The sequence below is a fragment of the Arvicanthis niloticus genome, chromosome 9, assembly GCF_011762505.2.
Source record: "Arvicanthis niloticus isolate mArvNil1 chromosome 9, mArvNil1.pat.X, whole genome shotgun sequence".
Lineage (NCBI taxonomy): Eukaryota > Metazoa > Chordata > Mammalia > Rodentia > Muridae > Arvicanthis > Arvicanthis niloticus.
Genome location: NC_047666.1, coordinates 61,721,080 through 61,793,168, shown reverse-complemented (window position 1 = coordinate 61,793,168; position 72,089 = coordinate 61,721,080). Strand labels below are relative to the sequence as shown.

The following is a 72,089-nucleotide window of genomic DNA, read 5'->3' as shown; positions in this document are numbered from 1 at the left end:
GGAAAACACTGGGAGTAGAGGAACACTACTGTGTCCAATTGGGATAAAACTGCTCCATTTTATTTTATAATTGTTCAGTGAATAATTTAACCCCATTTATGAAGTGCAAAGACTTGACACCGGGTTATTTTGTGACACTGTATTACAGGAAACAATGTCAAGTCTGGTGGGAAAACACAGATACATGGTAGGGTTGCAGGGGCAAAGGAAGGCAGAGGGTTGGTGCCTCTGTGTCTTCTGGGCACAGCATTTTCAGGAGGGTTTACATGCTCAGCCATCCAGAAGTCTTTGGATGTTTGGGAGGACTGTGTATGGGGTGGTGTGTGTGTGCGCATGCGTGCATGTGTTCATCACTTATGCATGATTGATTACACCACTAACCACCAGTTTATAATGGCTGTCTCTCCTAGCCTAGGACTTCCCTCATATCCCGAGGCTAAGGCATTTTTGGTTTCTGACTTGTGTCACTTACCCGCAGGACCTGGTTTGCAGTTTTCTCTGGCTGACACCCAGGAATTTTTTGACATAACAAGACTAACGTAACTAATGGACGCTTGAGTGTATCTGTCAGGCTTAACCTATCTTTCCAATCCCCCCTCCCTGATTTATTCATTAGGCCAATGAATTTCTATGCAAGGTTCACTTAGATACCGCTTTTGTGACAATTAGCTGCACTGATTTTAATGCTATTTATTTATTTTTGAAACAGAATCTATGTAGTCCAGGCTGGCTTGGAGCTGGCAATGGCCTTTCTCCATCTTCCTTGTCTGGTATGTACAACACCCTGGGCTTGATCCTGAGCTTGGAAAAGAGTAGGGAGGATAGAGAGGGAGAAGAAATACATACGAAGCCAAGGCACCTGTCTGGTAGGCATTCTACCACTAGATGGAGCTGTGCTCCCGCTGATGTATGGAAGGCAGGCTTGTGGGAATCTAAACCAGAAGCAACCCAGGGACTCTAAAGGGCCGGCTTGACCCCCATCCCTCCTCGCCTTTACCTCCGAGAGGGTGCCTCTCTGTGGGGGATCGGAAAGAGGGGTCAACATTTGGGATGTAAATAAATAAAATATTAAGTTTTTAAAAGAATTAAAAGGGGGGGGGGTTTGAACGCCCTGGATCCTCCTGCCTCAGTCTCTGGAGGGCATAGGCCACCCACCACACATGGATACAGAGGAGAACCAGACCTCCTAGAGCTTTGAATTCCTGTCTGGACTACAGTCTAGCCCAGGGCTTTGTACATGCATGCACACTACTATGGAGCTATCCTCAACCAATCCTTATCACTTCCTGACTGTAGGTTCTTGCTATTTCATTTTATCCTCAAGATCTCAGAACATACCATCTCTGTGAGATGGCTAATTAATTATAAGCATTTTAAATAAATGGCAGATATTAATGCTAAATAGTATATAAGTATACAGATTATATATAAGTACATAGGTATATGTGTGCATATAGATATATAAGTATATAATATATAAGTATATAGGTATATATAAATATATAGTATATATCAGTATATAGTATATAAATAGTTAAAATATTTTTAAAATTAATTTATTCTCTTTATAACCCAATATTAGGCCTTCCTCTCCTCCCCTTATGCAAGTCCTTTCCCCATTTCATCTTCCCCTTCTCTTTTGATAAGGGAAAGCATCCTTCTGGGTGTCCCCCCACCCCTCAACACACATATCAAGCTGCTGCAGGACTAGGCACATTCTTTCCCAGAGAGGCCAGACAAGGCTGTCCATTTAGGGGCATGGGATCCACAGGCAGACAACAGACTCAAGGACAACTCCAGTTGTTGGGGGACTGGCATGAAGACCAAGCTGCTCATCTGCTGCTTATGGTGCACCTTGCTTAGCTCCAGCCTGTGCTCCATCTGGTTGGTGATTCAGTCTCAGGGAGCCCAAATGGTCCAGGTTAGTTGGCTCTGTTAGTTTTTCTCTTTGGGTACCCAAATTATTCTCCGTATTACTCCCCAAGGTCCATCTAATGTCTGGCTGTGGGTCTCAGCATCTCTTTCCATTGGCTGCTGGGTGGAGCCTCTCACAGTTCTAGATTCCTGTCTGCAATCATAATGGACTATCACTAACAGTGTCAGACATTGGTTCTTGCCCATGGGATGGGTCTCAATTTGGGGCAGTCATTGGTTGGCCATTGCCTGTATCTCGGCTCCATCTCTGTCACTGCACATCTGTGTTCTTACCACATCCTTGGATGTTTGTTTTCTTTTATCACTTACCAAAATGCAATTTTTGTTTTTTATAACAGAGACTACTTGAAGCAGGACAAAACAAAGTTGAATAACTTTTTAGACAGTAAATTACTTTTTTGTTTCATGTGTTTTCAGCGCTGGAGATAGGATCCAGGGCCTATACAAGTCAGGCAAACACTCAGCCACCAACCTCTTCCAGCACATTTCCAGGCTCTTTTTCAACACTTTGTTAGGTAGGAAGACAGAAAGTAGGTCTTATTCTAAAGCTGTTTGGGGCTGTTAACTCTTCTTGTCCTAGGTGGTCTCTAAGGAGAAGTAGAATATACTGAGTAAAGTGTATCATAAAAAATTAAGGTAATAGTAACCTGAATTCTCCTTGTATCACATAATAGGAGCAGAGAGATAGACCCTGGGCATCCTCTATTTAGAAGGCCTGCTCCTTTGCAGGATTTCCAGGAAGGGCTGTACAGACAATGCTGCCAGTCAGCACACCCCACTTCAAGGCCTAGGGCACTAGGACATAAACCCAACAGACTCAGCCAGAGGTGCACTCAGCCCATGTCTAGATGTGTCATATATGAGAAGGTCACATAGCCACCAAGCACCACCTGCACCCATAGGGAGCTCTCTAGCAGCTACAGGCTTTCTGTCTCCTCCAGTTTGAACCTCAATACATAAAGCACTGAGATACTTCAATATTGGTTTTGTATCTTTTTCATTCTAATCACTAATATTTTGGATAACCTCATAGAAGTTCATGGAAGAAAGAAAACTGGTGTTGTTCATAAACTGTTGTCCATCTCTTTCTACATATATTGTTTATAAATAAGGAGTGCAGGTCTGCCATTATTTTGATACCAATTCTAGACTTTGTAGGCAGGAAGTATTGTATGTTATTATTTACTGAGTTGTTTTGTGATTTTCTTTTCTCCTTGGTTTCTGGGTATAAGTATCAGACTCTCAACTGCTTGCTGGGTAGATAGATTTCCAATCTGAAAACAGCAATATTTCTTTTATTCTGTTTAATCCCACGTTTTATTTGATAGCATAGGTTCTAGATCAGTGGTTCTCATCCAGTGGGCTATGACCCCCACAAGGGTCACATATCAGATATTCTTCACATCAGATAGTTATGTTATAATTCATAACAAGTAGTAAAGTTACAGTTGTGAAATAGCAACAAAATAATTTTATGGTTGGAGGTCACCACAACATGAACTGTTTTAAAAGGGTTGCAGCAATAGGAAGGTTGAGAACCACTGTTTATGGGACTATACATAAGTGATTCGGTCTCCTTTAGTTTCCTTGGGTAGAAAAGTGTTTTGGAAGTTTGATGTTGATCATCTAGGCATAGGGTGTCTCACTTCTGTAGTATCCTGGAGTCCAGAAGCAGAAGCAGAAGCAGTAGGCAAACACACACACACACACACACACACACACACACACACACACACACACAAAACAAAAAACAAAAAACCCACTGTCTCCTCATTGTGGTTATGCCCTAGTTTAGATACAGTGAACAACATGAAGAATGATGAGAGCTCTTGGATTGAGGTGATGGGCAGGGCCCTGTGCCACATTGTTGTATTTTCAGAAAAGGGGTAGAGTGGCCCTTTAAAAATAGGGGAGTGAGCAGGACTAGACAGGCTGGAGAAAATATCAAAACTATCAAAGTGGAGGGAAGAAGGGGGAGGAGGACAAAGGAGGGAGAGAGAATGTGTGGTTGCACAAGAGTCCAGAAAGCAGGAGGCTAAGATATATTTTACAATCTTATAACAAGAGCGAGCAGAACCCTTTCTCTGCAGCATAGTCAAGACACAGAGAGCTGGAAGGCATCTGGAATATTGCATCTAAAACTTCATTTTCTGTGGAAACTCTAATGTCTGGAAAGGATGAGGTCACTTACCTGGATATCACTAGAGACTGGAAGAAGCGGTTGCCAGAGCTTAATCTACACAGTTCTAACTACCTTGGTCTTATCAGTTGAACAACTCAAGTCCTCTAAACTACAGCTTCTTCTATTTTAGAACAAGGTTTGGTGTAGCTGGGACTGGTCTAGAACTCACCGCATAGCTGAGGAAGACCTCTAACTTCTGCTTCTCTTGCCTGCACACTTGAGTGTTGGGATAACATGTGTTATCACCATGCCTGGTTTATGCAGTGCTGGACAGCAACGTTGGGGCCTTGTGCATGCTAAGCAAGCACTCTACCAACTGAATGCCATCCCCAGCCCTAAACTTCAAGAGCCAAGTCTGTAAAGGAGTCATCATTCTTAAAGGATTTATCTAATATGGAGGCCACATACATCTGTCACCTGCACACCTAGTATTGACAAGACTTGGAAAACAACCTAGTTTCCATAATTTTTCTGTATCTACTGTTTTTCCCACCTCAATTTAGGGATAAAATAGAAGCATGTCTGAGTTTTCTCTGTGCCTGTATGTATTTTAAATTTATTTCTTCTGAGTGTCCTTCTCTGTCAAATTAACATTCTATACCATGATTTCAAATGCCATGCAGACATGTCCTTCTTCAGACACTGAGTAGCATGAGAGAAAAATACACTCTGCACTGACTGTAATCATTCTTTTGTGTTTTCTCCACAGAAAGTGTACAACCATGTGGAGGTCTCTATTCTGGCTCTTTTCAGTTCACAGAGACACTTCCTGGGAACTGGAGTCACAACATTTGTGGCATGTAGCACCATTAAAGGTGGCTGTAACAGCAACACTACATGCACAAGAATAAAGGGAGACATATGATCCATGGTCTTGTTTTTTTTTTTTTTTTTTTTTTTTTTTTGAAATCTAGCTTAATATCTTTTATTCACAGAAAAATATCTTTAGAAGTGGATATTCAAATGTATAGAGAACCAGTTTCTTTAAGACAGATTTTGTCCAGTTCATGGTACATGGGGCGACATGAAATACTCTATATAAAAGAACCAGATTTTAAAGGAATATTGGAAATAAGACAGATTTATTTTGGAAAAAAAGTATTTCCTACCCAAGTAATTGGTAAACCATAACTAAACCTCCTAGGATTTGACTTTAGGGGGCCTATGCTAAGTGGGGTGTATGTAACTTTGTGCATATGTAACAGAGAAGGCTGCCTCAGATGAGGCAGTGTTCACAGGCTTGGAAGGGTCACAGCATGCAACCACTAGGCTCTGACTTAAAGGCTCCTGTGGTGATGTGGAGGGCTAGAGTATGGAGTGTGTCCCCAAAGCAGGGCCTGCATCTACATGAGGACCCCCCCAAAGCAGGACCTTTATACTCATGAAGCCCTCCCAAGCATAACCTGCATATCCATGAGCCCCCCTTTCCACCCCCAAGCAGGGCCTGCACATCCATGAGGCACGGAAAGGCAGAGAGTGAACTTAGAAAGTCCCCCTGGGCAAGGAGAACAGCTTCTAACAAACACAAGTGGAACTTGACATCATGATGTCAGCTGCTGAGGCAAAACTCAGACTTCAGACTACGCCTTGGGCCAGGCCTCCCAGAGGAGTTTCCTGTTGCTGCAAACTGATGCAAGCTGCCTTCAGGGCCCGCCTCTTCACTGTTACAGAGCAAACTTTTAATTGCTTTGTTATCTTACTCTCAACTTTCTCTCCTTTCCAACAGCAAATGAAAATTATAGTCCTTTAAAAGTTTGTGCCCTGTGGCTCTCCACCTGCCTCCAATTAGAGTCAAAACTTGGAGTGATAAATATGTTTGGAATATTCCTAAACTCTGGGGAAGGCACTGCTTTTAGCAAGCAGCAGGCCTTTGGAGAGCTCTGAGCCTCTTCTCCAGCTGTGATCCATCTGGGTGATGCCCTAAGTTTCAGGTTCCTGCCCCAAGGCCCCTGCTGAGAAGGGTCAGGAGGTCACAGAGTGCCATGGAAAGCCAGAAACTTTCAGAAGCCAAGGGTTTCCATTTGTTCAGTCAGGCTGTGGTCAGTCAGAAGGAAAAAAAACAAAACAAAACAAAACAAACAAACAAAAAACCAAATACCAAAACCAAAACCAAAAAAAAAAAAAAAAAAAAAAAAAAAAAAAAAAAAAAATCAGCTATACTAAGCACATGCTGTTTTAGCCCTGTTGACAAACCAGTTAGTGACTTGTTCCAAACAGAAGGAAGGTTTATAAGCTATCTAGTCAGATCACTCTGGAAGCACACATGAATGTAACATCAGTTGTCTTCCTCTGAACAAGCATCCTTTTTCTCTCAATCACCCAAAATACAAGCTTCAGGATAAACTTAGTGATCAGCATTACCAATTTTCTACCTAAAACTAGCAAAAACTCTCTACCCAAAACTAAATCCAAAGAGACATCTTCTTAGATATGATTTGGCAGACACTAACCACGGTAGAAGTGTACACTTGCATATCCATAAATCCCACCATACCTCTCTTTAACTCTTCTCTTTGGCCTATGCAGAAGACCAGTGGGCCATGAATGACAGTTTATTACCATAAATTTAGTGATTTCAATTGCAGCTGTTGTGTCAGATATAATTTCCTTGAGTTTACATTCATTATAGCCCTGATATATTGTATACATCTATTCATACACCCCTGATACATTGTATACAGCTATTCATACACCACTGATACATTGTATACAGCTATTCATATACCCCTGATACATTGTATACAGCTATTCATACACCCCTGATACATTGTATACAGCTATTCATACACCACTGATACATTGTATACAGCTATTCATACACCCCTGATACCCTGCATGCAGCTATTGATCCTGCAAGTAAATTTTCTCAATACTTGTCCATAAAAAGGCAGCCAGGAACAATTGCTTTACTGTTCTACAGCAAGAGCATGTTAGCTTTCGATTTCTGTGTTGGAACTTAGATCACAGGGATCTGGATGCTGAGATCACACTATTATATTATGTTGATGATTTTATATTAATTGGGCCAAAGTAATATATTGCTATCAATATTTTTGTGGGGTTACTACACCCCCTTTTGCCTTTTAACATCTATTAGGGGTTTCTACCCTACTTTTGCCTGTTTCGCTCCTAAGAAAATGACACTGTAATTTATTAATAAATTGTTGGTACTATGCTGGACTGGTTCTGAGCTATACTAATCCTTCTATGCTGTTAAAACCCACATGAATGCCACATTACTTGCCAAATTAATGTCTCCTTGGCAGCTTCTGCTATAGTTGCCTGGGCTCAGAGAGAACTTCTCTTGGCCATGTGCTCCTGGTTCATCTTGCCTAATGGCTACCTCCTTATCCTCCCTCCTCTTCTTCCTTTTCCCTGTGGTCACTATCTGAGAACCCCCAACTTGATCTTAGGTCCCACCTTTCTCTCTCCCCAGCCCAAGCACAGACTCTAGCATTCTATTGTCAAATCAGAGATTATTGGGGAACACTGTTATCACACACTGGTCAATATAATGTCCATGTCTTCACTATAACCTGATCTTGGGGCACAGAACTCAACATCTGAATACACAGTATATAAGACCAACCCTAACAACAGTAGGTGATAATAACCCTTTCAGCCTTGCTGGTAAAGCAAAAAATGGGGCAATAAATCCAAATCAATTTTAAGGCCCTTTTATCTCAGTAAATCTTCTAGGAGTCCAGTGGTATGAGTCATGCAGAAACAGTCCTTCCAGGCTGATAAGGTGTTGCAGCCAGCATCTTCTACTAGCAAGACTTAGGATCCCTTTTGGATTTTGGAGGTTGCACATTCTTCATAAGAATGTGCTACTCTGGTGGATATATCAGATCCTTAATAAAAGCAACTAGTTCTGAGTGATACCTGAAGTATGTCAAGGTCTTCATCATGTCCAGGCTGCTGAACCAACTGCTTTGACACTTGGACCAGTGACAGTAGACATGATGGCCACTGAAGAGGTAGTGGCAGATAGGAATGCCATTTGGGGTCTTTGGTAAACCTCCTCTTTATGACACCTTTCATTATGTCCCACAGATTTAAGCCTGTTGTGTTTTCATTTTTGTTCAACTCTAGAAGTAGAATGGAGGATGCATATTCAAACCCATACTCCTATGGCCACCTCATTTTTGACAAATGGGCCAATGATACACATTACAGAAAAGACAGCATCTTTAACAAATGATGTTGGTCAAACTGGATAGTTACATGTAGAAAATTAAAACTTGATCCTAATCTCTCACTTTGCAAAGTTCAACTTCAAATGGATCAAGGACCTCCACATAAGACTCTGACTATGACAGAGGGGAAAGTGAGAGATTGTCTTGAACTCATTGGCTTTGGAAAAGACTTTCTGAAAATGACCCTAATAATGCAGCCAGTAAGACCAATAATTTTTTAAGGATTTTTTATTTAAAATTATTTTCATGTAATATATTTTGATCACCTCTCCTCCCCCAACTCTTAGTCCCCACTCACTCTCTACCCTTTCAATTTCATGTTTCCAGTCTTCCAAAAACAAAGAACAAAATTTAAAACAAACAAACAATAAAGCAAGAAGGCCAAACAAAACAAAAAGAAATAAAAGGTACTCCCTCCCCAACAAATTCATGGAGGTCATTTTATATTGGCCAATTCTTCCTGGGCACAGGGCCTGCCTTGGAGTGTGGTTGATAGACACACTCGATTGGAGAAAACTGATTTTCCTTTTGCCTTCAGGTATCAATAACTATTATCTTCTTAATAAGGGGTAGGACTGAGTGTCCATTTCCTCCTCTTGGTGCTGGGGACCCATCTGGCTTGAACCTGTGTTGGTTTTTTGCAGGTTGCCACAGTCTCTGTGAGTTCATGTGTTTGTGCACCAGTCAGTTGTATCTGGAAGACATTGTTTTTACCTTGGAATCATTCTTCACCTTTGGCTCTCACAATCTATCTGCTTCTGCCCTGCACAAATCCCTGAGCTTCAAAGTGACAGGTTTGAGAAAGGCAACCCATTTAGGATTGGGTGCTCCAAAAAGACCAACCCTTAATTAATGGACCTGATGCCTAGAAACCTGTGGAAACTGTTCAAGTGGATTCCTACAGAGGCAAGCAGAGTCCTTGTAAGAGAAAACTTCCAGTAGAAGGTAAGACAAGCAACTCAAAACATGGGTGTGGTCACAAGCGGGGACATGGTTATGGGTACAGTCGCACCTCTTCTTCAGTTTTAGAAACCCAGAAAGGTGGTAGACTCATAACTGTCCACCATACTCGGAACAATAATAAATAGAAATTTCCAAAAAGAAGCATTCCATGAGAGGTCTGGGCAAACTGGAGGAAGGACTGACACCTGCTGCTGACTGAGCAGTAACGCACCACAATCCATTTGTTTACATTCTCTGGGACACTGCGCAAACATCACCAGTATTTTCCAGATTGAAACTGGATCCACAAACTACACCTTTCCATCAGAACCGCTTGTCCCATAAGACATCACAATGCTGTGGGGAATTTGAAACCATCCCACTATGAAAAATATGCTGACTGGTGGTATAATGTTTGTTTATCTCTTTTGTTATTCTTGGCTTTTATTTCTGAATTTTTAAATTTTCAGTCTTGCATAGATACCTTTTTTGCTTTTATTTTTATAACAAAATATAATAAGAAAAAACAAAAACATCAAAGTTGGACAAGACAAACCAACAGAAAAAAAAAAAGAGCCCAAGATAGGGCAGAAAATCAGAGACCAAGTTTGTACACTTGTGAATCCCATAAAATCACTAAACTAGAATACATCATATATACACATAGAACCTGGTTAAGACCAGCTCAGGGCCTGTGCATGCTGCTTCAGTTTCTGTGAGTTCATATGAGCTTTGCTCAGTTGATTTAGAGGGTCATGTTTTCTTGGTGTTTTCTATCTCCCTTGGCTCTTACACTCTTCTTGTCTTCTCTTCTGAAGAGTTTCCTCTTTCTTCTGAAGAGCTTGAAAGGATCTTCCATCTTGTGATTTTACCCTAGAAAAGAAGGAATAGAGAATGACTCAAGGTTGGTCTCATGGATCCTTCCCCTGAGGAAGACAGCTTCTGATTAGAGTCTATGTATACAAACAAAGCTTGCTTTAATTTGGCCATAATTTGGGTCAGTGGCTTTTCTCCTCCACTATCTGGGAAAAACAAATTCCTCTGGGACCCTTTGGCCAAAAAATCAGTTACATGTAATCCAATCCTAGTACTGGAAGCTGCATTTGGTAAGAAGTGATGGCCAATTGGGACTCTGTCTTTCTCATTATTTGTCAATTTCATTTATGTCACCTTCACATATGTATATATTTTCAGAAGTTTTTACTGAATTAGTTTCTCAGATTACCCTTCAAATTCACCTTAATTTTTTTCTGTTTCTCTCCATATCTTATCCTCCAATTCCCCCTCCCTGCATCTGATATTCCCAAGAGGGTACAGATAGACTTGTTTAGGAAAGGAAAATAGACTAGATAATTATGATTATATTGGAGCAGGAGATGAGTGGAACTGGAACACGAAGTTTTACGTCAACCTAGATGTCTATCAGTGGAGCAACTCATAAAGAAAGCATGGAAAACACACACAGTGGAATCTTATTCCACAACAAGGAAAAACAAATTTATGTTGCATCCAGGGAAATGAGTGCAACTGAATGTTATCAAACTAAATAAATTAAGTTAGATTCTAAGAGACAAATACTGAATATTTTATCTTGGTTATACATCCTCAATTTTATATAGAAATATAAAATCACATATATATATATATATATATATATATATATATATATATATATCTCGAAAGTTTACATGAAACCATCAGGGGATAAAGAAGATTAAGGACTAGGTAATGGTAGATAAACACAGGGAAGGAAGTTTGGGGGAAACATGGTCAAAGGATATTATACACATATATGAAAATGTCTCTGTGAAACCCAGTACTCTGTTTAATGAATGTGCACCAGTAGATAGAGCAAGACCAAGTATTCTAAATTTGCCACTGACATTAGTGAAGAAATGGCTAAGCCCCAAACTGTCAACCACTAAGAGAAAGAATAGATGTAAGTAATCTCTGATAGTGTCTAGTTTGTAGAGTGAGTACTATAAAAGTAAAACTTATATGCATGTAGTTATTTTTAAACTTTGGTGACTTCAAGAAGATACAGAAAAATTATGACCACTGTCAGTTTGCACCTATGCCCAAGAGTGTAGCCTGGGCTCTGGATACACAGGCACTCAGCCCACACTCAGATGCAGCTTGACTCCTGAGGAATCCTGACTCATCTAGGATTACAGAATCACAAGATCACAGGCTCACAGGAGGGACAGGTTCCAGTCAGAGACAGCAAGGTCAGTTAACACCAGAGATAACCAGATAGTGAGAGGCAAGCACACATAAGCAACAGAAACCAAGACTATTTGGCATCATCAGAACCCAGTTCTCCCACCACAGCAAGCCCCAGATATCCCAATACACCTGAGGAGCAAGACTGAGATCTAAAATCCCATTTCATGAAGATGATAGAGGACATTAAGAAGGACATAAATGACTCTCTTAAAGAAATACAGAGGAACATAGGCAAACAAGTAACAGCCTTTAAAGAGTAAACACATAAATCTCTTAAAGAAATACAGCAAAACACAATCAAACAGGTGAAGGAATTGAGAAAACTGTCCAGGATCTAAAAATGGAAATAGAAATATGAAACAAAACACAAAGGAAGATAATCCTGGAGATGGAAAACCTAGGAAAGAGGTCAGGAGACAAAGATGCAAGCATCACCAACAGAATACAAGAGATAAAAGAGAGAATCCAGGCATAGAAGATACCATAGAAGACATTGACACAACAGTCAAGGAAAATACAAAAAGCGAAAAGATCCTAACCCAAAGCATCCAATCCAGGACACAATGAAACGATGAAACCTAAGAATAATGAGTATAGAAGAGAGTGAAGAGTCCCAACTTGAAGGGAGAGCAAACATCTTCAACAAAATTATAGAATAAAACTTTCCCGACGTAAAGAAAGAGATGCCCATAAGCATACAAGAAGCCTGCAGAATGCCAAATACATTGGACCAGAATAAAAATTTCTCCTGTCACATAATAATCAAAACACCAAATGAGTAGATCAAAAAAAAGAATATTGAAAGCAGCAAGAGAAAAAGGTCAAGTAACATATAAAGGCAGACCTATAAGAATTACACCAGACTTCTCGACAGAGACTCTAAAAGCCAGAACATCTTGGGCAGAGGTCATACAGATACTAAAAGTACAAAAATGCCAGCCCAGGCTACTATACACAGCAAAACTCCAAATTACCATAGATGGAGACATCAAAATATTCCAGCACAAAACAAAATTTAAACAATCTTTCCACTATTCCAGCCCTACAGAGGACAATAGAAGGAATACTCCAACACAAGGAAGGAAACTACACCCAAGAAAAAGCCAGAAATTAATCTTTTTACAACAAACTCAAAAGAAGACAACCACACAAGCATAATTCCCCCTCTAACAACAAAAATAACAGGAAGCAACAAGCATTGGTTCTTAATATCTCTGAACATCAATGGACTCAATTCCCCAATAAAAAGACACAGACTAAACAGGACCCAACATTTTGCCGCATACAGGAAACACACCTCAGAGACAAAGACAAACATGACCTCAAAGTAAAAGGTCAGAAAAATTTTTTTCAGGCAAATGGTCTCAAGAAACAAGCTGGAGTAGCAATTCTAGTATCCAATAAAATAGACTTTCAATCAAAAGTTATCAAAAAAGATGGGGAAGGACACTACATACTCATCAAAGGAAACTCCACCAAGAGAAACTCTGAAATTCTGAACATCTATGCCTTAAATGTAAGAGCGCCCATATTTGTAAAAGAAACATTACTGAAGCTCAAAGCACACATCAGACCCCATACAATAATATTACAAGACTTTAACACCCCACTCTCACCAATGGACAGATCATGGAAACAGAAACTAAACAGAGACACAGTGAAACTAACAGAAGTTTTGAACCAAATGAATTTAGCAAATGTGTACGAACAGTTTACCCTAAAACAAAAGAATATCTCCTTTTCTCAGCATCTCATGTTACCTTCTCCAAAACTAACCATATAATTAGACATAAAACAAGCCTAAACAGATACAAGAACATTGAATTAATCCTATGTATTCTATTGGATCATAGAATAGAAGATCAAGGCTGGTTTTCAATAACAACAAAAACAACAGAAAGCCCACATACTCATGGAAGCTGAATAACTCTCTACTCAATGATAACTTTGTTAGGGAAGAAATAAAGAAATTAAAGACTTTCTAAAACTTAAAGAAAACGAAGGCACACATATACAAACTTATGAGACACAATGAGAGCAGTGCTAAGAGGAAAACTTATAGCTCTGAGTGCCCTCTTAAAGAAATTGGAGAGATCATACACTACCAGCTTAACAGCACATTTGAAAGCTTTATGTCAAAAAGAACCAAGTACACCCGAAGAGGTATAGATGTCAGGAAATAATCAATCTCAGGGCTGAAATCAACCATGTAGAAACAAAGAGACCTATACAGAGAATCAACAAAACTAGGGCTGCTTCTTTGAGAAAATCAACAAGATAGATAAACCCCTTGCCAAACTAATTAGACGGCACAGAATCAGTATCAAAATTAACAAAATCAGAAATGAAAAGGGAGACATAACAACAGAAACTGAGGAAATTCAAAATATCATTAGATCCTACTACAAAAGTCTATACTCAACAAAACTGGAAAATTTAGATTAAAAGTATAATTTTTTCTAGGCAGATATCAGGTACCACTGTTAAATCAGGATTAGATCAACCATATAAACAATCCCACAACACCTAAGGAAATAGAAGTAGCCATTCAAAGTGTTCTCTCCCCCCCCCCCCCAAAAAAAAGCTCAGGGCTAGATGGTTTTAGTGCAGAATTCCATCAGACCTTCAAAGAAGACATAATATCAATACTTCTAAAATGATCCCACAAAAATAGAAACAGAAAGAAAACTACCCAATACAGTCCATGAAGCCACAGTTACACTGATACCTAAACCACAAAAAGACCCAACAGAGAAATAGAATTTCAGACCAATATCCCTTATGAATACAGATGCAAAAATTCTCAATAAAACTCTTACAAACCAAATCCAAGAACACATTAAAATGATTTTTCACCATGATCAAGTAGGCTTCATCCCAGGGATGCAATGATGGTTCAATATACGGAAATCTATCATCATAATCCACTATATAAACAAACTAAAAAAAAAAAAAACCATCGTCTCATTAGTTGCCAAAAAAGCCTTTGACAAAATGCAACATCCCTTCATGTTAAAAGTATTGGACAGATCAGGAATTCAAGGTCCACACCTAAACATAATAAAAGCAATATAAGCAAACCAATAGCCAACATCAAACTAAGTAGAGAGAAACTTGAAGCAATCCCACTAAAATCAGGAACTAGACAAGGCTGCCCATGCTCACCCTATCTATTCAACATAGCACTCAAACTTCCAGCCAGAGCAATTAGACAACGAAAGGAGATCAAAGAGACACAAATTGGGAAGGAAGAAGTCAAGATATTATTTGCAGATGATATGATAGTATATATAAGCAACCCCAAAAATTCCACCAGAGAACTCCTATAGCTGAAAGACCACTTCAGCAAAGTGGCTGGATATAAAATTATCTCTAACAAACCAGTAGCCTTCCTCTACTCAAAGGATAAATGGACTGAGAAAGAAATTAGGGAAACAACATCCTTCACAATAGTCACAAATAATACAAAATATCTTGGTATGACTCTAATCAAGCAAGTAAAAGATCTGTATGACAAGAACTTCAAGTCCCTGAAGGAAAAAAATCGAAGAAGATCTCAGAAGATGGAAAGATCTCCCATGCTCACAGATTGGCAGAATTAATATAGTAAAAATGGACATCTTGCCAAAAGCAATCTATAGATTCAATGCAATCCCCATCAAAATTCCAAATCAATTCTTCATAGAGATAGAAAGAGCAATTTGCAAATTCATTTAATAACAAAAACCCAAGATAGCAAGAACTATTCTCAACAATAAAAGAACTTCTGGGGAAATCACCGTCCCTGACCTCAAGCTGTACTACAGAGCAATAGTGATAAAAACTGCACGGTATTGGTACAGAGACAGGCAGGAAGATCAATGGAATAGAATTGAAGATTCAGAAATGAACCCACACACTTATGGTCACTTGATCTTTGACAAAGGAGATAAAACCATTCAGTGGAAAAAAGACAGCATTTTCAACAAATGGTACTAGTTCTTGGTCAGCATGTAGAAGAATAAAAATTGAACCATTTTTATTTCCTTGTACAAAGGTCAAGTCCAAGTGGATCAAGGACCTCCACATAAAACCAGATACACTGAAACTAATAGAAGAGAAGGTCAGGAAGACCCATGAAAAACTGGGCACAGGAGAAATTTCCTGAACAGAACACTAATGGCTTATGCTCCAAGATCAAGAATTGACAAATGGGACCTCCTAAAATTGCAAAGCTTCTGTAAGGCAAAGGACACTGTCAATAGGACAAAACAGCAACCAACAGATTGGGAAAAGATCTTTACCAATCCTACATCTGATAGAGGGCTAATATCCAATGTGTACAAAGAACTGAAAAAAATTAGACTCTAGACAATAAAATAACCTGATTAAAAACGGGGTACAGAGCTAAACAAAGAATTCTCAACTGAGGAAACTCAAATGGCTGAGAAGCACCTAAAGAAATGTTCAATATCCTAAGTCATCAGGGAAGTACAAATCAAAACAGCCCTGAGATAGCACCTCAGACCAGTCAGAATGGCTAAGATCAAAAACTCAGGTGATAGTAGATGCTGGCGCAGATGTGGAGAAAGAGGAACACTCGTCCATTGTTGGTGGGATTGCAAGTTGGTACAATCACTCTGGAAATCAGTCTGGTGGTTCCTCAGAAAACTGGACATAGTGTGGGGAGCCAACAGAAGGCGCTATCATCCTTGCAGCCATCTTGAGCCATATACACTGACAAGAGACTTGTTTTCAACAGTCTACAACAGCTGAGCACACTTTGATAACATCTTGTTTTATATACCCAGGATCTTCCCTTGGGTGTGTGTGACTTAAAGGTGTGACTTAGAGACGAGATTTAAAGGCATGACTAAAAGGTGTGACTTAGAAGTGAGACATATAAAGGGCGAGAGGCAGACAGAAGAGGACTTGAAACTTGAGACTGGAAACTTGGAACTTGGAGGCACTAGGGACTTGAGACTTGGTACTAGGAACTCGGGACTTGGAACTTGGGACTGGGAACTAGGGACTTGGAGAGAAGAAGAGAGACTGGAGAATAAACAGGACTGAATCACACTCTGTCTGGTCTCCATTCTTCGCATCCGCCCTCACTCTCTCTCTTGCTGAACCCTGACCTGTGGACTGGAGCAGCAGTACGAGCCGGGACAATTTAGCACCCAAAACTTGGGGCAGTGCGGGCTCTAACAATTTTGGTCCCCAAGCTTTTGGCAGTGTGGGTTTCAACATTTGGCAGAGTGGTCCCTGAAACCTGAGGACCCAGCTATACCACTCCTGGGCATATACCCAGAAGATGTTGCAACATAAAACAAGGACACATGATGGAGACTGTTCCATCTCGTATCCATCCCATGTGTAGTCACCAAAGGCAGATGCTGATGTGGGTGCCAGAAGTGCAAGCTGACAGGAGCCTGATATAGCTGTCTCCTTAGATGTCTGCCAGAGCTTGAAATATACAGAAGTGAATGCTCACAGCTAACCATTGAACTGATCATGGGGTTCCAAATGGAGGAGTGAGAGAGAAGACTGAAGGAGCTGAAAGGGTTTGTGTGCCCCATGGGGAGAGCAACAATACTAACCAACCAGAGCTTCCAGGGTCTAAACCACCAGCCTGGGAGCACATAGGGAGGGACCCATGACTCCAGCAGTATATGTAGGGGAGGATGGCCTTGTTGGGCATAGGTGGGAGTTTCTTGGTCCCATAAAAAACGAACACAGAGTGGGGAGGGGAATGTGAGGTGGGAAGGGGGTAGTGAGGGGTAGGTGCGGGCACTGCCTCATAGAAGCATGAGGAGGGGGGATGGGATAGGAGGTTTCTGGATGGTGGGAGGAAGTGGGGTAAGGGGATAAAATCTGAAAGGTAAATATAATACCCAATTAAAAAAAAGAGATGAAAGAAAGGGGAAAAAAGGAGAAAAAAAGAGAAAAAAAGAAAGAAAAAAATAAAGAAAAAAAATAGGAGACTTAATAACACAAGGGAATGAATTACAAATTTAGGAGGCAGTTTATGTTAATGGAAACAGCATCATAGAAACTGGAAAATCACACCCTCATAGAAGCACAAGGAGGGGGGATGGGATAAGGGGTTCCTGGGTGGTGGGGGGGATGGGATAAGGGGATAAAATTTGAAATGTAAATATTACAACCAATTTTAAAAAGGAGAAAAAAAAAGAAAAGTTGTTAGAACCAACAGCTTTAAAAAAAATATCAGCCCTCTAGGGAAAAAAAAAGTTTTGATACTAAAACTTGTTCTGAGAATTGTATATTGCAGAATACACAGCCTCGGTGTATCTACTCATCAAGCATACTGAGCAGACCTGCCCAAACCTCCGATGTCCTGGAATTCCATCTAGATGCAGTGAAGACACAGGGTCAGAGGCTTATCAATTTACTCTTTCCCCCACCCCCTTCTAATATCTCAACGCCCATAATCAGCTTGAAGAAGTTAAAGACGAGTCAGCGCCCCTATTCCCTGGGCTTGGGGACTAAGGTGGTTAATATTGGGCTGTCTTTCTAGGGAAAAGTAGTGGTTTTGTTGGAACAGGGAGGATTAGCTAGGACTTATTTCATAGCCATAACCTATTGGTAGAAATCTGTATAATTTATCAAGATGAAGTTATAATTTCTTAAATGGTACAAAATTTACTTTGATTTCAAATTTAAGGTTTTCATTGGTATGAACTTCTTATTGATATAAAAGTGAGATGAATATTGACACTCTCATGGGCATTGTGCCTGTATAACACATTTAGGAATACAAGGCTTAGACCTAGTCCTTCTTTAACTTTTTTAACTAATTTGGGACAGTTAGCCTATGAGTTAAGGGACTATAGCAAATTCAGGGCTTTGAGTTTATTGTTAGGGTGTTTTCCATATTTTATTTAGAAATAGCTGAGAGGAGTTAACAGACAACAGTCCAGATTACCTTACATGGATAGTTAGTTTTCAAAATGTCAGAAGTCCATAGAATTGATATTACAAATATTTCTATATTAATGTTCATTTTTATTAGAGACCTGTCTGCTCCTGACAGCTTCCTGTCATGGATTCTAAGAAGAAATTGAGCATCCTTGGAGATACTCCAGTTGTGCAGTGACAGCCACTAGGTAAGAATTGCCTCTCTCCATCTACAGACAAATTACTGTCCAGAAAAGGACACACATGCAGAATAGTCGACTGATTATATCTGCCTAGACAGAGTAATCAGCCCTTAATAATTCTGCATCACTAAGGTCTGTCAGATGATTCTGGGCCAGAAGGCTGAAGATTTGATGCTCCAACGTTCAGTAGTATAGGGGCTTTTCAGGTGTTCAGCGGTCTCTATAAATTGGCTAAGTTTTAGAAGCTATGCTTAGTGCTTCCCATAATTTCAGTTAACTCAGTCATTCTGGATTTCTGATGGGGTTGAAGACCTATAGTCTCATAGCCAATCCTGGCTATTTACTTTGAGAGAAGAGATCTGAGTGGATGGTTTTTAGCTGACATTCATTCTAAAGCTAAGAAAAAAGCCAGGTTCAAAACTAAGTGTTTTAGTTAGAAGAGATGACAGAGGTTCTGGTTAGTCAACAAAATGATGGACTGGGTATTAGGACTATCTTGTACCTCACTGGTACAATTAGGAATAATTATGTTCTAATTGCATTTTGAGCGAAAAAAATTTATTTTAAAAGGAATGGTGAAGCTAGGTGATGAGAGAGAGAAAGAGAGAGAAAGAGAGAGAAAGAGAGGGGGGGCATGGAGGCAGTTGTTCACATGTCTCCACCAGTCAAAGATAGTTTTTATATCTAGGTTGGGTATTGGGTTACACTTCTGACTGAGCATTACCAAACGTATAAAGCCTTTGATTAACATTTAAAAAAACGTATAAAAGCAAAAAGGAAAAGGGGGCATGGGATAGGGGTTTTCTAGGGAGGGGAAATGGGGAAAGGGGATGGCATCTGAAATGTAAATAATATATATATATATATATATATATATATATATATATATATATATATACAAATCTAGCCCTAGAGAATGTATAATAAGGAAAACTTTAATCCAAGAACATTAACTATATGCAACAAAATATAGTAATCAATAATTGTAAGCTAGCAAAGCCAAAAAATAAAATTATGAATGTACACACACACACACACACACACACACACACACTATCACCACCAACATCAAAACAAGAATTAACAATCATTGTTCATTAATATCTGTCAACATTAATGGACTTGATTCCCTCATAAAAAGACACAGGCTAATAGAATGGATGTCGAAAATGTATTCATCATTATGCTGCATACAAGAAACACTTCTAAATGTCAAACATGGATATTTCCTCAGTGTAAAGGGATGAAAATTGATTTCCTAAGCAATTGGACACAAGACACAAACTGGGATAGCTGATTTAATATCTAACAAAATAGACTTTTTCAATCAAAAGAGATGGGTAAAGACAATTCATATTCTTCAAAGGAAAAATCTTTCAAGACACTGCTTACATTCTCAACATTTATGCCCCAAATTCAAGGACTCTCACATTCATAAAAGAAACATTAAAGTTCACAGCACATTCACTCTCACACATTGATAGCGAGACACTTCAACACCCCATCTCACCAATGGAAAGGTCAACTAGACAGAAACAAAACAGAGAAATCATGGAGCTAACAGATGCTATGATTCAGATGGACCTAATACATATATACAGAATATTTCACATAAACACAGAGGAAATACCTTCTTCTCAGGACATTATGGAAACTACTCCAAAATTGGGAAGTGAGAAAGCAGTACTCAACAGACACAAGCAACTTTGAACATAATGGCTCTCCCTCAGGACCCAGCTATACAGTTCCTTGGCATATACCTAAAGAATGATCCCCTGTACTACAGGTATAGTTGCTCAACTCTGTTCATAGCAGCTTTATACACAAAAGTAAAAAACTGGAAACAACATAACTGTCCCTCAGCTGAAGAACCGAGAAAGTAAATGTGGTACATTTACACAATGGAATATTACTCATCTGCTAAAAACAATGGCATGAAATTTTCCGGCAAAAAATGGAAGTAGAAAATATCATCTTGAGTGAGATAACAGAATCCCAGAAAGACAAAGGTGGTATGATATCACTTATATGTGGATTATAGCTGTAAAGATAACCATGCTGCAATCCACAGACCCACAGAAATAAGCTGAGAATAGTCTGTGATTTTCTTTTTGTTCTAAGCAACAAAGCCTCTGTAAACATTTTTTTCTACAGGTACTTACCATCTTAAGGGTTTTGGTGACGTGGATTTTTCATGTGAATGTATTTAATATGATTTGAAAAAAATGACATATTTCTTTACACATCTGAATTTGTTATTACAAATATGTATTTTTTTCCACATCAAAATATGTTAACAGGCTTGGTGATCCACACATGTAACCTCGGCTAATCAATAGATTGAGACAGGATGGGCACAAATTCAAGGACAACCTGGGACACTTAGCCTTTTGGAGATTTATAAAGGCTCAGATGTGACACTGTGGTAGAGCACTTGCCTAGCATGCACCATGATCTAGGGTCCTTCACCCACAGTGTCTGCACCGAAAAATGAATGAATGAATGAATGAGTGAGTGAGTGAGTTAAAGAGAGAAATTAATAAATAAAAAAGAAAGAAAGAAAAGAAAGAAAAAGAAAAAATTAACATGGGAGGAGGATGGGATGGGTAGGCATTGGGGCAGACACCAGGAGAGGGATGAAGTCTAGACTGTATAAAAAGATTAAAGAGTAAAAAACAAAAGATTAATACATTGGATCTAATACACAATAAACTTTTTCAAAGTTAGTAATATTCCTTGATTTATGTTCTTTGAAGTACATAAATTGAAATAATTTCAATCTTTGAAAAAAACTATGTGAATTAAAAACTTATATTTAATTTTCACAATGTATACTTATTTCAAATCATTGTATTTCATGAGCATATATCATGTAAGATGTTAAAAATATACAAGTTCGATTTCTTTCTTCAGGCACTTGATGGTTCTTGTCATACAGATCTTTCACTTACTTGATTCGAGTCACACCAAGGCATTTTATATTGTTTTAGACTATTGTGAAAAGTGTGTTTTAGCTAATTTCTTTCTCAGCCTGTTTATCCTTTGAATAGAGGAAGGCTTATTTGTTTGAGTTAATTTTACATCCAGACACTTTGTTGAAGTTATTTCTCAGGTTTAGTAGTTCTCTGGTGGAATTTTTGGGGTCATGTAAGTATACTATCATATCATCTGCAAATAGTGATATTTTGACTTCTTCCTTCCCAATTTGTATCCCTTTGACCTACTTTTGTTGTCTAATTGCTCTGGCTAGGACTTTGTACTATATTGAATAGGTATGGAGAGATTAGGCAGCCTTGACTAGTCCTTGATTTTAGTGGGATTGCTTCAAGTTTTTATCCATTTAGTATGATGTTGGTTATTGGTTTGCTGTACATAGCTTTTACTATTTTTAGGTATGGGCCTTGAATTCCTGATCTTTCCAAGACTTTTACCATGAAGGGGTGTTGAATTTTGTCAAATTCTTTCCCAGCATCTAATGAGATGTTTATGTGTTTTTTTCTCTGAGTTTGTTTATATAGTAGATTACTTTGATGGATTTTTGTATATTGAACCATCCCAGCATCCCTGGGATAAAGCCTACTTGATCATGTTGAATGATTGTTTGGATGTGTTCTTGGATTTTGTTTGCAAGAATTTCATTGAGTATATTTGCATTGATATTCATATTGGAAATTGGTCTGAAGTCCTCTTTCTTTGTTGGGTCTTTGTGTGGTTTAGGTATAAGTGTTATTGTGGCTTCATAGAAGGAATTGGGTAGTGTTCCTTCTGGTTTTATATTGTGGAATAGTTTGAAGAGTATTGGTAATATGTCTTCTTTGAAGGTCTGACAGAATTCTGCACTAAACCTGTCTGATCCTGGGCTTTTTTTTTTTTTTGGTTGAGAGACTTTTAATGACTGCTTCTGTTTCTTTAGGGATTATGGTACTGTTTAGATGGTTTATTTGATCCTGAATTAACTTTGGTGTTTTTTTTATCGTTCTAGAAAATTATCCATTTCTGTGTGGTGGTGGCCTGTGAGAGGCAGCTGGTTACTTGGTGGAGCACAGGCTTTGAACCCCAGTGACCCTAATGGCACTATAGGAGCTCAGCCTTGGTTCCTGGGCCCTGGTTCCTTTCACTTACCCACAGACTTTCCCAAAGAAAGGTTTGTGGCCTTAGGTCATGTAGCACAGGTAGCAAAGATAGAGGTCATGACTACAGGCTGCAGAGCTTCAAGAGATCTCCATATTAATGAGATACCTAAAGCCCAGAGGGCGTAGCCAATTAAGCATTCCTTCCTAGTCCTCCTGCCTTGCAAAAGTTATTTAACCTCAGGCCCACCCTGAGGACACGGGGTACAATTTCATCCACTTTCCGCCATGACAATAAACCTTTTAAAACCATGGACTTCCTCTTGTACTTGGGACCCACCTTGAAGAACCATAGAGGGCTCATTCAACTAATGAGCCACAGTCTAATCTCCTGCTAGAGGACTTCTCTATGTTCCAGCCATGGAGGCCTACCAACTCAAGCAAGCAAGCAAGCAGAGCCAGCCATGATTGAGCCAAGCGAGTTGCCTTGACCAAGAGTCTCATCAACTCCTTGGGGCGCCATTGGAGCTTCTCCCCCTCACCCCTTTTGGCTACGGGCTGGTCTAGCCCATTTGTTCCTCATGTCAGTCCTTCTGCAACTCCCAGTGGCACCTGGGTGCCCAAGGCCTGGGACCACCTGACTCCTGCCAGCCGCCTTGGCCCAGAGACCTCTGACCAAAGAGTTCTGGCTCAGCGGGACCTCAATCTCCCCATGCCTGGAGTGGAGCTTGGTGAATTCTCATAGCCCAGCCTTAGAAATTTGGATACAGTACTACTTGAGGTCCCAGCTATTCCATTCCTGGGCATATACTCAAAAGATGCTCCAACTTATAACTAAGACACATACTCTACTTTGTTCATAGCTGCCTTATTTATAATAGTCAGGAGCTGAAAACAACCCACATGTCCCTCAACAGAGGAATGGGTACAGAAAATGTGCTACATTTACACAACAGAGTACTACTCAGATATCAAAAACAATGACTTAATGAAATTCATAGGCAAATACATGAAACTAGAAAATATTATTTTGGATGAGGTAACACAGACATGGTATATACTCACTTATATGTGAATATTAGGAAAAATGAAAAATTATGAAAAATCAGAATACCCATGATATAACTTTGAGACAATATGAAGTTCAAGAAGAATTAAGAAATAGTGTGGATGCTTCAGTCCTTCTCAGAAGGTGAACAAAGTAATCACAGGAGGCAGAGAATGGGAGGGAACTTGGAGGAAGTGAGGAGGAGGAGATGAGAAAAGGGGGGCAGGATCACATATGAGAGGAGACAGGGGAGATGTACAGAGGGTCAAGAAATTGAACAGAGGTGTGTAGCAATGAGGGATGGGGAACTGGGTGTAGCCCCAGAAAGTTCCAGATGCCATGAAAGCAAGAGGCTCCCAGGACCCAATGGAGATGACATTAGTTGAAATATGCAACAAAGGGGAGAGAGAACCTGTCCAGATCATATCCACAGGTTAGGCATGGACCTCAGTTGAAGGATGGGGCCACATACCCTTCTCAAAAATTTTAACCTAGAATTGTTCCTGTCTAAAAGAAATACAGGGAGAAAGAGTGGAGCAGATACTGAAGGAAAAGCCATCCAGAGACTTTCCCACCTGGAGATCCATTCCATATGCAGCCACCAAATTCAATCACTATGGCTGATGCTAAGAAGTGCTTACTGTCAAGAGCCTGATATAGCTGTCTCCTGAGAGGCTGTGCTAGAACCTGAGAAATATAGAGGCAGATACTCACATTCAACCATTGGACAGAGCACAGGGACCTCCTCTATGGAGGAGTTAGAGAAAGGACTGAAGGAGCTGGATGTGTTTGCAATCCCATAGAAGAACAACAATACCCACCAACCAGACTTCCCATAGCTCCCAGGGACTAAACCACCAACCAAAGCATAGAGATGGAGGGACCCATGGCTCCAGCCACATATATAGCAGAGGATGGCATTGTCTGGCATAAATGGGAGGGAGGCCCTTGGTCCTGTGAAGGCTAGTTTTCCCAGTGTAGGGGAATGACTTGTCAGTGAGGTAGAAGTGTGTGGGTGGGTGGTGAAGCACGCTCATAGAAGCAGGGGAAGGGGGAATGGGATAGGGAGTCTCTGGAGTAGAAACCGGGAAAGGTGATAACATTTGAAATGTAAATACATAAAATATCCAATAAAAGTACACAAGTTGATATTTGATCCAATATAGTGATGAGAAATAATGTTTTCTAATGTAAGGCTTTGGCTTTGCCTCACAGAAATACTCTAAAATGACACTTATGTTAAATGATTAAGGGTCCAACCCTTCCTTCCCACAAACACTGAGTCCTTTGATGCTTCCTTCAAATGACCCTTTATGACTTAATTGTGCTTGAACTGGTCAGTCTCCCTTTACCTTGGACGATGAGAAGTCTCAGCTCCGTGAGTGTACACACCCTGCAGGTGTTTTAGAGGACTTCACACTTTTTCTAATTGTGTGTTTTCCTGCTGAGAATCAGGATTCCCAGGTGCCAAGTGAGAGGTTCCTGAGCCCTTGGGGACTCACAGTGACTCTATGATGGGGACACAATATCTAGGGCTAAGTATGTGCAACACAGATTATCCTCCCAGGAACTGAGCGAGTGTTTGGTACTGGTGGGTCTGTACTGGACAAAATGATGCTTTATAACCTTGATTCACACTGACCAGACACACACGTTTTATCAGGTTGCTGATGTGCTGTGTGTTGATTAGTCCAAGATTCTCAACTGAACAGATTTCAGGGTTTTATTAATTATTTATCAATGTTAGTATGAAATTACTCTCTCTCCTGATTGTTCTCATTGTATTTCAGGAACAAATTTCTTGTTTCTCCTTGAATATACCTGCTTCTCCTGGCTACTATCAAGATGGGGATTTTGTTATTGGAGGACTCTTTTCCCTTAGAGTGACCTCTGGAGACACTAGAAATATGTTTAATTTTAATGATACATTGTATTTTCCAGAATTTGTTTATGAGTAAGTGTTTGGCTTCTCTAAGGATTTTATACATGTATACAATGTATGTTGATCTCACCCACCTCTACTGCTTCTCCTCCCATGTCTACTGTCTTAAACCTTATGGGGTCTTTTTGTCTCTGTGCCTCTCACGGTCTTGCACACTTTCTTACCTTTTAATCTCCTGAGTTCGTTTAGACATGCCAGTAGTGCAGGAGTATAGGACATCATATAGAGTATAGGCAAGCTACTAGGGCAACCTCCTAAGGAAACTGACTCTCCCTTCCCCAGTAGCCTCCAAATGCCAAGAGCTACTCAGCCATGATGGGCTCTCTGTGTGTCTCTCCCCTACTCACTCTGAGTTTTCTTAAATATGTAAGAAGGTGTTGAAAGCACTTTGCAGTCAAAAATAGTTTTTTTGTAGTTATTTAGTGTATTCTACTGAGAACATTTTATTTTTCCTGTTTTGATGTATTTGACACTATTTTCTTTCAATTGCTATGGTTGATCAAGCACTGTGAGTTTTCCTGAGGTTTATCCTATTTCAGAAGACCACATGAAATACAAAGTTTTAATGTTTGCTATTTCCCACATGCTTTACTCCTCCATTTTTATTTCTCAGACACAAATTGCACAGTAAGTAAAAATTGTACATTTGATAGCATATGGTGGTGCAAACCTTTAACCCCAGAACTTGAGAAGCAGAGGCAGGTGGATCTCTGTGAGCCTGAGTTTAACCTATTGTACATAGTGAGTTTAAAGTCAGTCTGGGTTGAATAAGTGAGATCCTGTCTCAAAAAAATTAAAAAAAAATATTTTGAATTTGATAGTAAGTTGTACTATGAATCTTCTTTTTTATGACTCTTTTCTTTTAAATTTTAAATATAGAATATCTTGCTTGTTTCTTGGAATATCATGAATATTCTTATATGACTTAGACTGTTATAAAAAATCCAGAATTTGAGAGATAGCATGGCAGGAACTGCATGGAGAAAAGAGAGGGAGGTAAAGGATGTAATTATCATCTAATTACAAATTCATAATAATAATAATATAACATAAAAATGGTCTTTCCAATTTTTCCTCCTAGGGATCTCACTAAAAATTATCAGCACATGTTGGCAATGGTTTTTGCTATAGAAAATATTAACAAGGACCAAAATATTCTATTTAATATGTCCCTGGGATTTTATCTCTTCAATGTTGACTTTATTGAGGTGAAGGCTGTGGAGAGTTCTCTGGCTCTGCTCTCAGGAGAGAGCCCCCCAGTTCCTAACTACAGCTGCAGGCCTGAGAAGACTGATAAGCTGGTTGCTGTGATAGGAGGCATTTCAACAGGAATATCAACTCAGATCTCCCGAGTTCTAAGTCTCTACAATGTCCCACAGGTATGCAAAGCATCATGGTTCTTTAGGTCAAACATAATAGCATAGTAATCAATGCTAATTAATTCCATCATTGTTTAGTGATGAGGTGCTTAATCACTTACTTTTTAGCTATCATTTTAAGTGTGAAGTATAATTCATTTATAAAATAAAATCATGTTTATATAATAAATATAATTTCAAAACTTCAAAATTGAAAAAGTATAAATCAAAGTAATGACAACCTGTATTCTTACCCCTCCAAGAAAAAAATTCCCTTTGCTTTTTCCATTGTTAAAGCTGTCTTTCTGTTGTATTCAGTTTTAGAGCATCACAAAGCACGAGAACTATAATAATTTTACTAACATATCTTCACAGTAATTACTATGGACATATTTCTGGCTATTTTACTGTTGTATTAGCTCAGATTGCCACATAACATTCATTTTTACAAAGAACCATGGGTCAGACTTACTCTGACTCGATGTTGGGGCTCTTTGTAATTTTCACCTGTTGGCAGGAAAGTTTTATGGTTTTGTATTTGTTTAAAAATCTCTCTGTTGATCAGTAAGGATTTCTTAGAGGCAATGCTAGACAGCTAGCATTTACAAGTCAGATTCATCTTAATTATAACAAAATTGAAAAGGGCTACTAGAAATCTATTAATTTGCAAATAACTGTGACCTAGCATGAACTGTTTCCTGATATCCTCAGTGAAGTTACTTAACTCTTAATAAATGAACGAGGCCCCCATGGTGGTTTATATTTTTATTTTCTATTTTTACCTATTTGTTCATTTCTGAGACAGGTTCTCACCATGCCAACTTACGTGGTCTTGAACATCCTATGTATCCCAGGATAGCCTTACAGTGATCCTCTGCCTTTGCTTCCCAGGCATGCACCATTATGCTCTATCTAGATTTTTATTTTTATGAGATTTTATGAGTTAATTTTTAAAAATTGGTTATTTTGTTTACATTTCAATGTTGTCTCCCTACCTGGTCTCAGCTCCCTCAAACCTCCATTCCAATGCCCCTGGTTTTGTCTCTAAGAGGGTCCTTTCCAAACATACACAGTCTCTTGCCTCACCCCTCTAGCATCCTCCTTTGCTGGGACAACAAGCCTCCACAGGACAAAGTGCTTCCTCTCCCTTTGGTGCCAGATAAGCAATCCTCTGCCAAATATGTGGCAGGAGCCATACATCCTCCCACGTATACTTTTTGTATACGTGGTTCAATCCATGGGCTGCAATCACTTTCAGCTCCTTCTGTCCTTTCTCCATCTCTCCCACTGAGGTTCCCAGGCTCAGGTCAATGGTTGGCTGTGAGTATCTGCATCTGTCTCAGTTAGGTGCTAGCAGAGCTTCTCAGCTCCTGTCTGCAAGTACTTGGCATCAGCAATAGTTTCAGTGTTTGGTATCTACAGATATGATAGACTCCAAGGTGGGGCATCCTCTGGATGGCCTTTTCTTCAGCCCCCATTCCATTATTTTGTCCCCAAGTTTCCTTTAGATGGGAACAATTCTGTGTTAAGATTTTGAGATGGATTTGTGGCCTATCCCTCAAGTGGTGTCCATTCTGGAGGTGTTGTCTTCAGTTTCTATCTCTCCTCTGTTGGTTATTGCAACTAATGTCATCCCAATTGGGTGTTTGGAGTTTCTCACATCCCCTGCATTTGGGACTTTCTGGAGGTTCCTCCAACCACCCTGGGAGTATTCTGAGTTTTGGGGCTAATATCTACTTACCAGTGTGTGTACATATTATGGATGTTCTTTTGTGTCTGGGTTACTTCACTCAGGATGATATTTTCTAGTTCCATCCATTTGACTGCAAAATTTGTGAAGTCATTATTTTTAAGAGCTGAGTAGTATTCCATTGTGTAAATATACCACATTTTCTGTATCCATTCTTTTGTTGAGAGACATCAGGGTTCTTTCCAGCTTCTGCCTATTACAAATAAGGCTGCTATGAACATAGTGGAGCACATGTTCTTGTTATATGTTGGAGCATCTTTTGGGTATATGCCCAGTAATAGTATAGCTGCATCTTCAGAAATTTTATTTCTTCATATCTATCTATATCTATATCTGCATCTGCATCTGCATCTGCATCTGCATCTGCATCATCATCTGTATCTGTATCTATATCTATATATTTTTTGAAATATGCTTATAATGGCATTTATAATGAATATAATTGTAGCCACCTGCGGCCATGGACCAACTGGGTTTTTCTGAAAGGGGTACTGGAAATGAAAAAGGGACGGAGGCTGAGAAAAGATGAAGGCAAGGCAAAATTCTCTGATAAGGCTTGAAGTGTAGTTATCAGTTCTCAATTTAAAGGGAAAGTCCCACCATGGTACCCCTTCTTGATTCAGCTAGAGATGGGTGGGAAAACCCAATTTTAGTCACTGTCGGAGATCAGTGGAGGAACCCATCCTTTGTCACAGCTGAAGATATCTCCAGGCAAGATCAGTGGGCAATCTATTCTGCTAAGTTCCTGTAGCAGGCTGTACGTGAAGCCAAGGTGGGTACCTCCACCTTGGTCCTATTATTTGGTCTATTGTCGTGCAGTCAAGGTGGATAACTCCACCTAGGTCCTATTATTCTTGGTCTGTTGTGGTATACAAAGTATTTCAGGCCTGCTCAAGGCTGGGGGCAGGGCACAATTCCCCCTTTTTAGTTTTTTCAAGATGAACAGGGCCCATAGCTGGATGGGGCACAAGACTTCATCTCGTCTCTGTAAAGAGTGGCTGGGTGACCTTGTCTGGCTTAGGTTGGTGTCTATATTGCTCCTTATTACCTGTCATATAGGAAAATATACATAGTATTATTGATGTATGTTACTGTCTTAAGTCTGTAGGAGCTCAAGAACACTCTTACATATCTTTGACTAACTGGCCATCTTTGGCACACTCTTTCTCATACAGACCAAAGCTACATTCAGACTAAAGGACCTTTGAGTATGCACTCAATGCAATTCTTCATAGTGGTGTATAACTGCCATGGTGAATAGCTGAGCTTTCTGAGAGCGATCCTGTGTGAAGGCAACCAATCTGTTTGAGATACAAGTTTCAAAGATTAATAGCAACAAGATTATCCAAGCACTGTAGAAAATAAGGTTGCAAACCGGAATGTTCTAGTATCTAATCTAGCTGCTGATTGGCAGGGATCAGACAAAAAGTTGGGCCAGCAGATAGTGGGTTGTTTTAAATAATGATAAAAAAACACTTACTCTCCAGTAAGAGTGGAGACTATATGCCATGTTGAATCAGCTGGCTGATAAGGATTTTGAGCCATTTTTATCATTACAATCATAATTATTAGGCCCAAGATCTGTGTCCACTTGATGGACCAATCCTTCAGGCAGCCATCGGGCTCCATTTTCTTTTTCTGAAAAAAATACAGACCAAGCCATGACCCCAAATTAAAACAGGGTTGGGACACTTCCATGTGTTAGTTAGGGGGTCTCTCTATTTGACCCTGGCAAATGAGCTGGAAGTGACTGGATGCCAGGGCAACCCACTGCAGACTAACATTTAGCATCAGTCTGCAAAAAATTTAAAACAAATAAGGGAAATCAAGGAGTGCTATTGGTGACCTTGGATTGTATAACTCCCTTTCTTTAGATTTTAAAAGCTAATTTTTCACAGTTCCTTGCAAAACCAGGGCAGAAGCACCAGTAGCTGCTCCTCCCACACTCAGAGATTTATGAAGATATCATTTTAAAGTTCCATAATAGCTGTTTCACAATTCCTTGTCCTTGAGGATAATAAGGAATATGAGCAATATTAAATTGTCAAAAAAACAACTAAAATGTTTGACTGCAATAGCCAGTTCCATTACCTATCTTAGTCTGATATGGAACATCAAGCATAGAAAAATAATGTAGGCTAAAACTTATTACATTTTTAGTTGCTTCTCCTGTTAAAGCAGTTGCAACTTGAAAGTCTGAAAGGTGTCAAGTAACATGTACATATTTTAATTTTCTAAAATCAAAAATGAGTAACATCCATTTGCCATAATTGAATACATATAAGTCCTGAAGGCTTACCACCATTTTGAAAAAGTTGAGGATACTGAGAACACATGTTTGCAATTTGACTTGCACACTTTCTAGAAATGCCAAAGTGTTGTCTCAGGCTATTACTGTTTTGATGATGTAAAGAATAAGATTGTATGGCCAATTGTTTTGTAAGGTCGATAATCTGCCTTGTATACAAATCTGATGTGGCATTGCCTTGTGGTCCAGGCAATTCAATATAAGCTCTTAAATGTCTTATAGAGTTAAGGAACAGTACATGTTCCTTAAATTAAGCTATGTTTGTATAAATAACTGTAAATTTTGGGAATTAACAATATCTAAAAAAAGGCACAATTTCAAGCAATTATAAATCATGAGCTATATACTAGCTATGAGCATACAAATTGAAAACTTGATTTTTTAGCATTTCAAACAGTGGCTATAGCACGTAATTTAATTATTTGTGCTCAAGCAGGAGGAAACTCAAGAAAATGAACATTTGATCTAATTACATATACTGCCTTCCCATTAGATGAATGAGTCCCTAATATAAGCAAATTATTCCTATTACATATGACAGATTAGCCTTTTTTTCTATTTTTTTCTTTTCTCCAGCCTGAGTGCTGTATGTCTGTTCTCAATCAGTTCTGTATTTAGGTCTTCTGTTTGCAAAGTCAGACATCTTTGTCTCTGGATTCATTTTCATATTTTTCAGAGTGTATCCTTGAGTTGAAGAAAGTTTATAAAGGTTGTTCAGTGGTGGTTTTTCATTTGACTGACTTGGATTTTAATTTTCAGCAAGTTTATTTGGTTATCTTGGTTTTTTTCCAGTTTTTTCCCTCCATATTTTAAAAATTCTCCAGCAAATACCTGTTTGATAAGTTCTATTTAGATTCAGAATTGATTCTCTTATTGTATCTACATGCTTATGTGAGCTGTGCTTTTGATTATTTGTGAATATTGGTTACTCTACACAACAAAGCAACTCTGGCATTTGCTTTCATGTCATTTTTCTTATTCTCTTTGATATCTAGTACTGAGGAATTAACACTTCATGGAGGTGCCATAGTTGTTTGTTCTTTCTCTCTCTTAGTCTCCCTCTCACATCTCTGTCTCTCTCTCAGCCTCTCTCTCTCCATGTGTGTACCTTCGTGTATGTGAATGTGTGTGTGTGTGTGCATGTGTGTGCATGTGGGCACACATGTGTTCACTTGTGGGTGGACATAAGTGTGTGTGTGCCCATTTGTGTATGATTGTGTATGTTTGTGTGGTATGTGTGGCACATATGGTATGTGTCAGGACTATGCAGGAATCATGTCAGTACATATGGATGCCAGATATTATCACTTTATCACTTTCTGAACTGCTGCCTTGAATCAGAGTCTTTTATTGAAGCAGAAGCTTCAAATTTTGAGCTGACTAGTCAGCAGGCTCTAGGGATTTACTGTCTCTGCCCTGCTATGTAAGGCTACAAGCACACACAGCTGTGTCTGACTTGTTATGGGGATGCTGAGGATTCTAATGCAGGCCTTGAGCTACCTCCTCAGCCTCATGATTATATAATGCATGTATCTTACAAAAAAATGGACTTGTCAGGACATCGTCAGGCATGCATAGCTCTATAGTTTACTTTTCAGTCCCCTCAGGCTTGGGCCTATCAGAATCCACAGTTACAGTCTGATTCTGAGGTCAGCTCCTAGTCCGCAAGTTAGTGAACTAAATCCTCCCTCCATAAACTGCCTGAGCCAAGCTTCCTCCTAACTCTTCCGTTTGTTATCATTGTGATTTTCCATTTCTTCTCCTCACCCACCCCTCTCCCCACAATCAGTTAACATATATTGAGTGTCTGTATTCAATTATCATGATTTTGGATCCAATAAGTGAAATGTTCACTAAAGATCTATACTTAGATGCCTGGGGAGAAAACAGTGCATAAACCCAGGGTATGAACTGTGCATGAGTGCATGACCTAGTGGGCATCTGATTTTAGGAGATTATTATTTAGGGAATATGTGTGGAAAGGGGATCAAGTCCCAATCTGAACCATGGGACACAAGGATATTCTGATACCACCAGTGTAGAGAGAGATGGAAAATTCAGTAAGGCAGACTGATAGTGTCGTCCAAACCTTGGAAATTCATTCCTTTACTAAAAAAGATTCCTGGAGCTCATTAAAGAGCACATTTTAAGGAAAAGGATTGTTTCATGCCAATACTAGATTAAGTGAAGTGAATTTGGTAATTTGTCATTGGATATAGCAGATTAGGTAATTAATGATCTAGTCTATCCCCCCATCCCAAAGGAGATGCCCTAAAGTATGTAGGAATGACATTGTAGACAACTCAACTCAAGTTTTCTGTTAAAAAGGATAGCAATGTGATGGGAGTGACCAGAGGTTCCTGTTAAAAGAGAGACTTTACAACAAGCATTGTGGTAGATAGTCAGCCTTCCAACCTAAGCAAGCTTATTTTAGTTGACTATGCAATAAGCATTACAGAAAGACAAATACATAGGAACTTCTAGCCAAATATAGACTTCACTAGAGGATTTTACAATGCTTCTTAGATTTTTGTTTATTGATTAATTAGTGATGGATTTGTGACTTCAAGTGAAAGGGCCTTTTTTGTTAATATTTTTCCACTTTCATTATCAGGAAGATGAATGTTTTGGTATGGGAAGTGACAGATTGGCAAATTCTCATGTTTAGCTTGTAATTACCTTAACTGAGATCAGGAGATAGACACTCCATGTCCCTTTTTGATATATTCTATAAAAGTACAATGATTAAGATACATTTCATGTACACAGTGAGTTGCAAGTGACATAGGTAACAAATTGGTATTTCTTAGTAAAGTTATTTAACTGTTTAAGTTTTCCTAGAGTGAATAAACAGAAAAGGTAAAGCAAATCACAGGACGATAAATTTAATTGTCTTGACTTGAGTTGTAACTTTTTTTCTCTTTAGATCAGCTATGCTCCTTTTGACCAGAGTCTTGGGACCAGAGTCCAGCTCCAGTCTCCTTACCAGTTTCCTTCGCCCACTACAGTTCTGTATCAGGGAATTATTCAACTGCTGCTATATTTCTCTTGGGTCTGGGTTGGTCTGTTGGTTCCAGATGATATGAGGGGAGAAGTCTTCCTTAGGGACATCACAGAGGAGATGACCAACCATGGCCTTTGTGTTGCATTTGCAGAAAAGGGTGAAGTATATACTTCTGAGGACCCAGCATACTGGAAAATTTTTTTGAAAAGAGTCCAATTGCCACGTGTGATGCTTGCATTTGGTGTCACACATGCTTTTCAAACGTCTTTCCCTATCTTCACTTTGTATAGTTCTTTTGATAATGTTTGGATCACAACTTCTGATTGGTATATCACTGCATTACCCTTTGAACAAGATCTAATTTATACATACTTTAGTGCAGGATTATCGTTTTCAGTTCACATGGATGAAATTCTGGGATTCAAGGATTTTCTTGGAAGTGTTCAACCTAGAAAATACCCTCATGATATCTTTATGCAGGATGTGTGGTCGATCATATTTGAATGTCCACGTTCCTATCAGTACAATGTCAGGGAACTAAGTCAATGTGAGCAAAATGGCAGCCTGAGCACACGACCTCTGCATGTTTGGGATATGAACACCTCACCCTCGAGCTACAAAGTCCATGCTGCTGTGTATGCCATTGCCCAGGCACTCCATGAGGAGCTGTCACTCAGAGTGGAAGGAGGCTCACTTGATCAAAGTGTCCTCCAGGTTCCTCTCCCATGGAAGGTAGTAGTAGTTGTTCTTATATTTTCCTAGAGTGTTGGGCACTGGCTTGTAATTTCTACATTTTGATTCATGATCTATCATAGTGTTAGAAAAATATTTCTTATGCTACCATGTTTCTTTATGCTACTATCTCTTTCCTCAAAGAATTCATGTTTATTTCAGTAGCATAAACTAGCATATAGATATAGAGTTAGAAAAAAAATACATTGTAGTGTTTAAAGTTAAGCTAAAATTTGTTTTTTCCTTTTATTGGATAATTTCTTTATTTGCATTTCAAATATTATCTTTTTCCAGGTTTCCCCTTAAGAACTGTCTATTCCAACACCCCTTTCCCTGACTCTCCACCACCAACCTGTCCACTCCAGCCTTCCTGCCCTGGCATTCCTCTCCAGTGTGGTATTAAGCCCCTCCCTTGCCCAGAGGCCACTCTTCCCAATAAGGCCTTCTTCTGCTACATATGTGAGCAGAGTCATGTGTCCCTCTATGTACACTCTCTGGTTGATGGTCCAGTCCTCAGGAGCTCTGGTGGGTCTGGCATGTTGACACTGTTGCTCTTTCCATGGGGCTGCAGACCCCCTCAGCTCCTTCAGACCCTTCTCCATCTCCCTATTGGGGAGCCCACACTTAGTCTAATTGTTGGCTGTGAACATCTGCCTCTGTAGTTGTCAGACTCTGACAGAGCCTCTCAGGAGACAGCCATATTAGGTTCCTGTTAGGAAGTACTTTCTGTCATTCAAAATAGCATCCAGGTTTGGGGATTGTGTATGTGATGGATCCCCAGGTGGGGCAGTCTTCGAATGGCCTTTCCTTTGGTTCCTGTTCTACACCTTATCTCCATAATTCCTCCTGTGAGTATTTTGTTCCCCTTCTAAGAAAGAATAAAGCATCCCCACTTTGGTTTTCCCTCTTCTTGAACTTCATATGGTCTGTGAATTTTATCTTGATATTTCAAACTTTTGGACTAATATCCACTTATCACTGAGTGCATATCATGTGTGTTCTTTTAGTGACTGGTTTATCTCACTCAGCATGATATTTTCAAGTTTCATCCATTTGCCTGTGAATTTCATGAAGTCAGTTTTTCATAGCTGAGTAGTACTTTATTATATAAGTGCAGCACATTTTTCTGTATCCATTTTTCTGTTGAGACACATCTGTGCTATTTCTAGCTTCTGGCATTTATAAATAAGGCTGCTCTGAACATAGTGGAGCATGTGTCCTTATTACATGTTGGAGCATCTTCTGGGTATATTCCCAGGAGTGGTATAGCTGTGTTCCCAGGTAGCACTATCTCCAAATTTCCGAGGCACCATCAGACAGTTTTCCAGAGTATTTCCTTCAGCTTGCAATCCCAACAACAATAGAGGGGTGATCCTTTTTCTCCACACCCTTGCCAGTATCTGCTATTACCTGAGTTTTTGATCTTAGCAATCTCAGTGGTGTGAGATGGAATCTCAGGGTAGTTTTGATTTCCATATCCCTGATTACTAAGGATATTGAACAGTTCTTTAGGTACTTCTTGGTTATCCAGTTTCCTCAGTTGAAAATTCTCTGTTTAGCTCTGAACCCCATTTTTAAATAGGGATATTTGGTTGTCTGGAATCTAACTTCTTGAGTTGTTTGTATATATTGGATATTAGCCCTGTATTGGATGTAGAATTGGTAGAGATCTTTTCTCAATCTGATGGTTGCCTTTTTGTCCTATTGATGGTGTCCTTTGCCTTACAAAAGCTTTGTAATTTTATGAAGTCTTAGTGTCTATTGTTGTTTTTACTGCATAAAGCATTGGTGTTCTGCTCAGAAAAATTTCTCCTGTGCCCATGTGTGTAAGGCTTTTCCCCATATACTCTTCTATTAGTTTTGGTGTATTTAGTTTTATGTGTAGGTCCTTGATCCTCTTGGACTTCAACTTTGTACAGGGAAATAAAAATGGATCATTTTGCATTTTCTATATGTTGAACTCCAGTTGAACCAGCACCATTTGTTGAAAACTTCTCTTTTTTCCACTGTATGGTTTAATTCTTTTGTCAAAGGTCAAGTGATGGTATGTTCATTTTCTAGGTCTTCAATATTAGACCATTTATCCACCTGCCTGTCACTGTACCAATACCATGCAGTTTTTTATCACCATTGCTCTGTAATATAGCTTCGAATGGTAATTTTCCCAGAAGTTATTTTATTGTTGAGAATAGTTTTCGCTATCCTGGGTTTTTTGTTATTCCAAATGAATTTGAGAATTACTCTTTCTAACTCTATGAAAAATTGAATTAAAATTTTGATGGATATTGCATTTAATTTGTAGATTGCTTTCAGCCATATGGCCATTTTTACTATATTAATCTTGCCAATCTATGAGCATGGGTGATATTTCAATCTTTTGAGCTCTTCTTCAATTTCTTTCTTCAAAGAATTCAAGTTCTTGTTGTATAGATCTTTCACTTGTTTAGTTAGAGTCACATCAAAATATTTTATATTATTGTTTGTGACTATTGTGAAGGGTGTCATTTCCATTTCGTTCTCAGCCCATTTATCCTTTAAATAGAGGAAGGCTACTGATTTTTTTGAGTTAATTTTTTTGTTTGGCCACTTTACTGAAATTGTTGACTAGGTTTAGGGGTTCCCTGGTCGAAGTTTTGGGGTCCCTTAAGTATACCAGATATCATCTAGAAATAGTGATATTCTGACTCCTTCCTTTCTAGTTTGTATTTTGTTGGCCTTTTTTTCTTGACTAATTGCTCTGGCTAGGCCTTCCAGTACTATATTGAATAGGTATAGAGAAAGTGGGCAGCCTTGTCTAGTCCCTGGTTTTAGTGGGATTGCTTAAGTCTCTCTCCATTTAGTTTGATGTTAGCTACTGGCTTGGTGTGTATTGCTTTTACTGTTTAGGTATGGGCCTTGAATTCCTGATCTTCTCAAGACTTTTACCATGAAGGGCTGTTGAATTTTGTCAAATCATTTCTCAGCATTTAATGTGATAACCATGTTTTTTTCTTCAGTTTCTTTATGTAGTAGATTACATTGATTGATTTTTATATATTGAACCATCCCTGAATCCTTGGGATGAAGCCTACTTGATCGTGTTGAATGATCATTTTGATGTTTTTAGGATTCAGCTTGTGAGAATTTTATTGAGTATTTTTGTATCAATATTCATAAGGAAAATTGGTCTGAAGTTCTTCTCTTTCTTTGTTGGCTCTTTGTGTCGTTTTGGTACCAGTGTAACTTTGGCTTCATAGAACAAATTGAGTAGTGTTCCTTCTCTATTTTGTAGAATAGTTTGAAGAGTATTGGTTATTAGGCCTTCTTTGAAAGTCTGATAGAATTCTGTACTAGACATGTCTGGTCCTGGGTGTTTTTAGTTTGGGCAACTTTTAATGACTGCTTCTCTTTCTTTATGGGTTTTGGTACTGTTTAGATGGTTTATGTGATCCTGATTTAACTTTGATACCTGGTGTCTGTCTGAAAAACTATCCATTGTATCCAGAATTTCTAGTTTTGTTGAGTATATTCTTTTGTAGTAGGATCTGATGATGTTTTGAATTTCCTCAGTTTCTGTTCTTATGTCTCCCTTTTCATTTCTGATTTTGTTAATTTGTATACTGTCTTCGTGTTCTCTGGTTAGCCTGGCTAAGTGTTTATCTCTCTTGTTAATATTCTCAAAGAACCAGCTCCTTGTTTTGTTGATTTTTTTGTATAATTCTTTTTGTTTCTTCTTGGTTGTTTTCAGCCCTGTGATTTAGTTCCTGCTGCTTACCACTCTTGGGTGTATTTGCTTCCTTTTTCTAGAGCTTTCAGGTGTGCTGTTAAGCTTCTAGTGTATGTGTATGCTCTCTCCAGTTTCTTTTTAGAGGCAGTGAGAGCTATCAGTTTTCCTCTTAGCATTGCTTGCATTGTGCATCATAACTTTGGGTATGTTCTGCCTTCATTTTCATCAAATTCTCAAAAGACTTTAATTTCTTTTTTTATCTCTTACTAGACCAAGTTATCATTGAGTAGGGTGCTATTCAGCTTCCATGTTTATGTGGGCTTTCTGTTGTTTTTGTTGTTACTATAGATCAGTCTTAGCCTGTGGTGATCTGATAGGATGTGTGGGACTATTTCATTCTTCTTACATCTTTTGAGACCTGTTTTGTGACTGATTATATGGTTTATTTAGGAGGAGGTACCATGAGATGCTGAGATTAAGGTATATTCATCTGTTTTAGGATGAAAAGTTCTATAGATATCTGTTAAATCCATTTTGTCTATTACTCCTGTTAGTTTACAATGTCTCTGTTTAGTTTCTGTTACTGTGATCTGTTCATTACTGAGAGTGGCATATCAAAAATCTCCCACTATTCAGTGTCTGAAGTGCAATGTGTGCTTTCAGCATTGTAAAGTTGGTTTTTTTTTTTTTTTTTAAATGTGAGTGCTCATGCACTTGGAGCATAAATGTTCAGAATTCAGATTTCTTCTTGGTAGATTTTTCCTTATATGAATATGAAGTGTCCTTCTTTATTTTTTGATAGTTTTGTTTGATAGTTGATTTTACTCAATATTAGAATGGCTACTCCAGCTTGTTTCTTGGGAACATTTGCTTGGAAATTTGTTTTCCCAACCTTTACTCTGAGGTAGTTTCTGTCATTGACTCTGAGGTGCATTATCTATATGCAGCAAAATGCTATGTGTTGCTTATGTATCCAGTGTGTTAGTCTATGGCTTTTATTAGGGAATTGTGTCCATTGATGTTAAGAGATATTAAGAAACAATGATTGCTACTTCCTGTTATTTTTGTTGTTAGATGCAGAATTATGTTTATGTGGCTATCTTCTTTTAAGTTAGTTGAAAGATGATTACTTTGTTGCTTTTTCTAGGGTGTAATATCCCTCATTGTGTTGGAGTTTTCTATCTATTATTTTTTGTAGGGCTGGATTTGTGGAAAGGTATTATATAAATTTGGTTTTTGCCATTGAATATCTTGGCTTCTCCATCTATGGTAATTGAGAGTTTTGCTGGGTATAGTAGCCTGTGCAGGTCTTTGTGTTTTCTTAGGGTCTGTATCACATGTGCCCAGGATCTTCTTGCTTTCATAGTCTCTGGTGAGAAGTCTGGTGTAATTCTGATCAGTCTGCCATTGTATATTACTTGACCTTTTTGCCTTACTGGTTTTTAGTATTCTTTCTTTGTTTTGTGTATTTGGTGTTTTGACTATTGTGTGAGGAGAGGAATTGCATTTCTGGTCCAATCTATTTGGAGTTCTGTAGGCTTCTTGTGTGTTTATGGGCATCTCTTTCTCTAGATTAGGGAAGTTTTCTTCTATAATTATGTTGACAATAATTATTGGCCCTTTAATTTGGGGATCTTTGTTCTCTTCTATATCTATCAACCTTAGGTTTGTTCTTCTCATTGTGTCCTAGATGTTTTTTGGATGTTTTGGGTTAGGAGCTTTTGGCATTTTGCATTTTTGACTGTTGCATCAGTGTTGTCTCTGGTATCTTCTGCACCTGAGATTTTCTCTTCTATTTCTTGTATTCCCTGGATGATGCTTGCATCTCTGTCCCTGATCTCTTTCCTAGATTTTCAATCTTCAGTATTGTTTCCTTTTGTTATTTCTTTATTGATTCTATTTCCATATTTTAGATCCTGGATAGTTTTGTTTAATTCCTTCACCTGTTTTGTTATGTTTTCCTACAATTCTTTAAGGGATTTTGTGTTTTCTCTTTTAACTTCTACGTGTTTACTTGTGTTCTCTTGAATTTCTTAAAGGGAGTTATTTATGTCATTCTTAAAGTCCTCTATCATCATCATGAGATGTGACTTTAAGTAAGAGTCTTGCTTTTCTGGTGTGTTGGGGTATCCAGGGCTTGCTGTCATGGGAGGAGTACTGGGTTCTGATTATGCCAAGTAGTCTTGGTTTCTGTTGCTTATGTTCTTGCCCTGCCTCTTGCCTTCTAGATATCCCTGGTGTTAGTTAGCCTTGCTATCTCTGACTGTGTCCTGACCCTTTTTCAAGCCTGTGTGTCAGTACTCCTGAGTGACCAATTCTTTCCTGGATGTATTTGGATATGGGGAGCTATGGTACAGGGTCAGCTCTGAGGGGCAGATGGAAAGTTGAAGGATCCTGTCTCTGGATGTTCCTTGTTTCCTGTGTCCTGATGACTCTGAACTTGTCCTTCTTGGGCCAGAAATTTGAACAGAAATGTTGGTATTACCTGTGCTCACAGATGTACCTGCACACCTGGGAGATAATCTCTCTCCCAGAGATATTTGGGTATAAAGCAGTGTGGCACAGGATCAGCTCCAGGCACAGACAGAAACCAGAAGGATCCTTGAGCTAACATTTCTTTCAGAAAACAATGTGTGAATGATGTTGAAAAATGGCTTCCTAGTTTAGGCACATTCAAACAATAATATTTATGCTATTTAACCATCCCATCTTTTTCATTACTGATCTTAATGTTTTGTGATATAATTATAATATACAATAAAAGAGACTTGTACAAGTTTAAATATGGCATATTTTAAGGGATTTCAGGTACATTTGAGGTCAAAAGCTTGTTTTGTTTTGATCAACAAATCCTAGAAGAACACATAGCTTCTATCAGGCTAGACAATATCATCCATGACTGTTCTCCAGCCTATGGGTAGAGAAAGATCATGAGTTTGAAGACATCAAGGCTGTAGAGGCTCCCCTCAGTTGCAAGATGAAATCTTTCTAATGAACACTGGATTAGGCACTGCTTTATGACTTTATCAGAATATCCTTAGGAATTTGATCTTTGACTTGTTCCAGTTGTTGTGTTCTTTTGTATTTGTTTCTACCCTAGGTCTCTGAGCCACCCAGCTTCATGCTCATGGCCATCCAGGGACTGTCCTTCATGGGTTGCCTCTCATGGATTGAGCCTTAAGTTAGACCAGTGCTTTGTCACTTTCACAGATTTGGAGCCCAATTGCACCAGCACATCTTGTAGTCAAGACAGCTTGTGAGTCTAAGGATGTGTGAATGTGTTGGCGTCCCAGGTGCACCACTGGGAGCCTTGCCTGGTTACAGAAGATGGCCAGTTCAGGTTTCATATCCTTTATTACTATTTTAAATAAAGCCACTATGAACTAATTGAACAATTGAACCTTGTGGTAAGATGTAGTATTTTTTGTCTATATGCTCAAGAGTTTTATAGGTGGGTCTTGAGGTAGATTGATTTTCAGTTTTCTGATGAGCTATCTTCTTGATTTCTACAGTGGCTGTACCATGTTACACTCCCTCCATCAATGCAAGAGTGTTCCCTTGCTCCACATCCTTGCCATCATGCGCTGCCACTTCTACTGTTTATAATAGTCATTCTGACATGTGTAAGATGAAAGCTCAAAGTAGTTTTGATTTGCATTTCCCTAATGGATAAGGATATTGGATATTTTTTTTAAATCTTTCTCACCCCTTTAAGATTCTTCTATTGAGAACTCTCTGTTTAACTCACAACCTTATTTTCAAAATTGGATTGGTGGTTTGTTGATACCTAGTGTCTTCATGTCTTTATATATATATTGGGTATTAGCTCTCTGTCAGATTTAGAGTTGGTAAAAAAAAATTCCTTTCTGTTTACTGCCATTTTAATCTATTGAAGTTATCCTTTGCCTTGAATAAGCTTTTCTGTGTCATGAGGTCCCATTTATTCATAACCTATCAGTGTTCTGCTTAGAAAGTTGTCTCCTGTGCCAGTACGTGTAGAATTAAATAAATTTTGGCAGCTCATTCCACTCTACCTTTCCCAAAGCTCTGGGTTCTCTATTGAAATTTTCACACTCAGCCTTTATATTTTAATAAGCCTTAAACAGCTCAATGGTTGTGCCACCTCCTAACCTCCATTTGGATAATCCACCTCCTTCAGATTATCCTGAGTTTTCCTTTATTACTTGTTGTATTTTACCTTGGCTGTTCTGGACCCAGTTGGGCAGACCTCTTGGGATTCACTCTCTCTGACACCTACATGGCAGCTCTGTCTCCATCCTGAAACTTCTCAGTCAAGACATTTTTTTCTTCTCTACCTCTCCTGTCACGGTGGATCTCTTTCTCCTTCTTTTTCCTCCCTATCCCTTGCCAGGGAATCATAAAAGTCTTAATTCTCTCTGACCTGCTCAAACATAGGCTCTCAGCATCTTTCTTTACCAATCAGAACCAATTGGGGACAGGTTTTCAGAAGCTGTTTGCATGTCATATTCTCATGTAAACAGTCTTTTTGCGGGGGAATATAATTAGCATTCATAATATAGGCAGTTATAAATATTTTCAAGGCCATTTTCTATGTTTTCTTCCATCAAGTTTAGTGTTCCCTCAAATCTGTTTTAATGTTGTGATTTTCATTTGGCCTTGAGTTTTGCACAGGGCTATCATAGCTCTATTAGTATTCAACATGGAGACATCCATTTAGACCAGCTTCATTTTTGAAGATGCTATCTTTTTTCTATTGTGTATTTCTGGCTTCTTTATAAAAAAATAATGTGTTCAGAGCTGTGTGGATTTAAGTCTGGGTCTTCAATTTGATTCCATTGTTCAACATGTCTGTTTTAATGAGAATACTTTGTGGTTTTTATTAGTATAACACTGTGGTACACTTTCAAATTAGGGATGGTGGTATGTTTGGAAGGTTTTTGTTTTTTGTTTTTTGTTTTTTGGTTTTTTTTTTTTTTTTTTTACTTTTTATTATGTCAATTCTACTGATCCATGTGCATGGGAGATATTTTCACCTCTTGATATCTTCTTTAGGTTTTTATACATTTTTTAGACTTAAACTTCTTTTCATACTAGTTTTGCTTCCTTGATTTAGGTACCCAAAAATATTTTACATTCTTGTAGTTATTTGTATATAGGAAGGCTACTAATTTTTTTTTGAGTTAATCTTGTATCCAGGCACATTGCTTACAATGTACATCAGTGATATGAGTTCCCTGGTAGAATTTTGGTGTTTGGTTATGTACACTATCATATAATCTGTAAATAATGATATCTTGCATTTTTATTTTCTTATTTATATTTTTTGCTCTCCTTCTGATATCTTATTGGTGTAAAGTCCAATTTGTTTATAACATCTCTTAGCTCCAGTATTTACTGTGTTTTTGTGTGGATATGTCATTCATTGGTGACAGTAAGGTATTATAGTCTCCCACTATCAATGTGTGCGATTGATGTGTGATTTTAGATTTAATTGTGTTTCTTTAGCAGGCTTGTCTATATATGTTTGTGGCATATATGTTAACAATTGAGATGTCATCTTTGTGGATTTGTCTTTTGATGAGTATAAATGTTCTTCCCTATCGCTTTTGATTAAGTTTTATTTGAAGTCTATTTTCTGAGATATTAGAACATCTACACTACCTTGATTTTTAGGTTCATTTTCTTAGAAACTCTTTCCCCAACCCTTTACTCTGAGGTAACAACTATTTTGGATATTGAGATGTGTTTCCTATGTGCTTTGGAAGGTTGGATCCTGTTTTCCTATCCATTCTGTTAGCTGTGTCTTTTTATTGAGGAATTGAATCTATCGATATTGAGCGATATCAATAATAATTTTTTAATCTAGTTCTAGAAGTGGTGGTATGGGTAAGTGTGTGTTTACAACCATTTTTTTGAGTTTGTTACTGTGATACTGTGTATTTTCTGTGTTTTCAAGGATATACTTTGCCTCCCAGTGTTGGAGTTTTCATTTTAGAACCATCTGTTGTGCTGGATTTGTGGATAGATATTTAAATTTTGATTTTATCATGGAATATCTTGTTTTCTTCATCTATGGTGATGAAAAGTTTGCTGGGTATAGTGATCTGGGCATCTATGGTATCTTAGAGTCTGCAGTGGAATTTCCAAGACCTTTCTGGCTTTTAGTGTCTCCACTGAGAAGGTTGAGCAATTTGAATATATTGAACTTTATATGTTACTTGGCCTTTTTCCTTTGAAACATTTATTATTTTTTCTTTATTTTATATGTTTAGTGTTCTAATTATTATAGTGCAAAATGAGCTTATTTTTTAATCCAGTCTATTTGGTGTTCTGTATACATTTGTATGAATTTGTATAGGAGTTAGGATAATTTTCTTTTTTGATTGTGTTAAAAATAAGCCTTTGAGCTGGTATTTTTTCTATTTCTATTATCCCTATTTTTATTTCTATTAATTTTGTTCTTTCCCAGTGTCTTATATTTCTTGGAAGTTTTGTGTTAGGAACACTGAGATTCCCTGTGGATTTTGTGCTAACGAGCATACAGTCAGGTCTTAGGCCTTAGCAGCTTTTTGTTGCTCTGGTTGAGTATAGTGTTTTACTGAATTTGTTCTGTTTCTCTTTTCTATTTGTTGTAACAGTGCTGTAAAATGTTTCATTTATCTAAAAACATAGCCACATGGTATTGTATTTATTTTGTGGTTCTGAGCAGAGTTTACTCTACTAGAGAAATTAAAAAAAATACAGTTCCCAATTTTACTATGGTATTCTGCTTCATTGCAATTCTTGTCTCTATGTCAGTTTCATTTACTTGCTTATACAATCTTCCTTTTCTCTGAAAGTTTCCTTTAACATTGCTACAAGACTGGAACATGAACAAAATTTTATTGCTGTTTATTTTAAATCTCAGATCGTATTAATTTTCTCTTCACTTTAAGAGGACAATTTTGTTGATTCAATCTCAAAAAGTACATCATCCTCCTCTCTAAGGAAGGAATATTTTTCACTTATTTTTTTCAGAGAATTGTGGGGTTTTTGTTTTGTAAAATTTAAATGATTAGGTCAGACATAGTCATTTTTATATCTATCCTATATGGTCTATCACCTTAGTTCCAGCCTCACTATTGGATTCTCAAGTCAAGGTGTGTGGTGTCTTCAGCAATAAGGTCTTCCTATCTGATTCTTCTGTGTAACCCAGGGCAATGATCATAACCTGCATAGTGTTGGGGTCTTTTGGTAGCTTCCTAATGGCCACAGGGATATTTTATATAAAATAAACCGTAATAACTCCGTTCAAATTCTTTTTAAATTATATTGTTCTTTCAAACTAGCTTAAAGATGTAGCTATATGTATGACTTCTTTATATATTTTCAGGTTTGGTTAACCTTGTCCACTCTATTTTCTTTGACTCCCATCTGTCTTTGACATCCTCCATCACATGATCCTCTGCATTTCTATACCCCATGTGTTCTCCTTTTTCTTCCTTCTTTAGTTACAACTTTCATATTTTAAAATCTGAAATTTTTATCTTATTAGAACTTTCTCAAGTAATTTATAGTTGAAAAAATATTGTAATTTTTCTGAAAAAGCTCTTCTGCAAATGTTTAAAATACTGCATTTAAATTGTTCTTACTTTTCATAAATATTAGACTCTGGTGGCCAGAGTATCTCTTTCATCACTGAGTGACTGAGAAAAGTTCAGTTTTCAAATTTGAATAGTGATAATAGTGTTGGTAAATAGCATCCTTTAGCCTTACAATAAATGTTTTATTAATGGAACAAAAATCAAAGCCACAGGAACATGCAGTGAGTGAAAGACATGGCAGTTAAAGTAACCAGGTTTACTTGCCTCTCAATGACTTATTGTGCAAGTTTTGAACATTATTTTCTCTTTCAGCTTCATCCATTCTTACAACAGGGCCAACTTGGGAGAAGCTCTAATACAGGGAACATTATGAACAAGGAGGTTTCAGCAACCAAGCTTGACATCTTTAATTACCAGTCTCTGACGAGTGGTACCAAAGCTCAAGTGAAAGTTGGCGAGTTTGTCTTTGAATCTCACAGTGTTCAGCGTCTTTCCTTAAATGACGAACTCATAACTTGGGGTGAAAACCTCAATCAGGTGAATATCTTTAAAGTCAGCACTGTGTGTTGTGCTCAGAGTAGAATTCTGCAGAGAACAGGGTTAAGGGGACTGCTGAGTGCCATCAGGCTGAGGGTGCCCTTACTTTGTCTTTTCTAATTCTAATTTCCACAACTTTCTGCCTGCAGATTCACTGTAAGAATTATTGATACGTTTTGGATTAATGATTTAGATGGTTTTATCTTTATAATGATCAAATACACACATGGCCTACCTTGAATGAAAAAAGAAAAAAAGAAATATCTTGGGTAGTTTTCTGAAAGGATCATAGTGATCAAGACTTTAGTGGAAGTAACTGCCTTTGGTAAATAAATAAAATAAACATGTCTGGATGAAGCTAGTGTCTGCAAATAAGGATTTGTAAATATAACTTTGATTTTCATGAAGTTAATTGTCATCTCTGAGGCTTACTGCCTTCATATGCTAACCTAAGCCTATTTGTTGATGCGTCTAGACTCATTACAATCTATTCTAGAATGTTTTCAGCATTGAGACAGTTTTTGGATGCAATCAGCAGAGTTTTATTGGGGAGAGTTGGCTAGCCAAGGTCAAAACTGCTTGTCCATGCAGGAACAGAATTTTGACAAAAGGCCAGCAAGCTGAGGGTTTTTTTTTTTTTTTTTTTTTTTTTTTTTTTTTTTTTTTTTTTTTTTAATAGCATCGGGTGGGGAAAAGAAGGAATTTTTGTGCAGTTACACGTGATTGGTTGTTTTACAAATTTTGAACATCAGCAGGCTGTAACACTGGAAAAACCACAAAGGGGCGGGGTAACCAAGAACAGTGGAAGATTTCAGAGGAACCCATCCTAAATGATTTAGAGCCACATGAAAATCACTCTGCATACTCATTCTTCTCAAAAATGTAGTTTTACCATGTCACTGTGCCATACCCTGTCATTACCAACTATTTCAGGTTAACTATTTCTCACTTGACATAGCCCCACCCTGAGGTTTGAGGAATGTTAATCCAGCAAGAGTCCTCTGATTCAGGGATAATGCCCTCCACCCAGAATGTGTCTGGGGCAGCGAAAGCCCGAAATCTTACATCTAGTTCCACTTTCTGGAACTTGCATTCTTTTGCTCAGGTTTAGGGTAAAGAAAAACCCTATATATGTTTCATAAAATGGTCTTTATAATTTTTCACTCTACATCCCCCATTTTCTGATTAGGTTAGCTTTTTAATCATAAAAACTCAATTATTAATAAGCCCATTCTCACCCCACTTTGTCTGATGTGGGTCTTTACAAATGTTTAAACTCCAGTGTCATCATAATTATCATTTTCTTGACCTAAAGCTCTATATTGATGGTGTAACACAAAAAGCTGAACAGCACTTATCCTTCCTCTAATAAAAGTTACTAATTTATTTAAAATGCAAGGACCTATGGTTCACAAGTGGTCCAGCAAGGGAGGATAACAGGCTCTGCGGACATGGGCTGTGGCAAAAGCATACCTGCTTGTCTGCCCCAGGTTCCAAGGTTGCTCTCTGTACCAACGATCCCAGGGGTGGGGAGTCAACCCAGATGATATTTGTGTCCACCACAGTAGTGCTGCCTTGTCTCTGACCAACATGGAGAAAACTGTTCCTGTCTCTAAAACAGGTTTCCTTGGCTTTCAGCTGGAGTCAGTAGAAGAAGCCTTTCCTCTACCCTTGAGTTCTTGTCAGTTGCAGCCCGTTGGGTAGGAAGTATATCTGGGCCTCCATCCTGGGGAGTAAGTCTCGACCCAACAGATGATAGGGACAGTCTGGGATGACCATAAATGAATGGGATACCCAGCCCATCTCTTAGTCCACCATTTTTCGGGTAGTCCATGAATACATTTTGGCCCATTGGCCTGGAGGAGGACCCTGTGTCTATCAAGAGTTGGGTGGCTCCAAGCCACCCCATCTATCTCAATAACTGTCTTCATACAGAGCTAATATCTTCACCATTTGGGGTGTTTTTCAAGGCCTGGGATTTCCTGGCCTTGGCTTCTATTTGTTGGAGCCCTCTTGGACCACGATGCTGGCTCCCTCACTTGCAGTGTGTACACTGGTCTTTTTCAAGGAGTTTCTCATCTCCCTTTGATTGGAGTCCCTCTTCTCTGCTTTCTGTAAATTCTTTTCCTGTTACCTTTCTTTTTCTTCACCTCTCTCTAGTCTCTTCAACTTACACTAGACCTTTTATCTTACACTAAACCTTCTAATGACTTATCTTGTAGTCTCTCTACCCTCCCTGTTTAAACTCATGTGCCTTGGTCAAAATTAGTGGGGTCTCATGTAGCTCTCTCTCTCTTTCTCAAGATCTAGCAATGGGATCTGGTGTGGGCCTTTGGGTATCCCTTACCTTCTGTAACCTGCTGTTGACCATGGCCTGATCAATTGATGGGGTCCCCATGTCTGAGGGAACATTCTTTTTCTGGTGTCTTCTCTTGTTCTTCACTCCTGAAGACCAGAACCTACAAAGGTCTTGCGGAAGAAAGGCTTTTATGCGGGGAAGGGTATTCTTCTACTAGATTTATCTAGGTGACTATATTGGGCACTAGATCTAGGTGCCTGAGGCATCATGGCCTATCTATTGCTTTGATAACTAACTTACTTTTTACTATAAATTTGTATCTGTGCCAAAATGGATGCCTATTCTTTTGGCTCTCTGACTCAGGACAGCCTGTAAGTTCTTGTAGTAGGCAACCTGCCTGACCTGTCTGACCTGTCTGCAGGCAGGTTTGTTGGTTCAGTGTTAAGCTGGAGTCACATCATGTGACTTGTCTCAGTGCTATTTATTCACTTTTTTTTTTTCCAAAATCTCAGCACTATTCACTCACTATATTTTTAATTAAAAAAAATATATAACTATAACTCTCAGGTGAATAATCTTTCTGGGATTGTTTGTCTATCTGCCCTGGCTCCACTGTCAGGTTTTTTTTTCACTTGGGCCCTATCTAACTTCATAGGTGGCAGGTGGAAAACCACCTATTTGTTACAGCAGTGACCCCAGGTTCCCAGTACAGTTATACACACCAAATTAGGTGGCGGCCAACTTTCATGGCTGGGTAGCTCAAGGGGGCTGTGCTGGGGAACCATGAGCTCTCGCCTGCTAAGTGCGGGCTGGGCAAGGGCACCTTCCATGTGGTGTTACCTGGAGGATACCCTATATGCGGTAGGTGGTCTGTCCAAACATGAACCGCGAACATGAACTGTGATGGGTGCCCCTTACTAAAGGACCTGCCTGCTTCTCTCCAGCAGTATTCTTGCACCGGCGGCTTCATCTCTTTATCTGCTAGCGATCATGTTATCTCTTTTTAACTCAGGATGTTTAACACAGTAGATTAACAGCTAACACACAGACAATTTGCCAAGAAAACACATACAAAAAAACAACAGAGATAGCTCACCCCTCCCACGGGTGGCACATAAACCAGGTGATATAGACAGTTCTCTCCCCTGTCATTGGTGCAGAGACCAAGTTACACAATAAGGGCATAGAAAGATAGCCAGAAATCTGCCTGCCTCTCACTCTCAAGTAAGACTCCAATAATCAGACAACGTGGTCAGTCTTCACAGATTCAGATTTAACAGATTCAGACGACTTGGCCAGCCTATGCTGGAGCAAGTCTAACAGATTTCTAACATCAGCAATGAACAACCCAAAAATAGACACACCAGCATTGAGACTTAATGCTGAATAAGCTCACCCTCTCTACCTCTTTCTGAGCTCTGGCTGGCTGCTTCAACTTGGCTATTGTGGCTCAAACTTTTCTCCAAGATGACTAACTGGTTAAATCTGACTTCTCTCAGTTTCTGACTGGATTTGCTCTGCTTGCCTTAATAGTAATTTTGGCAATATGTTCTAATCTTTTGGCTTTTTTCAAGTTCTGGCTTGTTCTGTCTTTACCTGTGGCTAGCTTGTTCTCTCTGCAACCTGTCTCTATACAACTGTCCCAGTAAAACTCCCTGCATGCTCTGCCCCCAGACTTTATGCCCTGTTCCCTTAAGTTGCTGTCAGAAGTCATCTAGGAAAGGCTCTGACAAGGAAGTAAGATTTCTGGAGATATCCCACAGGTTTGGGTGGCTGCAGTGGGTGCACTCTGAGAAGCAAAGACCCCAGAGATTTTGACTCAGATATTGCTTCTCTTTCTTCTCAGGATTACATAGCTTAATGATTTTCTGGTTATTTAGCCACTCCACTGGGTCAATTTCCTGAAGAATCAGTATGAAGGTGTACTTTTATGTAGTGATGTTGTTTAAATGAATTGACTATTTCCTAATTTCTGGTCATGGCTTTATAGAGCTCCTTAATTGATACAAATATTCTCAAGCATCCTATAGAATAAAAGTTGCAAATAGAACTTTATATACCTTTATGTGTTATGGACTAATTGTACTAGGGAAAGAAATAGAATTTGAAGAAATGAATGAGCAATGAAAAAACATTTATTCTACATTTGATCCAAGAAATAGGCCACAGGTGTTCACTGTGGAAAAGCAAGGCCATATGAAACTGCTGCTTTGAACTTATATTGAACTCACACAATGAAACACTGCTTTGAACTTAGAATCTCCTTTGTGCTGTAATCCATTTTCTTTAACATTTTATGGATGAGGTAATTTTTTTCTTACATAGAAGTTTTTTTTTTTTTTAACTAAAAAAGCTATACAAACCTGGAACCAAGAAAATAAAGGCTTGGAGTAACCTTTCTCTGCTCTAGGACGCCAATCAATAGCATCTCTTCACGACTACTCTTATGAGAGCTTATGGGTATCCTATCTCTGACTGATTCTGTCAAATCTTTCTCTGATTTGTCCTTCCATTGTCTGCCTCTTAATTAGGAGTTACTTTCAATCATGGATATTTCATTTTGCAAGCTAACTGTACCTTCTTTATTTGGATTTAAGGATGTATTCTAGAGCTGAGCCATAGCACAACTAGAAACAGATTTTTTTTAGTAAATAAAATTATCTCATGGTTCACAGCATGATTAAATATCCCGTAACACATATTTTTGGATTTGAATTTTAAATCTATATGCACATTTACATTCTTATTGTTGGATTTGTTCACCATGAACATCTCTGTGATTTGATAAGAAGAGGTAATACATAGTAATGCAGAACATTATGGTCTTCACAAGACCTGGTAAGTTTTCACCAATGTAAAACTCTGGGTACATCAACCACGCCAAGGTAGGACTCATGTTCAGTAGTAGTTGGACAGCACAAGAAGGGAATCCACAATATATACATATTTGGTTGTAGTTTGGTGAGCTTTGTTTTGCTTTGTTTATCTTTCTGTGCTTTTGTATTTTATTTTCTAGGAGTTAGATAATTTGTTATGTGCGGGGAGCCGATAAAAGGCGGCTATCATCCTTGCAGCTATCTTGAACCATATACCCTGATAAGAGACTTGGTTACATTAGCCTGCAACAGCTGAGCACACTCTGATAACATCTTGCTTTAGATACCCAGGATTTTCCCTTGGGTGTGTGAGACTTAAAGGTGTGTGACTTAAGATTGTGACTTAGAGATCAGATTTAGAGACAAGACCTAAGGGCATGATTCAAGACGTGACTTAGATGTGTGGTTTAGAAGTGAGACATATAAAAGGCAAAGAGGCAGACAGGAGAGTTCAGAACAATTTGGAACAGAGAATCAGACACTTCAGAGAGTAAAACTTGGAGTAGGAATTAGGCATTAGGACAGTATAACTTGGAGTACAACTTGGAATTAGACATTAGGCACTTAACACTTGGAAGAAGAAACTTGGAACTTGGAGGCACTAGGGACTAGGAACCAGGGACTTGGAGAGAAGAAGAGAAACTGAAGAATAAATGGGATTGAATCACACTCTGTCTGGTCTCCATTCTTCAAGTCCACTCTCACTTTCTCTCTTGCTGAACCCTGACCCACAGACTGGAGCAGCTTGGGGCAGTAGGGCTCTAACAATTTAGCCCCCAAGGCTTTTGGCTGTATGGTTTCAAACACTGAAAGAAAGTTCTGAGACATTTTGGCACCCAAATGTGGGATAGTACAGTTCTTAACATTTCTGGCCCCCAAGTGTATGGTGGCTTGGGCCGTGACATTTTTGGCACCCAATGTGGGGCAGCAAGAATGAGAGACCCAGTCAAGGACTTTATAGAAAGAAGGATCTGAAAGTTCAGAAGTGAAACAAAGGTGATCACCGCAAGACTCTGTGGCTTCGAGAAAGGTAAGTCATGTTAATGAAAATGGGTCAAGAAATAAGTCAGCCTGAACTCAACTCTCTGTTTTTGTTTTGTTGTTTGCTGCTCACATGTGTTAATTGTCTGTTTTTGTTTCATTGTTTGAATGCTGTCTTTCATGTTCAAAATAAAAAGAAATGTAAAATAGAATCTAAAATACAACCAAAGTTTGATGATGATTTCTCAGAGCCAGATTGTGCTGACCTAGAGGAAGAGGCAGCTGAACATTACAACCCGGAATGGCCCTCTTCCGGAAGACCCCCTCGCTATGCGCCTCCACCTCCAAATGCTCCCGCAATGGAGATGGTGGTTATAGATCCCATAAGGGAGTTACAGGAAAAGATATCTGTTCTTAAACAACAAATAGAGTTAGAAAAAGAGTATCAGGACTTAATTAATTTGCTACAAAAATTAAAGACAGGGAAGATGTCTCAAGAGGTAAACTGCAAAAATCTCCCGGCTCTTTGCGTTCCTCAACCAGGAGTCCAAAGGCAGTCCCTGTCCCCTAGCTTAAGATTAGCCACAGATCATCCAGAGAAGGCAGATGTTCAGGCTTTCCCTGTATCAGAGACCAGAGAAAATCAAGGGGTTGCTTGGAGATATCACACAGGATTTAATTTTCAAATTATTAAGGAATTAAAAAATGCAGTATCACAATACGGTGCCACTGCTCCCTTTACTCTTGCAATTTTAGTGTCTGCTGCAGAGGCATGGCTGACTCCTAGTGATTGGAATACATTAGTGAGAACAGTTCTTAGTGGTGGTGACTATCTTATTTGGAAATCAGAGTATCATGAGAATTGCAAGGAAACAGCTAGGAGAAACATTCAGGCAGGCAATGGTTTGTCCTTTGATGCCTTAGTAGAAGAAGGGCAATTTGCTTTCAGTGATAACCAGATGCAGTATGACCCAGGATTATTTGCTCAAATTCAAAATGCAGCCATAAAGGCTTGGCGCAAACTCCCAGCAAAGGGAGACTCTGGTGCATCCTTAACAGCAGTCAGACAAGGACCTGATGAACAATTTTCTGATTTTGTTCATCGATTAATGACAACAGCAGGGAGGATTTTTGGTAATGCAGAGGCAGGTGTAGATTATGTGAAACAACTTGCATATGAAAATGCAAATTCCGCTTGCCAATTGGCCATTAGACCCTACAGGAAAAAGACAGACCTTACAGGGTATATCAGACTCTGTTCTGACATAGGGCCCTCCTACTAACAGGGCTTAGCTATGGCTGCTGCCATGCAAGGACAATCAGTAAAAGACTTTTTTGGCTAGTAGAAACCAAAAGGCCTGTTTTAAATGTAGCAAGCCCAGACACTTTGCAAGAGATTGTGAGGCAGAAAATGAGTTAACCCAGAGACAGCCCAGAAAACAGCTTGGGCTCTGCCCACTTTGCAAACGTGGAAGGCATTGGGCTAGTAAATGTAGGTCCAAAAGAGATGCACAAGGAAACACCCTTTTCCATAATCAGGTTAACGGGAACAGGGGCCAGCTTCAGGCCCCGAACCAACGCAAGCCAAAAACAGGCTTATGGAGCAGCCAGTTTCATACCAACAAACAACAATCCCTGTCTGAACTTAGTCGAGCAACACCGGGAAGTGCAGTACTAGACCTCAGTTCTGCCACCCACATAGTATTAACTCAAGAAATGGGACCTCAGGCCTTACCCACTGAAGTGTTTGGATCATTCTATCCAAATGTGTTTGGTATGATAGTGGGAAGAAGCAGTACTACTATGCAGGGACTACAAATTTTTCCCGGAATTATAGACAATGATTATGAAGGTGAGATTAAGGTAATGGCACAGGCAATTCAGAATATAGTCACCATTCCTACAGGAAGAAGGATAGTTCAACTATTATTACTTCCAGTGTAGCCTATTAATCACAAATATAAGTATGCTAAAAGAGGGGATCAAGGTTTTGGTTCCTCTGATGCATATTGAGTATAGCCTATAGTAAAACAAAAACCCATCATAACACTATGGCTGGATGGAAAGGCATTCCAAGGCTTGGTTGACACAGGAGCTGATGTGACTATTTAAAACAAAGTGATTGGCCTGCCACCTGGCCTCTGACCCCACCTTAACCAACCTAAGGGGTATTGGCCAAAGTCAAAATCCACGACAAAGCTCTAAGGTACTGACATGAAAGATAAAGAAGGTAATACAGGGAATATACAACCCTATGTCATGCAGGGCCTTCCTATTAATTTCTGAGGCAGAGATCTGTTATCCCAGTTGGCATTGATTATATGCAACCCTAATGAAGTAATCATGGCTCAAATGATAAACTCTGAATTTTACCCCAGGGAAAGGATTAGGAAAAAGTGAAGAAGGGATTATCTAACTTGGATCAGGCCATAAAGGCTCATGAGCTACATCACCTTAATTCTAAAGCTTTAAAAATTATGTTTAAAATTACCAGAGAACAAGCTAGACAAATTGTTAAACAATGTGAATCATGTGTTACACTTTTACCAGTTCCTCATTTGGGCGTAAATCCAAAGGGACTGATACCAAACAGTCTCTGGCAAATGCATGTTACTTATTATAATGAATTTGGCAATCAAAAATATATACATGTATGTGTAGATATATACAGTGGTTTCATTTATGCAACATTACAATCTGGAGAAACAAGCAAGCATGTGATCACTCATATGCTTGCTACAATTGCTGTATTGGGTGTGCCTAAACAGAAAAAGACTGACAATGGCCCAGGTTATACAAACTCCAGTTTCCACCAATTCTGTGAAAAATTGGGAATACTACATAAAACAGGTATTCCATATAATCCACAGGGCCAAGGTATGGCAGGAAGGGCACAATGAACCATTAAATGTCAATTTGAAAAAATTAAAAATGGGGAATGGTACCCTACCAAGGGATCCCCCAGAAATATCCTTCATCACACGTTCTTTATTTTAAATTTTTAAACTTTGGATTCTGAAGAAAAATCTGTTGCAGATAGATTCTGGCATCCTGATACCAAATAGAATTTTGCAACAGTCCTCTGGAAAGACCCATTAACTGGAACCTGGAATGGGCCAGATCCAGTGCTTATCTGGGGAATAGGTTCTGTCTGCATATATTCCCAAACTGCAGATGCTGCATGCTGGCTGCCAGAGAGATTGATTAAACAAATAGACAACAATAGCAAATCCAGGGAGGAGAAACCCCCTGAGAAGCATAATTTTTCTTTGCAGGAAACATGAAGATGCTTCTCAATTGCCTTCAAAGTGGAACAGATCAACCAGCAAACCTAACTTGGGAAGACCCCAGTGTAAAAGGGGACATTAGAACCCATACTTCCAGGGTGGCTCTATTGGACTCTTAGTTCCCCAACTTATGATTTAGTGGAGAACATTGTTTAGACCTAGGAGAAAACTCACTATTACAGTCACTATAGTTGTTTTTGGGGTTTGAGATTGACTAGAACAGGAACACGGATTTCCCTACTTGTTTTGTTAAGATCAAAGCTATGATCAGTTCTGTATTTCTATAGATTTAGATCCTGACATAACACATTTGTAGACAGAATAGAAGAGAGTTATGTGTTGCCCTTAAAAAAGAGTGTTGCTGTTATACTGACTGTTCAGGCATTCTTAAGTCTCTTGTCTCTTGGGTCCATGCTGTTCAACAAACTGATAGCTTTTGTTTCAAGTGAAACACACACAGGTCTGTTATTACAGGCTGGAAGTAGGGGATTGTAAAACTTCTGTTATCTAGACTAAAGAGGTATATCCCCTAACTTATGCGCTAACCCGAACACTTCAAGACCCTTGCCCCTAAAAAGGGAGGCCTCACCATCCTAAGACAGGAGCTCAACCAATGGCTGTTGAGTCATCCAAAGACGGGAAAGGGAAGCTGGGGTCATTTGTTCCAACCTAAGACAGGCACGGTTTCCGTAAGTTTCCCCAGCCTTCACTTTTGAAAAAAATTTAAAAATGGGAACGTGTTGGGAACCGACAGAAGGTCCAATCATCCTTGCAGCCATCTTGAGCCATATACCCTGACAAGAGACTTGATTGCATCAGCCTTCAACAGCTGAGCATACTCTGATAACATCTTGCTTGGTTTAGATACCCAGGATCTTTCCTTGGGTGTGAGAGATTAAAGGTGTGTGACTTAAGGGTGTGACTTAGAGATCAGATTTAGAGACAAGGCCTAAGGGCATGACTTAAATGCGTGAACTAAAGACGTGGCTCAGATGTGAAACATATAAAAGGCGAGAGGCAGACAGAAGAGAGATCAGAGAATCAGACATTTCAGAGAACACAACTTGGAGTAGGAATTAGACATTAAGACAGAACAACTTAGAGTACAACTTGGGAGTAGTTATTAGAGATTAGAGAGAACAATTTGGAAACAACTAAGAGTACAACTTGCAGTACAACTTGGAACTAGAAATTAGGTTAGAGAGTACAACTTATAGTATAACTTGGTTAGTTATTACACATTAGGCACTTAGTACTTGGAAGAAGAAACTTGGAACTTGGAGGCACTAGGGACTAGGAACTAGGGACTAGGAACTCAAGACTTAGGACTTGGAGAGAAGAACAGAGACTGGAGAATAAATGGGATTGAATCACACTCTGTCTGGTCTCCATTTCTCACGTCCATCCTCACTCTCTCTCTTGCTGAACCCCAACCTGCAGACCAGAGCTGCTTGGGGCAGTGCGGGCTAACAAGTTAGTCCCCAAGGCTTTTGGCAGTGTGGGTTCCAACACTGACAGAACAGTCCTAGACACTTGGGCCCCCAAACGTGGGGCAGCTCACGCCACAACATTTTTTGTGCCCAACATGGGGCAGTGCAGTTCTCAACATTTCTGGCCCACAAGTGTAACAGTCATGTTTTTGGTGTTTCAGTTTTATTTTTGAGAAAGAATATAAATTTGGGTGGGTTGGGTGAGAGAGAGAGGACCTGTACAGTCATAGTGTAGGAGATGTACTTGATATATGTAAACATTAAAGTTATATTAAATATAAAGCAGGGGTGAGAGACAGACAGACAGACAGACACACACACATACACACACAAACAGAGAGAGAGAGAGAGAGAGAGAGAGAGAGAGAGAGAGAGAGAGAGAGAGAGAAAGACACACAGAGAGAGAAAGACAGAGAGAGACAATGAGAGAGAGAGACAGAGAGACAGAGAGAAAAAGAAAGAAACACACTTTGGCTTTACACTCTCTAAAAGGATGGTAGTCCGTGGTTGTCACAGTATACAGATGTCCTGCTGAAAGTTACCATCTGGATGCCAATACTGAATGTCATGTGTTGACTGCATTCCCTCCTCTCATGTCCCCTACACAGACTCCTGTATCTGTTTGCAGTCAAAGTTGTCCACTTGGATTTAGGAAAACACCTGTTGAAGGGAAACCATTCTGTTGTTTTGATTGTGTCCTATGTCCAGATGGAGAGATTGCAAATGAAACAGGTATTTATAAAATGATTCTCAATGTGAAAATTTCTAGAAATGTTTCTGAATGTGGAAATTTCTAGAAATGGTTCTGAATGTTGAAATTTCTAGAAATGGTTCTGAATGTGGCCACTTATAAAAATGAGTCTGAATGTGGAAATGAGGCACACACAGGGTAAGGGTAACACTACCTGAAGACACAGTTATATTTATGTAGCCAAGTCTCAATACTTTAAAACATGTTCTTGTGAGGTGTATGTGGCAAAGGTTTTAATCCCAACTCTCAGTATGTGGGTGTCTGAGTTCATGGCCATCCTGATCTACAGAGTGAGTTTCAGGACAGCCAGGGCTACACAGAGAGATCGTGTCTTGAAAAACTAACCAAAAACAAACAAAATCTTGATTTCAACCCAGACATTTTTGTTACTGATGTTTGTTTATCTGATTGTTTTATTTGACATGCTGTGTGTATTGGTCTCAAACTCCTGGGCTCCAGCAATCCTCCAGGCTCAGCCTCATGGCTGACTAAGACCACAGGAATGTGCTCCTACATAAGTCTTTGTCTTCTGCACGTCTGCATTGAGTTTAAGTTTCTTTTCTTTGTATTCCTGCTTTTCACTAATGGTTCAATTACAGCTGTAGCAGTATTAATGAGTGAAGTTAGTTCTCTCTGTAGATTGTAAACAGTTAGTGCTCCCTGTGTACCCTAAGCTATGAGATGCATTATAAAATATGACCTTATCCCATGCTACAATTAATACTAAAAAAACCCAACAGTTTATTCACTGAAAAATTACATTTCAGAGAAACTCTATAAAGTGCTATGATCATACTGTCCTCTTACTGCCTGGCTGTCACTTCTTCCTCAAAATGATTCTAATTTCATAGTCTCCCCAGAGTACAGCAACAATGTTTCCTTCCAGGTTTTTTGTATCCTTACTTCACATAAATATCTATTTCAAAGTAGATATGTTGTCATGACCATGTTATTTTCCCAAATGAAATCATTACTTACCAAAGTCTATGTAAATGATGTTCTTTGCCTTTTTTAGTATCAAGGTAATGGGAGGCCAGACTATCTAGGTCCTGAGTCCTGGGCTTATAGAGATGCACTGCCAAGTCCTTATTCTTCATACTTGTTTTTTAAAAAATAATTTTGTATTGGATCTTTGTGAATTTCACATCATACACCCTCATCCCACTCATCTTTCCATTCCTCCCTCATGCATGTCACTTCATGGCAGTCAAGAGCTTTTCTCTCTGCCATATTCTTGCCCTTGTAGATGGGCTCAGTTGTGCCCCACATCACATCTCGATGTTCAAATCTATTGTGCTGCTCACAAGTACAACAGGCTCTTTTTCCTGAGTGTTGCAGCTGCTGAAGGACAAAAGTGGGGAAGGGTATCACCCCTCATCAACCCATTGCAGAGACAAGAGGTAGGGCTAAGTCTCCCATGGCGGGGTGCATGACTCCCCCGTTACTCCAGAGGTCTGTAGGGCCCACAATCCTGAGTAATGCATCACTCCAGTCAGCTCTCCTGCTTTCATGTCCCCTGAGCCAGCTCTCCCACCATATTCAGGTAAGGGATGGGGCCATCATTACACAGCCCTCAGACATCAGCATATCTCTAGGTGGCAAGTCAGACCAGGGACATCCACCTGGCCTTGGTAACAGACTCCTGCTGCAGCAGGGTCACACAACTGGATGTGGCCTCTAGTGGCAGCACAGGCCAGGACCCAATCAGAGTCCCAGGTGGTGATACCTTTTCCTTATGGCTGTTTCTAATTACCCTCTAGGCTCCAGTTCTGCCTAAATTCCTTGTGTCCACAGCTATTTTTGCCTTTGTTTTCCATTTCTTCACCACCTAATTGTTCTTCTTTGTGGTGCGCTGGGTCTCTGAGTGTCTGAGGTTGTCTCAGGAGTATTCTCAGGAGCTGTTTCCTGCTCATGCTTTATAGTGCCAGGCAAACATTATAGCTGGCAAGGTCTGCATTCCCCCTCAGCCCTGCACAGTGCCTGTCTCATGGTCGTCTCATGGTCCCCAGGCTAGCTCCCTGTCCAGGCCCAATGGCACTGGTCTTGTGGTTATCCTGGTCTTCCACCTCATCTGGACTGTAGCCTCATCAGACTGCCCCACAAATAGTTCTTCTAGTAACTGGCTTACTTCAGGTCCTGGGAGCCATTGAGGCCTCTATAGCACTGGACTGGTTGTCTCATAGTCTCTCAACCTGTCTTTTTCTGAATATTCTGTGGGTAATTGGCTGAGGGTTGTTGCACGGGGAAGTTATGTGCCAAGGCTGTGGCTCATTAAAGGCGTCTTCCATGGTTCCTCATGGGCATGGTTCCAATGACACAAGATAGTCCATGGTTTTTTTTTTTACAGGCTTTAATGTTATGGTGGATGCAGCCCCCCCACCCCCAACCCAGGGCAGACCTGAATTAAATAGGGAGGGAGAGAAGGGGGAGGGGCTGGGGAAGAATGCTTAATTGGCTCCGCCCTCTGGCCCTCAGGTACTTCATTAGTATGTAAATCTCTCTAGGGCCTGAAGCCTGTTCCTCATGACTGTTGGCCATAGACTTTCTGTGGGAGGGGTTGTTGGAGGGCTGAAGCTAAATAAAAAGAACCAGGGCCTGGGTGCAGAGCTGAATTCCTGCTGTCCAATAAGGTTCCGTGGTTCCAAGCTGATGCTAGACCAAGCACCCAGCTGCTTCTCACAGCTCACTGCCCCACCATGTGCAATTGTTTTCCTTCCTTTCTTGTTTATTTCCTTTGCTTTGCTTCCCTTCTCTTCTCTTTCCTTTCCTTTCTTTTTCTTTCCTTCCCTATCCTTTCCTTTCCTTTCCTTTTCTTTTGTTTTATGTTGAGACATGGCCTCACTGCAAAATCGTTCTGGCCTGCCCAGGAGTGTGGTGTGTAGACCAGGCTGTTGGAAATGCTCCTGAGTGTTTGGCTACTAATCATAAGTTGGAACTCTGAAGGTAGCCTTTTCCTGTCTCCTCTCTGCCACCTGCTGATGCAGATGTGACATAGCAGCTATACCTGCAACACTTCTAGGAGCATGCCTTGCTTGTACTATGACAAATTTCAAATACACCATTTTCTTAGAGAATACGCTGGTAGATTAAAAAGACAAGAAAAGGTGTCTTCTTCATACTCCCTAGAAATACCATCTCTTTAAGGTGCCTTTAGTTTACCTAATATGCTGTGGAATGTTTCCTTTTTTACCCCAAAGCAGTATTTTCTGAGCCATCAACAGAAGGCTTGATGTTTCCAAGAATATGTGACTGGATATCTTTTTTCTTCATAGTCTTACATCTACCAAATATTGATGTACAATTTCCTAGAACTTCAGTACTTTTAAATTCATAATCTGGAACAATAATTTTTGTGCTCTGCCTTAAAACATTAATTTTCAAAAAGCAGTTTGAAAGTATGCATGTTTACATTTACTGAAAATCAGGACTTTAGTTGGGTGACATAATCCCAGTTTACTAAATGAGTCTGAGAAAAATATTTTTAGTGTCATCATGCATTTAACACATTTTTGTGCTGGGAATAGAACCTAAAGCCTTATATATGCTAGGCATGAGCTCTAGACTCAGCTGTTTCCACAGATCATGCAATTATTGCCAGAAAAATGTTTTACTTCATGGACTAAATTCAATCCAATTCACCATATACTTTTTAAAATAGATCCAGTGCTGGTTCTTGTCCGCTGACTTTCCAGTGGCTGCTAATACTCCACTATATTCCTTGTAGAACATTGCATCTATTCTCCTGTAGGCGTCCAACCAGTTTTATTCCAGTGTATCATTTTTCTTCAAACCGCCAATGTCTAGCTACTTATATCAAATGAAATGTTCTTCAAAATCAAAGAGGACAATGAGCAGAATTGATAGCCAAACACATAGACTTTGGATCATGACCATAAAGAAACCATTATCCCTGAAAACAATCTGTCTATAACACTGAAAAATCCTGGTTTGAATTCCCCTCTGGAAGAGGAATTAACAGTATAGAATGATCAATTCTTTGCTGGTATTTTAAAAAACATTTTGGGGCATATAAACTCAGTTGAATATGCAGTAGTTTCCGGTCCTTCCTTTTTTCTTTTCTTTTGTTTCCTTTTCTTCCATTTTGTCTTATTTTGAGACAGAGCCTCACAGTAAAATCTTTGTGGTTTTGCCAGGCCTGTGGTGTGTAAGCCAGGCTGGCTGTTAGACCTCCTGAGTGCTAGAATTACAGGTGTGCAGTATGGTGCCTTGCTGTAATTATTTTTCTAATTAACAATGGATCCCTGCAAGTGTCTTCAGAGTGGATGAAGTCTAAGGTTAGTGAGTAAGGCTTCCCATTCCACTGCGTTCATTTTAAATATTCAAGACTTATCTTTACCTGCATCCTTTTTTTTAAAGACACTATGTGAAGAAAATTCCTAAATCTTCATGTAAAAGTACAGTAACTCAGGTAACTTAAATATATGTAATAAATATTTACTGAAAACTCAGTGCAAAATTATTTTTCTTTTAATAAACTTCTAATCAGTGTTCAATCAAAGATATTAAGGAACTCACCAAAGCAAGCAGGTTTTTTTCCTAAGAAAAACTATTCAATTAAAATGTATTTCCCTTAGCACTATCTCTAAAACAATGATATATCTTCTGGTAAAAATCAAAATGCAAGAATCAAAAGAAAATACCCAGTTCCTAAACATAGATGTCAGTAAATATTAGGAAGTTTTAGTTACTAGGCATTCCTGTCAGAGGCCTGCTTTGAGAGTCTAGTTCTCTCTTGGAGGTAGCTGAGTGGGGAAGGAGTGTAGGGGTGTGTGTGTGTGGGAACACTTGGTTTAAGAGATATTTAGGATTTTTGTTTAACAATAAAACATATCCCTGTCTTAAGTCTAAGTTACTTTGCAGTGGTAGCTGGCCTGCCTCTCTCAGTTTCTCTTGAGGAGAGAAACTGTAGCCTCTGACATTTAGCACCTCAAAGTAAAGCAGTTGGGGATTAAATAAAGTAGCCTTTGTTTTTGTCTCTCCAGGAACTTGGAGGCTGGGACTCCCAGTCTGCTAGGGAAAATCTCAGGAAGAAAAAGGGACATTCTTCAAAGGGATTTTAATCTTTAGTTCTAAATTCTTCTCCTAACATTCTCTCCTCCAAAAACTCTGTCTCCAAAATTTTCTTCTGAATTTCTAAGTTCCCTTTTAATTAGTAAGTTATTCTACTCTGCTGTCCTTCTCCTTCCTGTCCCATGATTACATCAAAGCAGGAGAGAATGTAATCATGGCCTACAAGGTATTCATTCCTAGTGTGTTGCAGTTTCTAGGGGAATAGATATTAGATCACATGGTTTTTCCAACCATGATTTTTTTTTTTTTACAAAAGTTTCTAAAAGTACAAAAATAAATTCCAATCATAAGTGGAATGAGAAGTTTACAACAGAGATTGTTTACATATGTATCCATTTCCTTTCTAATGCAACAATTGTTCTGCACAAGATATATATCCCATAGGTTTATCTGGAGAGTGACTGGTGGAATGTAATAAACCAATCTGCCTCCCTTTCAGATATGGATCATTGCATCAAGTGTCCTGAAGATCAGTATCCAAATAAGCAGAGGAATCAGTGTCTCCCTAAAATTAAGGCATTTTTGTCCCATGAAGATACTCTGGGAGCTGTTTTGACTTCTGTGGCCATTAGTTTAGCTGCCTTTTCAGCCATGATTTTAGGATTATTTATCTGCTATCGGGACACACCCATTGTCAGAGCAAATAACAGAAATCTCAGTTATCTCCTCCTAGTTTCTCTAATGCTCTGTTTCCTTTGCTCCTTAATATTCATTGGCCAACCTAGCACAGTCACTTGTGTCTTGAGACAAGTGATTTTTGGGGTTGTATTCTCTGTTGCTGTTTCTGCTATCTTGGCAAAGACCTTCATTGTGGTTGTGGCCTTCAAAGCCATCAAACCAGGAAGCACCTTACAAATGTGGATGGTGACCCGACTCTCAAATGCTATAGTCTGCTGTGGTTCCATCATTCAAGTGTGCATCTGTGCAGTCTGGCTGGGAACATATCCTCCTTTCCCTGATGTTGACATGCAGTCAGAGTTTGGGCAAATCATCCTGTTGTGTAATGAGGGGTCCACCCTTGCTTTCTATTGTGTTCTGGGGTACTTGGGCTTTCTGGCCAGTCTGAGCTTGCTTATTGCTTTTCTGGCGAGAAGGCTACCTGACAGCTTCAATGAGGCAAAAACAATCACATTCAGCATGCTGGTTTTCTGCATTGTGTGGATTTCTTTTGTCCCCACTTACCTGAGCTCCAAAGGCAAAACCATGGTGGCTGTGGAAATCCTTTCCATTCTGGCCTCCAGCGCTGGCTTACTGGGATGTATATTTCTTCCCAAATGCTATGTGATCCTACTGAGGTCAGGTGGCCATTCTAGAAAGAAGCTCCTTAAATGACTTCTTTACGATGAAGGAATTCATTGTGACCTGTGTGAAATGAACCATGTAGGAATATTCAAAAGAGTGGTGTATAGTCAATGTGTTTTACTAAACAATGGCAACTGCAATGGAGACAACTAGACATAGTAAATCAAGCCACCACAAATTAGATAGTTGCTACCTACAGGTAAATTTTTGGTGTGTCTAGTAGATGTTTTCTAAAACCCAGTTTTAACATCTTTTAAAACATAATGTAACAGGACTGAAAAGATTAAGTTTAAGAATGAGTCCATCATTAGTCTGTAAACAAAGTAACAGATGTTTACAAATGTGCTTCCTCGTTGTAAGTCATATGCAGGGCAACCCTTTGTATTCCACACAAAATAATTTCAATATAATCACAATGCTACAACAGAAGTTTCATGGTCTTTTTCTCCATTTTGAAGGTACTCCCAAACAAGAGAAAAGAGAATGTAAATTTTGGAGTCTTGGGAGGATTCTGTGCTCTTCTCTATGCTCAGGTGGAATAACATGGATGAGAGCTTAGGCAGAGTCCCAGGGGAAACACAGACATTTTTACTTTGATGATATTCAACACTTCAGTAGATAGAGAGTCTCCCAAGAGAGCAAACAGCCTTCATGAGAAGTGCTTTTCTCTATTAGAGTTAGGACTTTCAGATTGTCTTCCCATAGTGAAAGTCATTTGCACGTATTAGAATCTACTCTCAAGGAGGGAATGTATATGATGGTAAATGTGAGCATGGAGAAGTGGTATAAGGCCAGGGATTCAATAGGACATGGAGAATTCTGGAATCATGCATCCTAGACCATGAGGATTTTCAGGATTTTACTTTTCTCTAAAAAATTTGCTGTACAGATGATTACCAGATTATACCAAGGGCAAACTCAAGTTGGACTTGCAACATTTGGAGAAATCATTGCTCAACCATGGTCAAAAGCAAGCTCAGAAATGGCTACATGAACAAATTGGTTTTGTTTATACTTTAGAACAACTTAGTTATATCTCCCATAGTTTTTAACTCCAGAGTATCTTAACACTGTAATATTGGACACAGAACCATTGTTAGACCAAGAAACCTTTAGGTATTCTGAGGTTACTTTGAGTCTCAATTATTGCTTATCTTTCACTTATGCAAACCTTTCATATTAAACTGAGTTGCTTCAATTTACCATAAAAACAGCACAGAATGTTCCATGGAATCTGGTTTCACACAGTTAAAATAAACTTCGTTCCAGTTGTATTACTTGATGGGCTTAGAAATACTTGTGTTCAAAGTATCTGAAACTATGCACTCATGGGGTCTTACCACCTTAAATAGGAAGACACTTCACTCTGAACTGCTGCCAGGTAGATTGACATTATGAGTATAAAGAAATCCCTGTTCACTAGATCCAGTTTCTCTTCTGTAGCTGGGGACCATTATGTTATAAGCCAAGTAGATTTGAGAGAGAGAGAGAGAGAGAGAGAGAGAGAGAGAGAGAGAGAGAGAGAGAGAGAGAGAGAGAGAGAGAGAGAGAATTTACAGGGGCAGTTCTAGGTGACTGGCAGGAATCTTATACCCTGGTTTGAGTATTACTGAAAGATTAAGTAAATATTTATCAAATATATGTTGCTCACTAAATGTTCAGACAATCAAGTGTGTTGTACATGGGTACACTGTGGCAATCACTGTATGGTTAATGGAGACTATTCATCATCCAGTAATCTCTCAAAAGCAATACAAGTTTATTACTTGATTTTGACATACGAGTACATGGAGGAATATTGTCTTAAAATCTCATAGATTCTTTTGAAACTTTACATTATTTAAACAATCATTTTGTGCCACTTTCCCTAAGAAATATTAGCATGATTGAAGCCACCTGTTTCCCCCCTTAAACCATGTTCCTGTCATTGCAGTTCTCCATAGGGAAGCCTCATTGAACCTTTGTGTTGATTTCTTTGCTCTGTCTTAAATATTAATTTCCATTCTTAAGTGGTACATTGTAAAATTTCCAGTTTTCAGTGTTAAGTCAATATGGCATACTTTATGCGTTCTCTGATTTACCACTCGTCTTAAGTCTGCTTTAGGAGTTTACACATGTAGTCATCTCTAATGTTGCTATATTCAGTCTTCTCCACAGATGAGTATCAAATCTCTGTACATACAATTATTTGAATAGGTACCAGATTCTCCTCATGATACAAATTGTAACTTTTATCATTTTCCTATTGCTAGTGAAGTTTCTTCCGTTTCTAGATTAGACTACTGGTATATAGGTATACAGATTATTTAGAATTTTAATTTATAATTATTATTGTAGTGATAAATATTAATTTGTCAGTACCTACTGAATTATTTTCTAAATTATATTTGAATAGTTGGGGCCTCAATACAGTGATGCTATCTGTATAAATTCTTTAGTCAATGTCAAACTTAACTTTTGTCACATTGGGATTATAAAATGATATTTCATTTTGTTTTAACTTACACTTACATAATGAATAATCAGATTGCAATTTATACCCATTTGGAAAGTCTTCAGTTCCACAATGATATAAAAATAGTTTTCGTTTTCCATCCCATTTAGGAGTTTTTGGGCTTTCTCAATATCTAGACTGATGTTCTCTTTTCATGTCACTTAAATTATACTTTGTATTTCATTTGAGGATAAGAGCACATGATTATCTTAATATATTTGCTGCTGGTTATAGTGGATAACAGTTTCTTTATTATGATGTTTGTATCTTGTTACTTTGTTGGACTTTTTAGAAAATCTAAATGGGGTGGAATTTTAGAATCTTCACTCACAGAACCATGCCGTCTGAAAATAAAGACAAGCTGGCCTCTTCCTTACCTATTTGTATTCTTTTATTTTCTGTCTCTTGTTTTATTGCTAAAGCTCTTAATTCAATGTGAGTAGAGATGACAGACACCCTTTTTATTCTTGATTTTATGAGAAATCAAGAATAAAATTTTTTGATTACCTCACATTCAGTATGATCTATGAATGATTAGCTGTTTGTTTGTTAACTTTAGCCTTTTTTTTTTGAGAATTTTTCCTTCTCTTTTGAGTGTCTTCAGAGCTTTTGCCTTGAAGGAGTGTTAAGTTTTATCAGTACCCTTTTTGATCTAGTTGATGATTATGGGATTTTTGTGCTTGAGTTAATTTATTCCAGTTCCTGGGGATTTGACACCCTTTTCTCACCTCTGTGGGAAAAAGACATAGGGAAAGGCAAACACACACACACACACACACACACACACACACACACACACACACACACCATAAGAATAAATTAAGATTCGCAAGAGAAAAATCAAGATATGGTGGTGCACACCTTTTTTTCCCAGCACTTGGGAAGAAGAGGTACATGAATCTCTATAAATTCACTGCCAGACGGTTCTCTATAGTGAGTTCTAGAACAGCCAAAGCTGCACACTGAGACACTGTGAGATATTTGGGTATCACTCTCATTTTTACATAGCTTTTACTCAGTTTCTTCCTTGCTGTATAGCAGACAATACCAGTGTGGAGACTTCTTGCTTGAAAGCTCACCAATATACTTTTTAAAAGGAGAAAAATTATTTTGAGACAATGTATTGCCATAATGAGTATCACTGGCTAGCCTGGAACTCACTATGTGGATCAATCAGCCTTAAACTCACAGACAGCTGCCTGCCTCTGCCTCCTAAGCCCTGGTATTGAAGGAATTTATTATGAAGGAAGAAAATACCTAGAAGCATAGCAATTTTAGAAGAAGATACAGAATTACCTCTATTGATAAATTATATAAAGTTTAATCCAGAAAATCCAACATAAACTGTGATAAGACAATCAACAATGGGATACAAATTTTAAAAAATCAAAGTGTCTCTATTTGCAGAAGATATGATAGTATAAAATAGGGACTCCAAGTATTCTCTGAGAGAATAGTAGCAGCTGTTAAACAGCACAAGTAAAGTGGCTGGAAACAAAGTTAACTCTAAGAAACTGGTTGCCCTCCATTATATAAATAATAAACTGGCTGAGAAAGAAATTAGGAAAACAACACCCTTTACAATAGCCGCAAATCACATAAAATATCTTTTCTAACTCCAACTTATCAAGTGAAAGATATGTATGACAGGAACTTAAAATTCCTGAAGAAAGAAATCAGAGAAGACATCAGAAGATGGAAAGGTCTCCCATGCCCATGGATAGGTAGGATAAAATAGTGACAATGACCATCTTACCAATCTACTGATCAAGTGCAACACCCATCAAAATTTCAAAGCAACCTTTTATAGACCTTGAAACAGAAATTCTCAGTTTCACATGGAAATGTCAGGGACAGCTTTGCTTATACACTGCAGGCTTAAAATCAGCAATAGGCCTAAGTCGGCTTGGTAGTACAAAGTCTTGGGTCTCAATGATAAAACACTGAAACAGATAGCTATAAGATATTGTAAATAGTCAGCGTTGGTGGAAATTTACCAGCTCGAATAAGAACAAGTAGTCATAGGTCTTGTGGATAGTCATAGACCTTGGGTAACCTTGGTGGATAGTACCAACTTAGATAAGGACAAGTGAATCATAGGTGGAGTTATAGTGACTTGTCCTATGAACCTTCAGCCAGCTGGTACCTTGTTCTGGAAGATATCTGTACTGCCCCTGAACACCTATGCTCCTGTGTAATCCCCTTCCCCATATCCTGCCACTATGTGTTATATAATCCTAGTGTGAAAAAAGTAAAATCATTGGTTTGATCAGACTATAGATAAGCCATGGTTCTTGCACCTGTCTGTTTCCCCCCTTTTCTCTTTCAGATGACCTCCCAGGACCCCTGTTTAATGCCCCAATGGAAGAGTTAGTAGAAGGACTGAAGGGGCTGAATGGGATTGCAATATTATATGAAGAACAACAGTATCAACTAATGGGACCGCTGAGAGCTCACAGGAACTAAGCTACCAACCAAAAAGTATACCCTGTCTGGTTTGTGGTCCCCGCTACATATATAACAAAGGACTGACGTGTCAGGCTTTAGTGGGAGGGGATGAACTTAGTCCTGTGGAGGTTTAATGCTCCAGAGAAGTTGGATGGTAGAGAGATGATTTGGGAATGGGTGAGTGGGGGAGTACCCTTTCAGATGCAAAGGGATGGGCAAGAACATGGGGGGGCTCATGGAGAAGGGACGTTGAAGGGGGACATCTTTTGGAATGTATATAAATAAAATAAATAATAAAAACGAATCTTTATTTATGTGCAATCAGAGCAATCTTTTCCTAAGAAAGGATTTATGACATCCACCTTGAGCTATTTTCTTTTCTTTTTTCTTTTTGCCTTTCCAATTTCTTCTTTTATTCTATATTTTATTTATTTACATTTCAGATGTTATTCCCTTTCTCCATTCCCCACCTCCCAATTAAGCCCCTACTTTGCCCCTCCTCCTTTTCCCCCTTTATACCATTTAAATTACATGCAAATATTAAGGTCACTTCTAGGTTGAGGAACTAGAAATACCATAGATACAAATAGTCAAGGAACAAGCAAGACAATAAACCCAGATAGTCAAAGTACAAGCAGGACAATAAACAGAGTCCTGTGATCACTATTTCTAAGGGCTTATCAAGATGACCAAAACATCTGAGCCTACTTTCTTGTCCTAGCCCACAGTGATTTTCATGCCTGAAGCCTACTTCTTTCTTCTCGCCTAAGATTTAGATTTCTGCCTGAAATTACTTCTTTGTTTTAGCCTAATGTCACATTCTTGCCTGCACTCTATTTTCTTGTCCGTTGCCAATGTTAGATTCCTGCCAGGCAGCCCCAAAAGCTCTCTACATCTCCCCCTTTTTTATTACATAAACCATACTGAGCCTGTCTTAGGTTTTCTGGCAAGAATTCCTTTCTTTCCCATCATGGAATATGCATTATCCAAAGCAATGCACTTCTGACTTAGGTTGTTAAGGATCTGTACAAAACTTACCCATCCTTGGCTTGCCAGCCTGTTAAATTAATAACTCTGTCTGAGGGTCCATTTTTCACTTCAAGTCATGTACTTTCTAACATGTTAATGTTGTTAGAGAGAAGCTTTAACAATATGGGCAGGAATAAAACATTCCCAGGTCAAAAGGGGCTAGCATGATGAAGCTATATATGCCATTTCTGAGGTTTGACCAAAATGGAAATACTGACCTCAAGCCATAGATCTTTTTATCTGCATTATCTGCAGCATCAAAGCTCAGCAGAGTAGGATTATTTAAATTCATAATCTCACTATGCAAAGTTAACACACCCAGAGAGGTGTTAGAATTATGCCAAATACCCTACAAGTGTCTTTAAAGTTTTTTTCTAAATTATAATGACTATCATTGTAAATTTTGGAAGTAACACAACTCCAGAGGTATTTGTCATGACACTCAAGATGACTCCTAACTCTTAAACCCTGAACCTCGTTCTGATAATTTGAATTGGATATAGAGAAACAGTTGTTCCAAACACCTATATAAATCCTCTTGTATACTCAACACATTTGTCACATTTTTTTGCTAAATGTTTAACAAAAGTAGCTGTCTTAACTTCTTGTGTCAAAGCTGTTGCATAAGCAGTGATGCTAGCAATTAATGTAATCAAAGCTATTATATCAGCAATAATCAAGTCCCACTACCCTCTTGCTTCTGCTTTAAGCTTAACTTGCTTCTTCCAGCACTTGCAAGCTTTTTTCAGAAAATCAAGGTTTTCTAATGCTCAGGGCAGTAAGACAAAAGCTGATTGATAGACCCCCATAACAGACATGCCAGGTTTCAACACACTAACACATAGAAAGTGTACAGTCAATGCAACTTACAATAAATACCATAGAAGAGAAAAAAAGTAATTTTAACTTGACAATTAAAAGAGTCTTAACACATGCACTGACACGTGTTTGAAATCCAGATCGTGTCCCAACTTTATCTCTTGCTATCATAACATCATAGAGAACTGCAGCTGATTTCCAAATATGTCTCTGAAAATGTCCAGATCCAGCCTTCCAAATGAAGACTGCTATTTCCAATACAGGATTGATTTCTAGATCAGTACATGATTGAGTCCAAGTAACTGGTCACCTTTACAAAAAATACAAGAGTCATTATCACTTGTCTTTTTGATTCTCTATCTCTGAAGGTCTAAACACTTGGGGCAAGGAAGGTTGTCCCATCTGAGATATAGGCAAGCAAAGGTGGGTCAGGAACATATGTCCAATACAGCTTCCCAGTCACCCTTTTCAGGGCACTCAGTAAGCTCACAGGTCAGCATTATTATTCTTTTTCTAAGCAACAGCATGTCTCACCAATCATTCTGGCAGACACAATTATCCTTCAGCATCCTGCAGACAAAACACATAAATGCCCTCTTCCCGATATTATATACCTGG

General features: G+C 38.9%; 1 protein-coding gene and 1 pseudogene across 1 annotated transcript; one reads left to right on the top strand and one right to left on the bottom strand.

The window, feature by feature from the left end:
* The first annotated feature begins 25,450 nt into the window (after window positions 1-25,450).
* LOC117715351 (vomeronasal type-2 receptor 26-like) lies at window positions 25,451-64,711 on the top strand. The gene is made up of 6 exons (XM_034512126.1): window positions 25,451-25,656; window positions 26,726-27,023; window positions 33,987-34,796; window positions 46,380-46,604; window positions 58,146-58,269; window positions 63,819-64,711. The coding sequence occupies exons 1-6, from the start codon at window positions 25,451-25,453 to the stop codon at window positions 64,709-64,711; spliced, it is 2,556 nt and encodes an 851-aa protein (XP_034368017.1).
* On the bottom strand, window positions 61,195-61,314 carry LOC117715875 (small nucleolar RNA SNORA17; annotated as a pseudogene).
* Window positions 64,712-72,089: the final 7,378 nt, after the last annotated feature.

Coding starts and splice junctions, on each gene's coding strand:
- LOC117715351 (XM_034512126.1), top strand. CDS start 25,451: ATGAAATTACTCTCTCTCCTGATTGTTCTCATTGTATTTCAGGAACAA. Junction 27,024..33,986: donor GTCTCTACAATGTCCCACAG/GTATGCAAAGCA, acceptor TTTTCTCTTTAG/ATCAGCTATGCTCCTTTTGA. Junction 46,605..58,145: donor GGGGTGAAAACCTCAATCAG/GTGAATATCTTT, acceptor TCCCCTACACAG/ACTCCTGTATCTGTTTGCAG.